Source organism: Kogia breviceps, chromosome X (assembly GCF_026419965.1).
Source record: "Kogia breviceps isolate mKogBre1 chromosome X, mKogBre1 haplotype 1, whole genome shotgun sequence".
NCBI classification, from domain to species: domain Eukaryota; kingdom Metazoa; phylum Chordata; class Mammalia; order Artiodactyla; family Physeteridae; genus Kogia; species Kogia breviceps.
In genome coordinates, this window is record NC_081330.1 from 1,762,544 (window position 1) to 1,817,971 (window position 55,428).

The 55,428-nt window shown below is 64.0% G+C and overlaps 3 protein-coding genes across 9 annotated transcripts in view; 1 reads left to right on the forward strand and 2 right to left on the reverse strand.

The window, feature by feature from the left end:
* Nucleotides 1-10,709: 10,709 nt before the first annotated feature.
* BGN (biglycan) lies at nucleotides 10,710-24,146 on the reverse strand. The gene is made up of 8 exons (XM_059050551.2): nucleotides 23,945-24,146; nucleotides 15,326-15,585; nucleotides 14,985-15,097; nucleotides 14,212-14,425; nucleotides 13,618-13,728; nucleotides 13,252-13,345; nucleotides 13,019-13,157; nucleotides 10,710-11,838 (listed from the first exon to the last, which is right to left on the reverse strand). Exons 2-8 carry the CDS (start codon nucleotides 15,564-15,566, stop codon nucleotides 11,641-11,643), a joined length of 1,110 nt encoding a protein of 369 aa, XP_058906534.1. The 5' UTR covers nucleotides 15,567-15,585; nucleotides 23,945-24,146; the 3' UTR covers nucleotides 10,710-11,640.
* Nucleotides 24,147-30,941: 6,795 nt separating this feature from the next.
* LOC136793348 (uncharacterized) lies at nucleotides 30,942-36,021 on the reverse strand. The gene is made up of 6 exons (XM_067022888.1): nucleotides 35,775-36,021; nucleotides 34,653-34,893; nucleotides 34,134-34,273; nucleotides 33,718-33,870; nucleotides 31,843-33,475; nucleotides 30,942-31,306 (listed from the first exon to the last, which is right to left on the reverse strand). Exons 1-4 carry the CDS (start codon nucleotides 35,894-35,896, stop codon nucleotides 33,732-33,734), a joined length of 642 nt encoding a protein of 213 aa, XP_066878989.1. The 5' UTR covers nucleotides 35,897-36,021; the 3' UTR covers nucleotides 30,942-31,306; nucleotides 31,843-33,475; nucleotides 33,718-33,731.
* A 12,291-nt stretch (nucleotides 36,022-48,312) lies between these two features.
* The window catches only part of HAUS7 (HAUS augmin like complex subunit 7), a 20,219-nt gene continuing 13,103 nt past the window's right edge, over nucleotides 48,313-55,428 (forward strand). For 3 of the 7 annotated variants that reach the window (XM_067022881.1, XM_067022883.1, XM_067022882.1), the window contains exons 1-5: nucleotides 48,332-48,459; nucleotides 49,533-49,648; nucleotides 50,253-50,360; nucleotides 53,114-53,181; nucleotides 55,277-55,338. In XM_067022881.1, coding sequence (XP_066878982.1) covers nucleotides 48,349-48,459; nucleotides 49,533-49,648; nucleotides 50,253-50,360; nucleotides 53,114-53,181; nucleotides 55,277-55,338 — 465 coding nt within the window. In that variant the 5' untranslated portion in view covers nucleotides 48,332-48,348. Of the gene's footprint in view, nucleotides 48,460-48,601; nucleotides 48,734-49,532; nucleotides 49,649-50,252; nucleotides 50,361-53,113; nucleotides 53,182-55,276; nucleotides 55,339-55,428 lie in introns of those variants that run through there. The other 4 variants (XM_067022887.1, XM_059049637.2, XM_067022884.1 and 1 more) reach the window with 4 other exon arrangements.

Sequence of the window (55,428 nt, forward strand, 5' to 3'; positions counted from 1 at the left end):
GGTGACAGGATGGGGGGTGGGGTGTTCCTATATCTTCTACTTCCCAGCGTTTCATGAATTTTCTGTAAAGAGCGCGCATGTTAAGAGCATTATTTTTAAATGAAAGAAGTAAACGTTATTTTTTAGAAAACACCCAAGAGCCTCCCCTGTCTGCAGACCTGCCCAGGCGCCTCCAGCATGCCCCATGAGCGATCCTGAACCCAGTTGCGTGCGGGCACCTGGGCTGGCCCTTGGCGAGTGTGGCAGAGCCCCCCAGACTCTCCAGGGTGCAGACAGGCTGCCTGGAGGCGTCCACAACCTCTTTGCCAGCTCCCTTTCAAGGAGCCACCAGGGGCACAGGCTTGAGAGTGGCCTCAGGGTCCCCGTGAGGACTTGGTCTGCGTTCGCTCTAAAGCGGCACGGGGTGACAGAACGTTCTGGAATGATGGAAGCGTTCTCTATGTGTGGCTACTGAGCACTTGAAACGTGGTGTCTGGATGAGGAACGGAATTTTCAACTTTACTTAATTTTCTTTCAATCGCCATCTGTGGCTAGTGGCTATACCACATGGAACCTCACAGCTGTAGAAAGTGCCTCGAGACCGTGGATGCAGGACAGCACTTCTCATTTGAATAAAAGGCTTCCCCTTTACTGAGGAGCCCCCTACGGAACACTGAGGCAGGCTCAGCACCCCGTTACATAAGGTGGTCCCCAAGGACACTGACCACAGCACCCCCTTCGCACAACTCTGATTCGGACCCAAGTTTCCGGAAACTTCTTGTGCTCCAAGATCCCTGCCAGTCCCCGGATGCGGGACTCAGGAGAAACCTCCGGCCCTTCCCCCCACCTGAGCCTCTCCCCCTCGCCCTGTGGCTCTGGTTTGGGTTCTCCCATCTACTAGGCACGTGAACTTGGCCTCATCCCCTTCCCAACCTTGGGCAGGCTGGGAGGCCCGGCCTCCGCTCCGCCGGTGGAGAGAGACGCTTTCTTCTGTCCTGGGGATGTGTGGGCTCAGATCCTGCTCTCCAGGTGGCGCTCCCAGGCCCACTTCCAGCACCTCCCACCCAACAGAAGGTGCACAGGCAGGGGAGGGCTTTCCAGCCGGGCACCACTTGGCCTGGCTTCTGCCAGCTTAGCCAGGGCAGGGAAGAGAGAAACAGCCAGGAGCCGGGGTCCTAGTTAAAGAAGTGGCCTTCTGGGAAAGGGTGGGGCTGGGGTGGGGAGGAGACATCTGCGAGGTCCAGGTGTCTGTCTGCTGTGCCCGGCAAAGTTCACAGCCAGGGCCTGGCTCCCGGGCCCACCTCAGAGATGGCACCGCTGAGGCGCCCAGGCAGCACGCCCTGCGCTAGATTGAAGCATCTGCCTTTGGCACCACAGCCCAGGTCTCCACGTGTCAGCAGACATTTACTCACCTTCGTGGAGGTGCCCTGGACGGGTCACGGGGAAGACTCACTGAAGGGCAGTTAGTTCCCCACCTTGCTCGGGACTCAGATAAATCTACGGTCTGTCTGTTTCTCTCAGTGGGTAGATGAGGGGCCCAGGTGGCCCGGCTTCTGACCTGCAGGATCTTCCCAGGACTGGAAGTGCCCTCGACAATCGGCTCACTCATACCACGCGCCGTTCTGCTGAGTTCAGCACACACTTCCAGAGGCTCCGGAACCAGTGGCTACACGCACAAATCAGACTCGGGAGCCTGACAGCCTGCCTTCCAATCTTGGTTTTACCACCTACTGGCTGTGTGACCTTGGGCTAGTTGCCTAACCTCTCTGGGCCTCAGTCGCCTCATCCGCAAAACGGGGACAGTAACAGCCATTGCTTCATTTGGTTGTTTCACTGAAGTGAGAGAATGTCCGTGAAGCACTGAAAACAGTGTCTGTCACAAACGATCGTCACTGTCACTGCTGACATTATTTGAGGTGCTGGTAACCTCTGACAGAGACAGCAGCCGTCAATTAAATATACACGTCCTCAGTTGAAGAACAGAGGGGAGCGTAGCGGGCAAAAGCCCACATTCGTGCTGACAGCTCTGTAAGGTGGGAGGAGGAAGCTGGGCCTGGCGTTGGTGGCTTCGGGAGTCCCAGCCGAGGCTCGGCTTTCAAAGTCCCCAGGCGCCCAGGACACGCTCATCTTGCCCAGCAAGAAGGCCAGGGTCCCTCTCTACAAGTCACGCTGGGGGAGGGGGAGAGGGGCTGCAGCCGACCCCAGCACCCTCGGCTGCCACCTTGCGCTGGGAGAAGCCGTTCTGGGCTAAGAGAGCGCTCACTGACTCACGGCCAACCTCCCCGCGCTCGCAAATGGTTCAACGTCTGAAGCTCCAGCTCCGAATCCTGAAATGTCAGCGGGGTCGGCCGAGGCCCACCCCCACGCTCCCCAGGCCCGGAGCGGGGAAGGGACTTGGACAAGGTCACAAAGACCATCAGGCCCAGAGCTGGCAGTAAACCCGGGTGCTTTCCGCCACCTTCTTTGCCCCTCAGGGCCTGCTGCGGTGTCCCCGCCGGCCACCCGCCTGGCGCTGTAGCTCCCCCCAGTGCGCTCTTAGCCTCCGGGGCTTCCTTCCCCGAAGGACTGGCTTTCCTTCTGGCTCTGCACAAGGCCCCCTCCCACGCCGCCCCAGTTCCATCTGCCTGCGTTACCCCCTCCCCCCAACTTCTGTGCCAGAGACGCCTGGCCCTTCGATCAGACCACCTGGCGGCACTGGGCATGGACCAGGTTGGTCTGATCCAGACTGGCTGTGTCCATGGCCCTCCCTCTCCTCGAGGCGAGCAGCAGGGACAATGCACGCCCTCAGACCACAGCTGCCCAGCCCCCTCCACACGGCTTGCTCTCCAGGGGCTGGCTCCACCCTCGGACCCTCTGCCAAGCCTCAGCTGAGGCCCTCAGGGGCCCGGACAGCCCCCCAGGCCTCCCCTCTGCAGGCCGGAGCACGCCTGCATCTCAGCTCCCCTCTCGTGACTCATGTGTCCTTGGTCTCCTTGGCTGTGAAAGGGGGTGATGGAAACAGTGGCGTAGCTTGTGAGACTCAGCCAGAGGGTCTAGAAACCTGCTTAGAACTGTGCCAGGACGTGTGGGAGGTGCCCCCCCCCCCAGAGGCCCGTGAGAGTGTCCCCAGCCAGCCACCCAGCCAGTCAATGCAGGGCCGAGTCCCTTCCCTTTTGGGGGCCTCAATTACCCCGTCTGAAAAATGGGGACAAAAATCCAGGCCTTGCGCCTCCCTCACCGGGTGATTGTGCAAGTTCAGTGAGGTCAAGGTCGTGAATGTGCCCCACAGAAACCTATGCCCACTCTGAGCCAGGCCTTTGCTGGGCACCCAAGCAACCAGGGCACGTTAGTAACCAGACGAGTCCTTGCAGGGAGCCAAGGGAGACTGGGATGGCTGGGGTCAGGCTGGACTTGACCCTGTGGCTGGCAGGGACCCGCTTGAAGTCAGGGGCCCAACGGCTTCCCCCCCGCCCCCCAGCCCCGGGAATGTCAAGTGCCTCGTTGAGGGGAGGCGGCCCTGCCCTGTCCCTTCAGGGAGCCTTTCCACACCCTCTCCCAACCCCTCACCAGACCCTCATCCAAGGCTCCCTCTGGCCCTGCCCCGCCCCATGCCGTGTCCCTGCCCCTCTCCTGGCCAGGTGTTAAGCCCCAGAGGGACCGGTACAAGGAAGGAGACCAGGTCCGAGGAGAGAATCGGACAGTCCAAGGGGGAGACCCAGGGCTCCCTCCTCTGGGAGATGCCACACCAGCGCTCCAAATTCCAGAATCCTAAAGCCCTGAGAAAACTGAGGACCCGACCCGGAGAAGCCATCTGGCCAAGGTCACACAGGGGAGGAGGGGGAGGACAGCTGTGCGCAGAGGGCCGGAGAAGGAGTTACCCAAGTGTGGCCGAGTCTGCTTGCCGTTGGCATATGCCGGCGGCGGGGCCGGGCAGCCGTGTGGGCGTGCAGGGGACAGTGCGGGAACGTGTGAGGGTTTCTCAGACTGTGTGTCCGGGAAGGATGACACAGTGTGAGGGCGCGGGCGGGGGCGCGGAGGGGGTGCCAAGAGGCTCCGAGAAGGTGCGTGCGTGAGGCCGGCTCCAGCCCAGGCCCTGAGCCCCCGGCTGTGCCCGCCCTGGGACCCGCCCGCAGCCCCCGGCGGCCTTTCTCCCCAGACGCAGATGCGCGTGCGCGCAGGATGCGGGGCGCAGGGTGCAGGGTGCGGGGCGCTGCCCGCTGGCCTGGGGACCTGGGGGTGACGCGCGGCCGCGGCTCCGCAAGGACACAGCAGGCCAGGCGCGGGGCGCAGGTGCCGCGGGCGGGGATCCGTGTCCCTCCACCTGCCGGCCGCGCCACCTGCCGGGCCGCCCTCCGCGCCCGCGCCCGCGCCCACCCCGGCGGCGCCCGAGCGCCCAGGGCACCACTTACCCGGTCATGGGCACGGCCGCCGCCGCGGCCTCGGTTCCGGCGGGCGCTGTCGATAGTCGCTGCGGGCGGACGCCCGGCGAACAACGATCCGCTCCAGGGACCGAAAGGCCCGGGCACCAGGCGGCCTGGCCGGCAGCGCGGGCGCGACCCTCCGCGGCGGCCGAAGGCTGCGGCCGAGGGCTCCCCACGCTCCGCACCGGCGGCGGCGGGCGACGCGGCGCGCTCGGCTCCAGCCGCAGCTCTGAGCGCGGAGGGAGGGAGGGAGGGAGGGAGCGGGAGGGGGGAGGAGAAGCAAGGGAGGAGGGAGAGGACGCGGGGGGCGGCGCGCGGCGCGGGGGCCGCGGGGCTCCGGAGCCACGCGACTCCCGAGCTACGCGCCCGGTGCGCGCCCTTCGGTCCCCCAGGACGCGCGGCGGTGCCCGCCCTGCTTGGCCTGGCGGTGACCCCGGAGGGCGCTGGCCAAGGGGGGTGGGGGGGGCGCGGCTGGGTACTGGGGGGCCCTGGCACCGGGGAGCTCAGAGGAAGGGCACCGAGCAGGCAGGCTGCAGCTCCCTCTCCAGAGTGCCCCATGGGTCTGTCTCCTTGACAGTCAAATGGGGCGTGGAGCTGAGTTGCTGATTTGTAATGTGGGGTCCATGCCCCTCTCTGCCCCTCACCCCCGCCCCCTGGCCTCCGAGGGGCTGGTGATCCTCAGGAAACTGCCTGCTAACAGTTGGGAGTAAGACATCTAAACACTTTTCCCGGAGGGTAGCTGGAGCTTGGGAGGTTCTCAGAGTCAATGACCCCGAAAGGCTATCACGCAGACACAAGGCGAGACAGACACACAGACAAAAGTGCAATGTGGAGAGGACCCCCATACGCCCAAACGCACGTAGGCACATCCGTGGACAGGGACCCGAGTGTGTGCCCATGGACACCCAGTGGCCAGGCGGGAGCTGGCCGGCCGTGCCCCTGGTCCTTAAAGCCCCAAGCTGCCCAGCCCCAGGGACAGTGAGTGCCTCCGAGCCTGGACCAGGCCTTGGCCCCCATCCGTGAGGGGCTGAGGGTGAGTGACAGGCCGGCGGTGAGCAGGTAGAAGAGGCCCGGGCACAGCCACTAATTGTTTCTTGCCTTGGACACAGGGTCCCGGGGGGTCCTGTGTGCCAGGCCTGGTCTGGGCACCGAGGACACAGCAGGGACCCCAAAACAGGGAGCTGGCAGGCAGAGCATGAACTCAAGGCATCGCAGTTGGGGTAAAGGCCCAGGGAGGGCATGGCGGGGGGGAGACGGAAGGTGGTGCTGGGAGCTCAGGGAGGGCTTGTTTGAGGAGGTGCCACGTGACAGACACCTAAAGGACACCAAGGCACCGCAGACCCAGGGGGTCTTCCCTGGGTCAGAAGACGGGCACACCTCCCCGCGGTCTGTCCCTCAAGCAGGAAGCAGCTGTTCCACAGACAGCCCTTGAGATCTGGCACCTCTCAGTGCAGGCAGAGGTCACACTTACGTGTGCGTGTGCATACACACACACACACAGACTTACGCATGCTGACGCATCCTCAGGGATGCGGACACTCTCACACACGCTGACACACGCTCACTCAGAACACCCCCTCCCCCCCCACGCTCAGTTATTCTCACACCTTTACACGCTCACTAGTCACACACAGTCACATACTTGCACACACTTGGACGCCGTCCGTTAGCCACACACACACACACCCGCTCTTAGCCACCCAGTCGCACTCACAGGCTCACACAGGCGTTCACACTCGCTCACTCACGCGCATGCTCCCCTTGTACTCGAACCCCGGCCGCCTTTCCTGGGATTTGCTCTCCGAGAGCCAGCTGGCAGTCCCGGTTGTTGGTCGGCTCTGGCCCCCTCGGCCCCTCAGCAGCCCTGGAGCCCGGTGCTGCCCCGGCAGCCCGGCACTGTTCTCCCGGCCACCCCTGTGCTCGGAGGGGAACCAGCCCCCACCTGGAGCCGGTGGTCAAGCTGGGCCTTCACTGGGCTGGGTGATGGGGCGCCAGCCTGGCCCGGGCACCCACACCGGGAAAGGGGAGCCCCCATCGGTGGGTCGCCTCCCGAGAGCCCTTCCCCCAGACTCAGACCCCCCTTCCTGGCCTTCCGCGGGGGAACGGGCTCTCTGGGGTCTGGCACAGGGCCGCGTCCTTCCATCCCAGGCCCGAGGCCGCTGGCCTCCCTGGGCCCTCGCTGGAGCTTCCCTCGGGCAGGGGGGTGAGCCCTGGCCAGTAGCAAACACCAGCCTCTTAGCAGACGCGTGTTGGCGGCTCTGGGAGGACAGAAGTGGTGGAGGAAGAAATGGGTGCTGAGAGGGGAGGCTTGGGAGTGGCTGAAGGGAAGAGACAAGACTCACTTAGGACTGTGTCGCTGTCTTCCCTCAGGGACCGGGCGACACATTATCACTCCTGGCGGTGGTGTTCATTTTACTGATGGCTGCTGTCCACACGGGGGCATTGGCACTGGCACGTAAAGTGCGTCCTGCTCCCAGAGCTCAGAGCCGGCTGCCTCTTCAGCCCTCACTGTTCTCCCCCTTCCCAAATGCTTTCTTTCCCAGGTCCTCGCCACCGCCTGTCCCCAGGCCCCTCCCCTCCGAGGGCCCCGCAGCTGCCGCCCCTCCCTTGCCCGGTTTCGCTCCTGCCACTTTGGGTGTGGGGGTCACCGTCTCCTCCGGGGACAGCAATCCTCAGCCCAGCCCTGAAGTGGGAGCCCCTCTGGCTGGGCCCCAGATCCCCCTCCTCTTCCCCCTCTCTCCCTGGCTGAGATCACAGCCTCCACCCCCAGGCTCCGGGGGCCACCAGCGTGCCCGGACCTCCAGGGCCAGTGGTCCCCTGCAGCCCAGGGAGGAGGGGCTGAAATGCCCCTGGAGAGACGTGCACATCCTAGCCCCGCCCCCACCATCCCCCCGCACCGGGCTGGGACCTGTGTGAAATAGGGCCTTTGCAGATGTCAGTTGCGGATCTGGAGGTGGGGAGACGGTCCTGGGTTATCTGGGCAGACCCCAGATGTAGTGAACAGTGTCCTTATAAGAGGGAGGCAGAAGGACAGTTGACACACAGACACAGCAGGACGTCTTGTGAAGACGGAGGCGGAGACTGGAGTGACGCAACCACGAGCCAAGGGACACCTGGAGCCACCAGAAGCTGGAAACGGCCAGGAAGGACCCTCTTCTAGAGTTTTTCGAGGGAGTGCCGCCCTATTGATACCCTGATTTTGGACTTGTGGCCTCCAGGAACATGAGAGACTCGATCTCTGTTTGAAGCCACCCGTGTGGTCCTTTGTTACAGCAGTGGCCCCGGGAAACTCACACCAGCCCAGATCTGGCAGCGGGGGCTGGGGCCCTTCAGTGCTGGAGCTGCCCTGGGCTCTCCGGGGCCACAGTGGCTCTGTGCCGCCCCTGGCGACCGTGCCGTGCCCCATGTATCCAGAGTGGAGCCGGCTTTGCCTCTTCCTGAAACCTCTGCCCTCCCAAGACTGGAGCCCAGAGTCAGGAGCCCATGGGGGTGGGGCCCGCAATGGAGGAACAGCCCCCCAAGTTCTCAGAGTGGGCCCCTCCACCACCCAGGCCCTTCAAGGAGGGGTTGTCCCTCTAAGTGCCCCGCCCCCAGCCCCGGCCATGGCCTGAGGACACCTGGCGGGCTGCCCCTCCGACAAGCCCCGACTCGTCTAAACCCCAGCAGCGGATTGAGCTTAGGCTCCAGCTGGGCCCGGCTACATCCAGAAGGCACCTGACCTGCAATAAGTACTTGGAAATGTCCCCCACCCCAGCCCCATGTCACTCAGAGTCAGCTCCTTGGTGGCCTCTCGTTGCACGGGACAGCCCTCCCCGAGCGAGACACGGCCATGACTTTCATTGCCCCGGGTGTGTGTGTGCGCGCACGTGTGACGGCCGCGGCTCACCCTCTGCAGCAGACCCCTCCTCTGAGTGGCAGCTCAGGCCCCGGGGGGTGCCGCACCCCACCCTGCCCACTGCCTAACCCTCACCCCACGTCCAATCTGCACCCAAGTGCAGGCTCCTACTCAACTCAAGGTCGACTGGACCGGGCCCCTCCCCCATCTTTCCTGCCCCTTTCCTGCGGGGTTAGTGAGGCTTTGGGACTGCACGCCCCTCCCCGCCCATCCACCTGCCCACAGCTCACAGCACAGCATCCCAGGCCTCTGCAGCTCTGCCACCTGGGGCTTCCTGGGACCGCAGCTGGGCCCTGAGCTCCGCGGGGAGGAGCCTCGCGTGGCGTATAAGGCATACGGGGAAGTGTACACGAGGGACTGTCGGCTGACAGAGAGGTTGCCACAGGCTTTTTGCAAAGGCCAGTCAGTCTCAACTTTTGTTTTGCTATTACTATCATCTAATAGTCTGCAACACACTCGATGCCAGAGTGAGGCTAAGTGGGCCGTTGGTCTTTTGTTTTTTCTGACTGCCCGCGGGCTTTCTCTAGGGGCGGCGAGCAGGGGCTACTCTTCGCTGTGGTGCGCGGGCCTCTCACTGTGGTGGCTCCTCTTGTTGCAGAGCACCGGCTCTAGGCACGTGGACTTCAGTAGCTGCAGCACGCAGGCTCAGTAGCTGTGGCGCACGGGCTTAGTTGCTCCGCGGCACGTGGGATCTTCCCGGACCAGGGCTCGATCCTGTGTCCCCTGCAGTGGCAGGCGGATCTTAACCACTGTGCCACCAGGGAAGTCCCCTAGAGCCGTTTGTCTTTGACCAAGTGCTCTGGGTACGGAGACCTCCTTTCCGCCCATGATCCCCAAGCCCTCGTGGGGTGCGGCCCTGTTCAACTCCCTGGCGCCTGCGGTGGGGCCTGAGTGGTCCCCTGGGTCCTCACAGCTACGCTCTGGTCTGGCAGAGTGTGGGTCATGCCTGCATGGCGCTGTCCCCTCTCGTGTGTGGTGACCCACCGGGCCTACGGGACACCTTCCCTGGGGCCCAACCACGGGGTTCTCCTCTGTGCCTATCAGCGTCATTACAGTGGTCCCACTAGCGTCTCATGGCACCGGTGTCCCAGAGTAAGAGGGAGGCAGGGAGGAAAGGAAAGGCAGCAAAGCCTGGAGAGGAGACAGCGATCCACAGGGGGCTGAGTTGAACCCACACCACAGGGTCCGGTGCCCAGGCCTGCCCGCAGAGAAACAGCCCGAGGGCTCCGTGTTTCTGTCTCCACCAGGCCCTGTGCCGGCTGCCCCTCCCACCAGTGAGAGGACTTGACCGACGCCCCGACTCCTGGATCCCCGCCAGTGCCCTTGCCCTGAGCCTGCCCAGCTCAGCAGAGACTGCCGGGCTGTGGAGCACACGGCCCAGAATAGTGCTATGATGCCAACGGGTGACATTGTATCGCCGGGCCACCACACTGAGAGGTGTCTCCCATCCCCAAAAGGAGAAATCGGGGACGCCAGGTGCCCCGGGGCCAGGCCAGGTGGAAGGGCTCTGTGCATGGAGCCAGCGTGCGGCGCCTCTGGGCTCCTTCTCTCCTGGGCTGGCACTCCCGGCGGCCCCGCCTGCTCTGTTTTCGTTGGTGGCCCACAGCTGCTCAGGGAAGCCCCGGATGCCGTCACCTGGGGCAGAGGCCCCTTGTGTAGGACGAGGGAAGAGCAGCCAGGCCATGGCCGGTCTCCTGCTTAGCCCGCTGGGCTTGCCATCCAAGGGGCATTTCTTGGGGGACTGTCCCTCCCTACTCCCTTTCCGGGGCAGACCTATGTCCCCAGGCTTCACGGGCTGTGCCCTGGATGCTCTCGTGGGAACCGGCACCCACACGCTGCGACCTGGGCTTGGCTCCGCTGGCGCACAGGGCGACCTACTGGGTGGTCACTGCGCTGGGAGCCCAGGCCAAGCCGGTACAGGCAGGCGCGCACAGCCCCGGGCCCTGTCCCCATGAGGCCCGGGCCTCCTGGGAGTGCGCCCCCTGGTGCTGACAGGTGCCGGTGTTGTGCTGAGCCCCCAAACCCCATCCAGACAGGCCGGCAGGGGCCCCTAGGATTTCCGGCTCCCGCTCGGTTGGGGGGAGTTTCTGGCTGTTGTTCTGCAGACACTCCGCTCTGGGAGGGCAGACGCTACCTCAGCCCGCCCTGCGTCAGGAGCCCGGTTTGGGGAAAGTTGGGGCAACAGAAGTGACTAGGAGGGACGGGAAGGGGGCAGCCTGGGGCCTTCTGCCTGGTTGCCTAGGGCCTCCTGGTCCAGCCCCGAACCTGGGGGTGCTGCGGACCCTCACTTGAAGGCAGGGAAAGCAGCGAATAGGCAGCCCAGGGCTCCGACTGGGCACGGAGACGCGGAACCGGGGAGCCAGCCACAGCGGACCCTCGTGGCTCCCGTTTCTTTCGGGTCCCCAGTCCACCCCGAGAGGCTGCACACGCAGCCGTATTGCACAGTGTTTCTTTAATTGAAAGACAACCACCGACCTCAGAGGCGGCCCCTCCTCGGCCTGGGCGTGATCACTGGGAACCCTCAGTACCCCCGGGGCTGGAAGGCTGCAGGAGGGGAGACCTAGCCGTGGTGGGGGAAGGGAGACAGTGAGAAGCGTCATGGGGACCCTGGCGGGATGCCGGGCCCCTCCCAGGGGACAGACTCTCAGGGTCCGGCTGAGTCCAGTGCTCCCCCCGGACTGTGGAGCGCGTGGTTGCAGGATCATCCAGACTTTGGGGGCGAGGCCTGGGTGCGGTGGGGGGCAGCTGTCCCCCACCGCAGCCTGCCTGGGTAGGGGCTGGGCAGAAGCCCAGCGAGACGGAGAGCAGACCCAGCCCAAGGGTGTGAGAGAGGAGTGGGAGGACGAGGGAGGGACAGGTGGAGAGACCGAGAGGACTGGTCCAGGGGCCGGTAGGGCGGAGGCTGGGATGGATAGCCGTGAACTCCAGGATGGCGGGGGGCATGGGAGGAGAAGGGTAGCAGGCCAGGCCGAGGAGGGATGTGTGCCAGGCAGATGGGGTGGGCTCAGCGGGGTCCGCCGTCTCCACCCCTGGCCCCCCAGACCCAGGGACCGTTTTCCTTGGACTGGAGCCTCAGACAATTGGGTTTTGGGGTGAATGGGAAGAGAGCTTCGTGGGGGCACCTCTGCGTGGTCATGATGGGGGAGCGGGGGCGGCTCTGAAGCTAAGGGGCGTGTGATGGGGGCCAGGCCTCACGCCTCACCAGGGCAAGGACGTTGGCGGCGATGAGGGGAGTTGGGGACCAAGGGCGGGGCTGGGTCGGGTGCAGCCGAGCATTGGTTTCGCTCCCTTGCTTTGCTTCCCCGCCTCAGGACATCGCTGTGCTCCCCAGAGACCCCGCCCAGGCCACCTTGGCTGCCGCCGCCTCTACTTTTTGTAGTTGCCAAACTGGATGGCCAGGCGGTCAGTGACGCAGCGGAAGGTGGCCGGCTGCACCTCCCAGTAGGGCACGGGGTTGCTGAAGAGGCTGATGCCATTGTAGTAGGCTCGCTTGACCCCGAAGCCCACCGGGCAGAAGTCGTTGACGCCCACCTTGGTGATGTTGTTGGTGTGCAGATAGACCACCTGGGGGGCAGAGGGGTGTGGCTCAGGGCGGTGGCCCGGTCGCCCCGACCCCCCTGCCTGAGTCTGTCCGGCCTGGTGCCCTCCCTCCCAGCTGAGTCCCGCCCCACCGCCTCATGGGCCACGTTTCATCGTGTTGCATCCACGCGGCCCTTTGAGGGCATGGAGGTGACCCTCCCATTGTCTGGAGGGGCAAACCGAGGCTCGGGGATGGTTGCTGGGCAGGTGTTGGCCAGCGTTAAAGGCACTGGTGTGTGACTGGGTGCTGGGATGGGGAGCTTGGGGGGAGTGGGGGTGAGGTGAGGGGTACGTGGGGCACGAGGGGTGGGGTGGGACTGTCGATGCGGGAAGGATGGCATCTTGGGCCCACATAAAGTCCCTGGCCCTCCCTCTGGGTCCCCTGGGCTCTGGGTCTGCCCCCAGGGAAGCGCCCTCCTAGTCCAGAGCCCCCGCGGCGTGAGAGGAGAGAGGGCCTCCTCGTCCCGGTTCTCAGGGGCACCTGCCCCCGCTCTCCCAGCTCCCCGAAGCCACCCGACGGCAGGGAGGCGCTCAGACCGCAGCAGCGCCCTCTAGAGGCGGCCAGGACACGGCCGCCAGAGGGCGCCCTCGGCCTGGCCAGGAGGGCCACGCCGCTGCAGGTGGGCGGGCGGGCCCCACGCAGGGCTCAGGTGGGCTCCGGTGCCCTCGGCTCTGACTGGCCAGCCCGCGAGAACGGCGCGGCTCCCGGCACGTGTGAATGGGTCGGAAGCAGAGACTGAGGTCCAGAGCAGGGCCGAGTACGGCCAAGTTCATCCACGTTGCTGACAGCCAAACTGGGGGTAAGGCCCCTGCGAGAACCCCAGGCCGGGCCCTGTGCGCCCTCATCAGCCCACTTCCTGCCCCGGGCTGCCCCTGTCTTGCTGCACCTTTCCAGTGTTCCCCCCCCCCCGAGACACCTTGAGCTCCATCATCTACCAGGCCGGTTCCTGTTCCTCCCTCACAGCCCCGCGCCCCCCGGTGCCCGGCCCTCTCTCCTGGCCACAGTGGCAGCCCCACTCGACCCTCTTCTTCTTCCTCAGTGCAGGTGAACGGGACTGAGCAAGGAGGGCCATGGGCTACCGAGCTGCCCTGGGGATGTAGGCTGCGCCCCTCCCCTGGTCTTAGAGGGCCCAGCACCAGGCGCTGCCCACTCCCTGGCTCTCACCTGGAGGAGCTTGAGGTCCGGAAGGCCAGCAGGCACCCTGGACAGCTTGTTATTGTCCAAGTGCAGTTCCCGCAGGGTGGGCAGAAAACTCAGGCTCCCATTCTCAATCATGCGGATCTGGTTGTGGCCCAGGCCCAGCCTGCGAAGGGGCGGATGAGAACAAGGCGGTGTGCTGGGGCCCGCAGGCCACACGGCACCGTGTGGACTCAGGCCCCCCCAGCCCCCCAGCCCACCTGTACAGCTTTGAGTAGCGGAGCAGATCCTCCAGCTCGATTGCCTGGATTTTGTTGTGGTCCAGATGGAGTTCATTCAGGGTCTCGGGGAGGTCTGCCAGGAAAAGAGGGTGCTCTGGGCTGAATGCAGGAGGGGAGGCCATGTGTGTGTGTGTGTGTGTGTGTGTGTGTGTGTGTGTGCGCGCGTGCACGCCCGCGTGCGCACACACACGCTCCCACGCTTGGTGGAGCAGAGACCCTAGCTCTGCCCCAGGTGGGGAGACGGGCAGCCGAGGCCCTCCCTGAGTAGACTGGGTGCCTCCAGATGGCTTCAGGCCCCCCACCTGTGTCCCCAGGTAGTGCGGGAAGCAAGGGCTGCCTTCCTACCTTTGGGGATGCCGGTGAGCTTGGCCTCAGAGATGCGCAGGTAGTTGAGCTTCAGGCCATCGAAAGCGCCAGGTTCAAAGCCACTGTTCTCCAGGGGGTTCCCACCCATCTCTAGGAGAGAGGCCCCCTCAGCCCTGGAGCCAGGGCTGGGCATCTGCCCACACACCCCCGGAGCCCGTCGGCTGCCTGGCTGGGGCTGGCCTACTGGGCCCTGCTAATTACCCGCTCCCCCGTCTCTCCCTGAAAGCAGTGCCACTTATTTACTAACGCAAATGGACTAAATGCAAACTCCTCGCTGTGCAAGGCCACTAACTCCCAAGGGCACTGGGTCTGGCATCGGCCTGGCTGGCTGGCTGGCTGGCTGGCTGCGCTGGCCCTTTCTCTTCCCTTTCCTTGCGGGCCCCGAGTTTCTCTTCACTTTCCCTTGGCAGCTCTGGGGCGTGCTCCTAGACAAGCTTCCAGAAAATTCCGTGAGGCCCAGCCGGCTGGTCCATGGCTGTCCCGGACATCCCAGCACCCAGCTGCTCTGGCTGGCAGAGCCCGCCTCCTTGACCCTCCTCCCCCCTCCACTGCCGCCGGCAGGACCTCACTCACCAATGCAGTTCATGTTGCGCAGCCCACTGAACACGCCCTTGGGCACCTTGCGGATGCGGTTGTCATGGATGCGGAGCTCCACCAGGGAGCTGGGCAGGTTGGGAGGGATCTCCACCAGGTGGTTCTTGGAGATGTAGAGCTTCTGCAGCTTCCGCAGGGGGCTGAAGGCCTTCTCATGGATCTTGGAGATCTTGTTGTTCACCAGGACCAGGGCCTGAGGCAGCACGTGTGCTGAAGTGAAGGCCCCAGCCCCCCACCTGCCCGCCTTCTCCTCTCCCCCATCCCCTGCCACCTGAGCTAGCGATTCGCGATTCGCAGTTAGCAGGACTTTACAGATGTTTGAGCCCCAGCTCGGCCTCCAGGAGATCCGTCTGTGCTCCCCGGCAGAGTGCAGATCGGGGGGCTGGCGCTCAGGCCCAGCAATACCACTGCTCCTTAGCGCAGCCCGCCGCTTCTCTGTGTCCCAGTTTCCCCACTTGCACCCTGGCTACAATGCAATCTTTTCTCGCTGTGTTGCTGGGAGGAGTCAGTAAGATGAAGAGTTTTCAGTCAAGAAGGGAATTGGGCTCAGTGATCCTGTCCTGCACTTATGGCTGCTGACACCTGCACACGTGCCCTGTGACCCCGGACACTCCCGCCACAGCCGCCTCCAGACCTCTCTCAGGACTCCCCAGCTCCCCGGTGCCCTCTCGCACTCCACAGGTATGTGCCCACACCCATCTGGACCCGAGCCCCCGTGCTGCAGCCCCTCGGACGGGCCAGGGTGGGCTTACATAGAGATGCTGGAGGCCTTTGAAGTCATCCTTTCGGATCTCAGAGATGTCGTTGTTCTGCAGGTCCAGCAGAGTGGTGTCGGGCGAGATCTCCTTGGGCACAGTCTTCAGACCTGGGGGCCGGCACCACTGTCACCAGCGTGAGCCACGGCCACGACCCCAGAGTGGCGCGGAGCTCAGGGACTCGCGCGCACGCGGACCCGCGCGCCGGGACTCCGCTGCAAGCGGGCCAGCGCCAGAGCCGATGGACACCCTCCCACACTGAAGTCAGGATTCCTGAGCTGGCTTGGGGTCACCCCCGACCCACCCTCACGCTTCCACGTCCGTCCCACTGGACTGACCCAGGTCGGAGCACTGAACGACCCGCAGGTGGCAGTGACAGCCGAAAGGGCACATGGCACTGTAGGTGGGCGGGAGGGAGTCTAGGTCTGGGATGCCCGAGGTCGTGTCGGCGCCCGAAGCCTCCTCGTCGTTCAGCATGGGCAGCCCGTCGTCCAGGGTGAAGTCCCAGAAGCCTTTTTGCTCAAAGGGCAGAGCCTGGCTCAGGGCCAGCAGGGCCGCAAGAGGCCACAGGGGCCACATGGTGGGCGTGCCTGCGAGACTGGGGCGGGGAGATGCCATCAGGAGTGCCCAGCCGGTGCCCACGCCCGTCCTCTGGCCCCCCCCGGGGGGCTGGGGTTCTGCACGTGTTGGCCTCGTGTCCCTCACCCGTCACCCCTCACCGGTGCAGCCAGACCCTGGGCTGTAGGGGCCGGGAGGGAGGTGTGGGTGAGCAGGAGACCCCGGGCAGGACTTGGCCTCAGTGGGCAACACTGTGTCTTCCCAGTTGGTGAGCCTATAGCCCTCCAACACGCTCGCGCAAGTGCGCGCGCGCACACACTCACGCAAACACACACACACTCACGCGCGCACACGCGCACACACACACACGCACAAGCCACTGAGTCAGCCGCAGCCTGCCTGGGGGGTCAGTGAGGCTAGTGGAGGAGGCGGAGAGGGAAACCCAGCCATTTGCCGCCCACAGGCTTTGAGGAATTCAGATGTAAAGAGACCGCTGTGGCCCGGGCCAGTCCCACATGCTCAGGGCAGCGTGGGCACGCTCAGGGCTGACTTAGGTGACCACAAGTCGCTTCCTTTCCTGCCTGAGCCCCTCTTGCAGCACACCCACATTTCTCTAAGAGAGTCAAGAGGCTAAGGCACCAGGCTGGGCCAGCCCTGGAGGGAAGGCGGAGGAGAGAGGCGTTCTTCCAGGCCATGTGTGGAATCCTGGAGATGGAGGGGGCGTCCTTGAGCCCCCCGCCTCTGCTCCCCTGGGCCTTGGCCTCCTCCCCTGGCCCATGAGCCCTCCCCTGGCTCAGCCCGCAGAGCCCCAGGGCTCCGGCACCTGCCCCCACCCTTCCTTCTGCTGCGGAGGGCCACCGGAGGGGAGCAGGCTGCTGCCAGGGTGGCGGGCAGGTTCAGGCTCGTCCAGAGGCTCCTCTGCTGGAAGACAGTGCCCAGGAGGAGGCTGGAGCCCCTGCCTCTCCTACCACCCCCGACTACCCGCTTTCCTGGGAAAGCCCCAGCCTCATTTTCCCATGTTAAAGAGGAATAAGTGCGCCTGCCCTGCTTGTCTCCCAGGCGCGGGGTGTCTGGGGTTGCCCCGGGTGCAGACGTGAAGCAGCCCCACCCCAGGGAGGCCCTCACTTGGGGCCCATCTTGGCCGGGGAAGGGCTGTTCGGGGCTTCAGTGGGGCTGGGTGAGCCCCCCGAGCCTGACGGCCGGCTGCAAAGGGGGAAGGAGGCCCCCGGCAGGCCCGGTCGACGTGGGGCTGGACGGGCTGCCAGGGCGGGCACTGCTGCCCCCGAGTCCTCCCACCAGCGGGCGGGGGTCGGGGGCTGCGGCCACCTCCAGACGTGGGCGCAGCAGCTCTGCACCTCGGGTTCCTATTGATCGCCGTCTTGCCGCCCCTCTCGCACTCCTCAGGCCCCCCCGGCTGAGCTGGTCACGTGGCCTGTGCTGGCTCCCGCCATCCCGAGGACGGAGCCGCAGCTGCCAGCGTGAGGGGCAGGCAGAGGCCAGGGGCCCAGGACGCTGCTCAGCAGACGCAGCTGCGGAGGCAGCCCCAGAGCGCCACCAGCGGGCCCCAGGGACGGGCTCAGAAAGGCTGCCTGCCTGCGCCTCCCCCCCCCCCACCCCCGGTCACACATCAAAGTGAGGCTCCCTCATGCTGGGGGAGCGCCCAGCCTCCCTGGCTCCTTCAAGCCTTGCGAGCCCGTGATCACACCCCAGGTCCCGCCAGCCCCAGGCTGGCCAGGTAGGACCTGGGGAGCCCCCAGAGGGCCTTGGCGAAGAGTTGGGAGAAGGCCCTGGGCTTTGCCTACCTGGACCACGAGTCCCTCCTTCTTCCAACGAGTTTGCAAGCCCCAGGGCAAGGCAGGCTGGGCCTAGGCCTCCCAGGCTTGCGGCTGCTGTGCAGGGCCTCTGCCCAGGTGCTGCCGGACACCCAGGGCTGGGCGGAGGAGAGCAGTGGAGAGGACAGGAAGGGGAGGATGAAGGCAGGAGGGCGAGATGCAGCAGGACAGGGAGGGCACTGCTCCCCTGTTGCCTGGCGCGGCTGCCAAAGCCACTACCTCCCGGGGGCGGGGGGGGGGGGCGGGAGGGGGAGAGTCAGGGCTGGAGCGCCCGGCGGGATCCTTGGGAGGCGCTGGGACCCACCGTCCGCCTGGACAAGTGGGGGCGGGGCGCTGGTCTGGCCAGGCCCGGGCGGGGGCTTCAGGAGGCGGTGGGTGCAGACAGGCCTCTTGCAGCCTGGTGAGACTGGGAAGGTCTGGGGGCCTCCACGGGGAGCCTCCACCCGCATCTGGTCCCTCCACCACGGGAGAGGATGGACAGGCGCTGGGAAGGCCAACCAGGGCAGGACTGGCCACTGGGGCCCCAAGTGGGCTCGCGGGACCCTCCCTGGGGGGACGGAGGCTCTGGAGGAGGTGATATGCTGCTGCTGCTGCATCTGGGGCCCCACAAAGACGCTGAGAGAGGGGAAGGGCCGGCTCCAGTGCAGGCTCTCTCTGAGGGGCAGGGAGGCTGAGGACTTGGAGGCCCTACCCCAGGGCCCCGTGACAGAGCACAGGACAAGGTCTGGCTGGTTTTACCCGGCTCCTGGCTGGGCCCAGGCAGCGGGCAGGCTGGCGCGCTTTCCGGCCCAGCCCTCCTTTCCCCGCGGAGAGCTGGCAGGAGACTCAGCGGCCAGAACTGTGCAGAGCGGAGGGGGCCGGTTGGACACCAAGCCCCCGGGAGGCCGCAAGGGACCCCCCCACCCCACCCCACCGCTCCCCCGCCAGCGCCACGAGGAGCTGCGGAGAGGCCTGGAGGGGGCGCCCGGGAGGAAGGCACCATTTTACGGAGGAGAAAACAGAGGCTTAGAGAGAGGAACCAACGTTCCCCAAGTCACTCAGCCCGAGACTTGGAGGCCAGCTCAGGCGGCTCCAGGCCCCGGGCTTTCAGGCCTCAGCCGGGGAGCTCCACACACGGCCCGCCCGGGGGTGATGGAGTTGTCGGGCGGGCGGCTGAGCGTGGCAGTGCATAGAGGCTGGCGGGGGGTAAGCCGAGCTGCAGGGCTGCCTCCCCCCACCTCGCACCGGGTCCCTCCACCGCACACACGTGCGGGAGGCGGGTGGGCCCTCAGCCCCGGAAGCAGGAGCCCCCCGAGGACAGCTACTGCGAGGACCACGGCAAGTCCCGCCAGCACCCCCCCCCCCCGCCCCCCGCCACTACCCAGGCCTCTGGGCCTCCTGGGCGTGTCCCCAAGGACTCCGGGCAGCCTCGAGCCCCATCAAAGTGTTCTCTGAGCCCGATGGGCCCCTCCTCCTCCTCAGAGCGAAGGAAAGAGGCGGTGATGGCGGTGAGGCCCCAGGCCGCGCGCCCGCAGGTTGGAGCGAGGGCCGCCCACCCAATAGGGCTCTCCTTGTCCGGCCCTCCAGCTGGGACCGCCCCAGGTCACGGCCAAACAAGACACACTGGCAGCCCCGGAGAACACGGAGGGGCCGAGCCAGGCATTCAGGCCAGGCCAAGGGTGGCAGGAGCGGGCCTGAGGTCTGGCAGGCCCTGGGAGCTCGCCTGCAGACGTGCGGGCCGCCCTTCCCCCCTCCCCTCTGTCCGCAAGCGACACCCGGCTGCTCGCCGCCTCCCTCCCGGGCCCCGGGCCCCGAGAGAGGGGACGTGCACCATCCGTGGGTCTCCTGAGGCGTACTGTGTGTGGGGTCGCGGCTGCAGGGGGTGGGGTGGACCCTGAGCCCCGCCCCATCGGTGTCCGCACGCCAGCCACCCCGAACCCACCGCCATGGCCTCAGCGCGCCTTCCGGCTGTGAGGGGAGCAGACATCCAGGCGTGGCTGGCCAGGGCGCTCCTCCCTGCGGGGGTCTTGGCGCTGCTGAGGTGACCGGACGGAGCCGGGTCCTGTGCCCCTGCAGCCTCAGGGACAGACTTGACCTGCATGTGGGTGTCGGAGGCCAACAGGGAGCCAGCCCGTCTGCTGCAGAGCGCTGGCCCCGGGGAAGTGGCGAGAGTCAGGCGGCAGAGGAGCCAGGTCAGCTGGGGGTCCTGGGTTGCTGGGTGCCCTGCACCCCACCCCCCGCCCCCGCAGGCTCGCTGCAGAAGCCCTGAGGGAGGGGAAGGGTGTTCTATCCCTTCCCAGGGTGGGATAGGGCACTCAAGTGATTTCTTAGCACAGCCCTCCTGAGGACCACGAGGAAGTACCACGTCTACCACTAGATGAATGGGTGAACTGAGGCTCATAGTCTGCCCGAAACTCTTGCCCAAGGCCACACTGTGAGGAGATGGTAGAGGGGGCACATGCGCCTTGCCCCCCCCTCTACCCCTGCAGACTTTGCTGCAGACCTCAGAGTCACAGAGTCCCGAGCTCCCTGGGTGGCAGAGGGGGCCAAACCAGCCCCCGCTCCCTGAAGAAGACTCCTTGTATCTCTGCCACTCTGGCTGGGAGGTGACACTGATGGAAAGCAGGGCCCTGCCCTGAGGGTCCTGTGCCCCCTGGCTTGCATTACGAAGCCTCTAGAAACATGGCGTCTCTCTCTGACTGCCACCATCCAGAGCTCCCCTCAGCCCGCGGGGCCAGATGGCCCTCCTCGGCCCCAGCGCACCCATCAGGCCGGCCCCAGCCCCTCTGCCTCCGCCTCCAGCTGCAGGGAACTGGCCTGGAAAAGCCATCATCCCAGCCTGGCCCGGGAGGTTCCCCCAAGCATTTTAGGTCCCAGCGGGTGCCAGACCCCACAGGGAGATGCTCTCAGCCCTCACTGAGCCAGGGACTCCGGCTGGGATGGACGTAGCCCTGTGCAGCTAGCCTAGGAGGTCGCCGGACCTGTCACCTTCAGCCCCTCCCAGGCCTCCTGGGGTCACAGCCCTGTGCAGTGAGGCCCATAGGAGCACAATCGAGGCCAAGCTAGAGCTCGGAGTGTGAGAGGATGGAAGTGGCGCTCACCTCCCAAACTTCCCCCATCTCCAGGGACAGGGCTGCCAGAGCCAGGCTCTGTCTGCCCTCCGCCCCTCTCCTTCAGGTCCTGGTTTTGTTCCCCAAATCCCCGATCCCATGGCCACTCGGGCCTCTGACTGCTGTGTCCCTCTTGGCCATCCGACCCCGGCAGAGGCAGCTGGTGGAGAGAAGCAGGGGCCGGTTCAGAGGCGCAGGGAGCCTGGGACCCCACCCAGCCCGCTGCCCCTTGTCCTGCAGCTGAGCTCCAGGGTGGGGTTTCTGCTGAGCTTGGCCTTCAGATGCTGTGGATCAGGAGAGCTGGCTGGGAGGAGGCCGGGTAGAGCCCCAGTCCAGTAAAGCTGAAGGATGTGTCACCACGGGGAGGGGCAGGCGTGAGTCGTCTGAGTCCCTGGCACCTTCACTGGGCTTGGGAACGTCAGCGATGCCAGCCTGCCAATGAGCGCGAGCTGGGCTGCTCCGCGGACTGCTACGGGGGCCGAGCAGCCTCTGGAGGAGCTGAGGCTGGTGGGGTGTGGGCAGCTGGGCAGCTCCCATAGGCACCCAGGAGCTGCCCCACCCCAGAGTAGAGAGGCTGGGGGACAAGCCAAACAGCGTCCCAGAGGGTGTGAAGGAAGCCCCGGGGGACCCTGGGGCTGGGGACTCCAGGTGAGGGGACGGCTTTCACCCCAGAACCTTCCATCTGGAAGGTGGGGAGATGAACCACAGCCCCAGGGAGCACTGGGAAGCTGGTTTTGGAAGCCTGGAGAAGGGCCTGACTCTAGGGCTACCAGTTAGCCTCCGGCCTGGGGCAGGACTGAGCAGACTCCCTCTCCATCCTCCCAGGGCCGTCCCCTCTGCCTCTGCCCGCACTGGCTTCCTCGAAGATAGGATTCACAGAAAAGGTTTTGTGGGTGGTCAGGTGTGGCCCCCAGTATGTGAGCAGGGAGGGGACAGGGGGGGCCCATGGTCGCCCCCCACGCCACGCTCACAGCAGGGCGCCCCAGGAGAGTCAGCGTCTAGCAGGAGTCCGGGGACCGGCCATGGCCTCAGGCTGCATCCCCAGGCGGCCAAGGACAAGCGAGCGATCGCTGGGACACGCCTGTCTCCTTGGGGCTTCTCCAGGGAGTGGAGGAGGGCTGGTGGTGGGTGGGTCTGGGAAGAGGCCCATGACAGATCCCTCCTCTGGGACTCCACGCCCCGCCGACGCGGGGCGCTGAAAGGGACGCTCTGTGGTCCTGAGTGACTAAGGAATGTTGCTAAAGAAAGGAAACGCTTTCGTGTCTTACGAACACCCCCTCTCTTCTGGTCCTTCCCCATTCACGCTCCTCTGTTGGGCCAGGGCCACTGATGGGATTGGGGAGAAATTGGGGCCAATGCTTGCATGCCACCCTGCATGATGGTCAGAGGGCCAGCACCCCACATTTCTGGGCCCCTAAAATGCGCTGGGACAGAACTGCCACCAGGCCCATTGGTGAAGGGGCTGGGCCGCGGACTCCCCATCGGCACAGTGGGGTCCCTGGTCCCTGCTCCAGGGCGGGGCATAAAAGCGGTAGGATGGTTAGTGCCCTCTGTGGCCCGGGTCCTGGGACGTGAAGGCGGGCCGGTCGGCGGGCCAGCGCGGTGGCCGGGGCACCACTCAGCTGCTCACTGCCCGGTCTCGGCGGCTTAGAGACAGCGCCATGGCTTCCTTGCGATGCGCGCACAGAGAATTGCCCTCAGAGGCTCGCCCGCGCCGGCCCACGGCAGCGGCCAGCGGAAGCTCCACAGAAAGGCGCCTCTGCCCACCCACCAGCCTTCCCAGGATGTGGGTGGCGGTGATGGCCGAGCGCTCTCCCTCCTCACCAGCCGCAGCCCTGGATGCGTGTTCCCGGGCACCCTCCTTGCTGGCCCCGAGGGGGGCGCCTGAGCATGTCCAGCTTGTCTCAGTCTCAGTCAGTCCCCGCCTTGTGGAGAGCTGGCCCGCTGGGGAGGGGTGAGGGCACGGAAGCAGGAGCCCCCAGAGGGCAGGACTGGCCACCGAATCGGCAACGAGGTCTGCCCCGCCCGCCCCACCCAGCACCCTGCCCTGAGCGACCCTGGGCTTTTCTGCTGCACTCATGGGACCAGCTGGGCGGCGGGGGCGGGGGGTGGGGGGTGGGGGTGGGGTGGCGCTCTCAGCCACCGGTGCCCCGCCCCGCCCCACCCGTGGAGCAGCCCAGAGGGCTCCGTTCTCCCTTGTTCCTATCCCGGGTCCCTCGCCACTTCCCTCAGCACGCCAGCCACGCACACGCACTTGACCGTAAGCTATCATCGTCAACATGCAAGTGACTTTGCGGGCTCCCTGGATGCTACGGGGTCAATAGCCGGGGTTTGTCAGTCAGGAGCTCTGAGTCCCGGCCCCAGCTCTGCCCCTGACCGGCTGTGCCACGGTGGGCAGGTTCCTGCCCCTCTCTGGGCCTCAGTTGCCCCCTCTGTACAATGGATGGGGTGGGACTGGCTCTGGAGGGCAACCTTGTAGCTGCACTTTGTTTCAGAACTGGAGTTCTCTCTCCACTCCTGAGATGCCCCCAGGCGCCAGTGCGGGACTGCCTTTGGGGGCCAGAGCATCTGGCCTGGGAGCTCTTGAACCTCACCCCTTCCCAAAGGTGCCCATCCTGGGATGATGGTGTCCTCACATCTACCCATGGTCCCCAGAAGCCCTCCGGGGCCCCAGGCCAAGGCTGCCTGGCTGACACAGCACAGTTGCCTGAGTTTCCTTCTGCAACCCCCTTTGGAACCCCAATCCAAGGGGACTCTGGGGACAGAGAGGACTGAGCTGCCCAGGCAGCCCCGCCCAGGGACCCCGCAGCCAGGGCTCTGGAGCCACACCTCGCCCAGGAGGAGGTGGAGGCACGGCATCAGCCTGCGGGTGAGCAAGGAATATCTGGGCAGGGTGCCTGGGGCGTGCCCGGGAAACCAAGTCTCTGAGCCCACGCCGTGGACTAGCCCCAGGCAGTGAGGATCGCTCCCCAGTGACGAGCTTGGGCGGGCGCCCAGAGGTCCTCCTAACCAGGGCCAAGTGCAAAGTGCACCCGGGACTTGCAGTGAGCTAAGGGGGCCGTTGGCAGAGCCAGGGTGCCCGCTGCCCAGCCATGCCTGGATGATGCTCTGGGCAAGAACCCCGAGGGGGCAGGCGGAGAGGGCAGATGTGGAGCAGAGCTGAGCAAGGTCAGAGGGGTGAAGGAAGGGGATGTAGGAGGTGCCTGGAGGGCAGAGCGGAGGAGAGGCAGGAATGAGCCGAGGACCCAGGGGGCCGCAGGGTGGTGACGAAGGGGCGCGGACCGGGAGCCTGCAGCCGTCCGTCCGCAAGCAGCCTGGGGGCGGGAGAGGGCGGCCAGGGGGCAGCGGGGGAGCTGGAGGGGGCATCTCGAGGACGGCGAGGGGGCAGCGGAGCCAGGGCTGGGGCAGTGAGAGCAGCTCAAGGCCAGCGTAGGAACAGCGGGGACACCACGGGGCTTGTGGAGGTGGGGGACCCTACCTGAGGAGGGGAAGCGGCGGGCACAGGCCGGCTGCTTGGCAGTCTTGAGGGTCGGGCAGTCCGTGCGTCTGTCGGTCCGTCGGGTCGTCGGAGAGCAGCTGCTCACTCCTGGGCAGTTCGTGGAGAGAGGGAGACAGAGGCGGGCGGCAGCAGGAGGGAGGCTAAAGGCTGGGCGGGCGTGCCGACGACGACGGGAGGGGACGGCAGGGAGGGGGCGGGGAGGGAGGAAAGGAGGGAGGGGGCTGGTGGCGTGGAGAGGGAGGGAGAGAGGGAGGGAGGGAGGGAGGGAGGGAGGGAGGGGGCAGGCTTCCCGGCCCCCCTGGCAGCTTCAGAGGGAGTAATTTTCTTGTAGACGGCTGGGCTAGCTGCACCCCTCCCCCTTGCGCCCCCCAGGACTCCCCCCCTCTGCCTGCCCCCACTCCGCACCCTGGGGCACACAGGGAAGGGACACACAGGCTAACTCACACAAGGGCCCTTGGCGTCTCTGGGCAGGCGCAGCCTCAGAGATTCAAACTTTCCACTATCCCAATGGGGACACTGAGGCCCAGAGAGGGGCGGGAGCTGGCTTGCGGGCGGGCGTTAGGGAGGCAGAGGAGAGCGAGAGGGCAGAACTGGAAGGGAGACCAGGGGGAGGTGGCCTCTGATTGCTAGTCCGGTGAGGGGGGCCCCGAATTTGGTCCTGAGCCTTCCCAGAACTTGTGGCAGCCTCAGCCTAGAAAGGGATCGGGGTGGCGGCTGTTGTGGATTTCTGGAAGGGCTTGATCCAGGCTCCCGGGCGCTCCCGGCGCCCCACCTCCCAGCCCACTCCAGCCCATTTTCCCTAAAAAAGAGGAAGCGGTCCTGTGTGTGTGATCTCAGGATGGGACTCGGCTGGGGGCTGGCGGGAGGCAGCACAGATACTGGGGCTCAGAGCAGCTGATTCAGAGGGGAGGAGCCAGCGAGTCACCCTTCTTGCTCCATCTGAGCAAGAAGGGGGACATCTAATAGATGTCCTAGGGGACATCTATTGTCCCCTAGGGCGCGACAACTGCTCTGCCGGTGGCCACTTCCTCGGGGCCGAGCCCCGTGCTGGTCACGTACAGGGGTAACGGGGTCAGCCCACCGAGCCTCCCAGAAAGAGGCCGTCATCAGCCATGACATCCACGCCATCACTGGAAGCTCAGCCACTTCCTGAGGGCCCAGATGAGCCCGGGGCCGTAGCACGACACCTCCTTCCTGTTGGGTGGGGTCCCATTCCTCCCCCGGCCTGTGGACCCAGCCTCGGTCATGGGGAGACTCCTGCAAGAGCAGTTTGGGGGAGACAAAGGTGAGGGTTTAAGCAGGGAGGGACACTGAGATCTGCAAAGGAGAACAGGGAAGAAACGAAGGCAGGCAACACAAGACGGGACAGAACTCCACTGAGAAGACGAGAAAAATGCATAGAAAGAGAAAAAGCTCAACAGGGCCGAGGCCGAGGGCAGGCCAGGGAGAGGCGGGGCCCATGAAAGGAGAACAGAGGTGAGGCCTGAGGGTCCCGTCCACCTGGCCAGCTGCTGTTTTTAGTCTTTTGGTGCTCAGCTTCAGGCCGTCAGGCAGGTAAGGGTCTAGAAAGTTCTGCCAGGGGGAGTGGCTGGGCCCAGACCCCTTTCCTGTTCACCAGCACCAGTTCAGGGACCCCTGGTCAGACCTGAGACACAATGGCCTGACCAAGCTGCCTGACTGCAAGAAGCTTCCAGGCTGGGCCAGGGAACAGGGAGAAGTCAGAAAAGCAGGGCCAGGTCGGGAGCTCCGACTCCTTCTTGTTTTCCTGGGTGAGGTAGTTAGAAATGGTTGCGAGCAGGAGATTGCAGAGAACATGTGCCCTTCCAGACACGGGGAGTCGGTTTTGCTCGTTTGTTTGTTTGTTTGTTACTGTTTATTGGCGCCATAGTGAAACATCTCTGGGTCGTCGCCCGTCGCAGCTGGGGAGGAGGCGAAAGACGATCCAAACCACGTATCAAACACTGTGCTGCACGAAAGAAGTTAGTTGCAAAAGACCACATATTGCGTGATTCTGCATGAAATGTCTAGAACAGGCAAATCTACAAGCCCCAAGAGTAGATTCGTGGTTTCTTAGGGCCAGGGGGGATGGTGGTGGATAGAGCGGTGACAGCTCAAGGTGTGAGTTTGCTTTTGAAAATGTGCTAAAATTGACTCTGATGATGCAGTGAACTGCACACATTCAATAGGTGAATTGTATAGTGTGTCCATTTTATCTCCATAAAGCTGTTTGACAACTTTTCAAATGAAAAGAAATGGGCACAAGGCATGCCCATTTGCCCAGGGAGCGAGGTCGCTTACTGCGTAAGGTCCTCTCTGTGAGGAGGGGGCCGGGGCACTCCAGGGCCACGCACAGCACCAGAGGCTCCGGAAGGCTTCCTGGAGGAGATGACTTAGAGCAGACAAGTAGGGGAGGGGGACGTTGGTGGGGGAGGGCAGAGCCCAGGGCCGGGTGTGGGGGGCGTGGGCAGCAGGCACGCGACGAGGTGGGAAGGCCGAGTGCTGGGCCGGGCACGTTCCTGGAGGGAGGAACTTGCGGGCGGCATTGAAGCGACACCCTGCACCTTGGAGCTCTTTCTCACAGTTGGGGGGTGCGTCTGGGGCAATATGTCCGTAAATCCGGTTCTTGCGCCTGGAAGGCTCTTGCGTCTGTGGTTTGCAGTCTGCAATAAGCCATAACTGCACACCCGGCCCAAGGCCCACTGAGTCACTGGGCCTGGCCCTCTAATTTGGGGGCCACTCCCAGACCAGCCGGCCGGCACCTCAGTCCTGGGCCTCCCCCCCTCCCTCTCCCCAGGCCTCAGCGCTCTCTGTGGCTGCGGTGTGGGAACAACCTGGACCCCAGCTTGAGCGGCGCTGAGAACAGCACGTCCCTGCTGGCCAGCGGAGCCGCAGCCTCCTGCCCTCTGGCCTTGCAGGGCTGCGAGGAGGCAGCAGGAGGCAGGGGAGGGCAGGCATGGGGGGTAAGGCAGGAAGGAAGAGCAGGCATTTCCTGAGGCCCCCGGGCCCCTGGAGGAGGCCAATGCACAGCTGTCTTAGCTCCCCAAGAACCAGTGGCAGACAGGGCTGGCCGAGCCATTAGAGGTGGGGCCGGGGGAGGCGGGGGTGACCAGCGCCCTCTCCCAGCATGCCCTGCACCTCTGGGACACCGCTGGACAGGCCCCCAAAGCCCCAGCCTGGACTCTTCCCCCCAGGGACTTCGGAGGGCTGGGTGACCCTGCCGGCACCAGCCCGCCCCTCAGCCCAGAAAGCCCAGCAGGCCCCCTGGCAGAAGACCCCTCTGCCAGAAGGAGCAAAGAACGCGGCTCTCTTGACCTGAGAAGCAGCCTGGTGGCCGGCTCAGGCTTCCCAGGAAGGCGTCCTGCCCCGGGGCCCCACCCGTGCCGCTGCCCGGGTCCTCAGGCCACACTGCTGTGTCCTGGCGCAGAACAGTCAGCCCTCACCTAGGCCTTGTTGGGTCATTGCTACCCTGCCACCCACCCGGTGCCCAGCCCGGAGCCCCAGAGCCCAGGGCAGGTGCTCAAAGGTAGTGGGGTGGGGGGGCGGGGCAGGCAGAAGCCAGCGGTGGTGGGGAGAGAGATGTGCAGGGCGGAAGGGGGCTCAGAGGAGGGGCGGCAGGGCAGGTGAGCAGCTGTGGGTCCACCCCAGGCAGGGCCATCTAAGCCTGAGGCCATCCTGTAGGCCTGTGTGTGGAGAGGGACCCGGAGTCAGCTGCAGCCCATTCCCCGGCCTTGCAGCTGTCGGTGCCCCAGCTTCAAAGTGAGAAGGGGAGGCCCAGGACAGAAGCAGGGCACCCAGAGGGCAGGCCTCAAGCCTCTGATCCCCTGTGGGTATGAAACCCTGCCTTTGATGCGGGTCCCTGAAGGGCAGAGCCTGGGAGCCTGCGAGGTGGCCCAGCGGGCTTCCAGAGGCTCAGAGGTGGCAGCAGCTGACAGAGATCCCCCCCACCTCAGGCTCCAGTGCACTCAGCTGCTCGCCCGTGAGTTTCTCAGGTCTCCCCTCTGCATCGTCTCCCCAGAGCAACAAGGGCCGAGCCCCTAGCGGGCAGGTGGCCGGTGGCGGCAGCGACCCGCCTGACCCTCCACCCTGGGTCTGGTGTCTGTGCCTTGCTCTCACCACCCCCTCGCTGTCGGGCCCCTCTTTCTCTCCTCTCACCTGAGGCCTGACTCTCCTTTCTGGGCTCTCTTCTCCTCTGCCCTGCCCTGCTACCCCCACTCCACAGGCACGTGCCCCTGAATTCCATCTGCGACACACGCGTGGCCCAGGACTGCAGCACGGAGTCAATCAGCCTCGACTTCCGCTGGTACCCTTCACCCTCCTGGAGCATACCAGATGGGGCGCGGGGGGCGATTCGGGGAGGAGGCGGCCCTGCAGTGGCGTCCTGGGGCTGCCTTCCGACCCCTCCCTGGAGTGCTCCCATAGGGCTCTTGCAGGGCCAGCGCAGAGCAAGGCATTGCCCACGGGAGCCCCCTGCCTCCTCCAGGATCAATTTCCAGGCAGGGCCACATCACACACACACACATCTAGGTCACTTCTTGAGCATGCCACCTTGCTTAGAACTTAGCGGAGATCCTGGAGAGGGCCCTTGAGGCTCCTAGGCGCTGCAGCCCCTGAACTCAAGCTGGCGCCCCCGAATTCACGGCCTGCTGGTTTCACCCACCCCCGATCTCGGCACCGTCACTAGGCGGCCGCCCCTCCCACCTCACTGCTTCCTTGAGGCCAGAGTCAAGGGGGCAGCAGGTGTGACGTGTGCTCAGGGGACCCTCTGGGCGCAGGGGGCCATTCTGGTTGAGGATCATGCTAACGGGATTCAGAGGGAACCGAACGGCTGCAGAGCGGGCGAGCCTCCGCTCTCCGCAAGTTTACCGGCGCTGATGGCTGCGGCGTGGCTGGGGAAAGCTGGCACTCTCCATGCCAGAGCTTTTTTTGACCTTCCCCTGAGGATATAATCACACAGCGGCTCTCTGTCCCGGGCCTCCAGGGCTGTAATTTCAGGGCTCGAAGGGGGCTCCGTGGAGGCCCGGCCTGTGTCTAGCTATCTTTAGAGAGGCACGCTCTGGGTGTGGCCAGACGAGGGAAGCTGGACCGGGGGCCGTGCCACAGGGAGGCATCTGTGGGCCTCCTGCGAAGCCCGCAGGGCGCAGGGACGCCATGAAGCTGCGGGGCCCCGTGGTCTTCCCCCGGGGGAGGCTATAGCCCCCGGCAGCAGCGCCAGGATCATCTGCCTGCCGCCCGAGGCCCCGGCGGGGGCCACGCGGGGCAGCAGGTGCAGGGCCGGGGGGGAGGCCCGGGCCCGGAGTGCACCGTGCCGGACGCATCCTTTGCCTTCCTCGCTCTCTTTCACTCCTCCCCGGGCTTGTTTCTCCTGCGGGCCACGACGTGGGGTGTGAGGCAGCAGGAAGGCTTGGAACCGGCCGTGCAGGGAGCCTCTCCAGGGAGTGGGCGGCGGGCCTTGGGTAGGAGCGCTGGGGACGAGGAGTGGGCGGGTTGGAGAGGAATTCGGTGGAGGCCAATGGACGGGACTCTGGGCCTGTGCCTGGGAGGGGGCCCGAGGTCCCCGGGAGGAGCGTCCCGCGGCTCCCTGTCCCCATTCTGGCTCCTGCTGTCCCCGGCGTTCTTACCCTCACTCCTACCCCACGGTCCGAGGACCTCCGTCTCGGTCCAGGCCTCCTGAACCTAGTCACTCTTACCCTGTTGTCACCACCACCACAACGATCACCACAAGGAAGTGTGGGCCCTCCAACGGGGCCGGCGCCAGCCCCGAGAAGGGTCTGTCCGGGGCTGTCACTGGCTGCACTGCAGACCAGCCCCCCACCCGGGCGCGCCATGCCGCCACCGCCACCTCCCCGCCGGGACTGGAGGCCCTGGCCTCCAGCTGCTGGCACCCCCCGGCCCTCTTGAGGACTTGTCTGCCCACCTGCCAGCAGCTCCAAGGGCCGAGAGCTCCCCATCTGCAGTGGAATTAACCCAGAGGGCCTGCTCAGTAGGGAAGGGCGAGCAGCTGGGGGGGGTGGGGGTCGCCCAGCCTGAACTTCCTGTGCCTCGCGGCCGGGGCCTGACCTCTGAGTGCAGGGAGGGGGCTGGGGGCTGACTGCGCTGGAGCAGGGGGGCCGGGGCCAGGCAGCCAGACTCGGGAGGAGGGGTCGTGAGAGCGGGAAAGCAGCGGGCCCTCTCCGGCAGGGCCAGCGCCTCAAGGGCTGCTGACCTCTGACCCAGTCCAAACAGGAAGTGCCATATCTGTGGGCCCAGGCCCCGGAGGAGCAGGAATGCAGGGACGAGTCCAAAGCAAACACTCCACCAGCTTCCCAGGCCTCTCCCTGCCCCCTTCCAGAGTCTGGCCTTTTCTCTGCTGAGAACCCAGGGAGGGGGGTGGGGGGAACTGGCTGCAGAATTGGATCGAAGCGAGACTCACGGTTCCCAGGCCCAGGCCCCAGCCCGAGGCGCCGGCGGGGCAAGGTCTCGGCAGTGGGTGCATCCAGCGGCACTGAAGGCCGGGGCCCACCCGCTCGGCCGCGTCCTCCATGCCTGTCACTCGGCTGTCCTTCTCACCCCCATACCACCGTCCTTCTCCCTCCCCAGCACCGGCGCGGTGACAGGCGGGGCAACTGTTCCAGGGCCCTCAGGGGGCTCCGCAGCTCCTGCGTCCCCACCCAGCACAGTTGATGGGTCCTGTCTTCAGGGCTCAGCGGACAGTCAGCAACTCCAGCCAGGGGGTGGTGACACCCTGTGTGCGTCCACTCCTGGGACAGGGATGCTTCCTGGACGAGAGGGTAGTGATGCTGGGACTTCAGGACCCTGGCCAGGGCGGGTGGGGTTGGGGAGGCTCTCGGAGAAACTTCTAGAACCAGGCCCTCTTAAGCCCCTGCTGACAAAGCAGTGTCCAGGACGTGGGCTCTGGGGGCTCCGTGCACAACCGAGTGCCAGCGTGCACAGGCGGCTTAGATCCAGCGGGGAGGGAGGCTGGTGGAGGCAAGCGGGCTTGAATGAGATGCATTTATTACGTTCAAGTCCAAACCAGCGCCATGCCCGGCTGGGTCATTTACTAAGTGAAGGGGCCTCAGCAGTCAACGGGGCATGGGCGCATCTGAAGCAGCAGGGTCTTCTAGATCTTTCTCCCAGTGGTGCAAAGATGCCCCGCCACCCACCCAGTCCCAAAAGAGCAGGGGCGGGGCAGGCTGGTGGGGCCAGGCGGACTCCCCCTCCCCCTGCTGGTAGGCCCGGATGCAGGAGAACGTGCTGGGTGGATTACGGCGCCGGTCTATAAGGTTGTTCTCCAGGTGCGTGGAGATGAGGCTGCAGTCCTGGGCCATGCGTGTGTCGCAGATGGAATTCAGGGGCACGTGCCTGTGGAGTGGGGGTAGCAGGGCAGGGCAGAGGAGAAGAGAGCCCAGAAAGGAGAGTCAGGCCTCAGGTGAGAGGAGAGAAAGAGGGGCCCGACAGCAAGGGGGTGGTGAGAGCAAGGCACAGACACCAGACCCAGGGTGGAGGGTCAGGCGGGTCGCTGCCGCCACCTGCCACCTGCCCGCTCGGGGCTCGGCCCTTGTTGCTCTGGGCCAGAGCCCTCCCAACCTCCACCCGCCCACCCCCTGCCCAGATTCTGCTGTCTGCAGCCGTCCACCTTGGCTGCCCGGGCCTGCCAGCCACTGGGTACAGCATCCAGTCACGGCGGCCAAGATGGGGAGGTGGGGGCGGTGAAGGGTGCATCCCACAGTCCCGCCCTCAGCCTCGGAGGCCCTTGGGTGACGAGCCCACAGGCCAGAGCACCTGGCCAGCCTACCAGGCTGGGCCTCCAGGCATCAGCCGAGCTTCCCCCTGGGCTGGCGGTGGGGGCGCGCGTGGGGCAGGGGGACAGCAGGACGGGCACAGGCCATCGGCCCTACCTGATCTTGCTGTACCCTGAGGCCCAGGAGGCCCTGTGGGACGGCCTGCAGTTGGTTGTGGTCCAGGAGCAGCTCGGCCAGGGAGGGAGGCTCGCAGGCCCAGGAAGGACACGCCGTGGATGCCGTCCTCACGCAGGCTATTGTGGGACAGATGCAGGACCTCCAGGCCCGGCTTCATGTGCGCGAACACGTAGCCGGGGATGCGCTCGGTGCGGTTGTGGTTGTACGACAAGTCCAAGGCCTCCAGCTTCCCGCGGAGCCAGGGGTCGGGGGCGGGGGGAGCTAGTGGCGCCCGGCAGAGACCACAGCAACGGCTGGAGCCCACAGTCGGGGTCCCTGGTCCACGCCCAAGAGGAGAGTGGGGATTTGCCCCCAGGTGGCAGCTGCCACCAAGGCTCCCAACAGCTGGCAAGGGCCAGGCGCCGTCTGGCTCCTGTGCTCTCGTCTGTCCGCTGGGGCTGGGAAAAGGGGGTCCGAGGGGTCCTCCCGAGCTCACTGCAGGGCGAGCGAGGCTGGCTCTCGGTATGGAGATGGCAGATCCCGCGCCCACGTCTTCCCCTCCCTCCTAAACTTACACCTGACAGAGGAAGCCCAATGGAGGGGCCAGTGGTCCGGGGCAAGAGCTGTCACCCCAGCTGGCCCCACTCTGTGCTTCCCTGGCCTCGCGGCCCTCTCCTCTTGTCCCTACGCTCTCTCATCCTCTTCCTGCCTCACTCAGGCCAAAGGCAAGTAGAAGACAGATGGGGAAGGACAGAAAACTAAGGCGCCAAGGGATCAGGGCCAGGGCACCCTGAGGGGTCAGGGAGGCAGGCAGTGAGCCCAGGCCACTCCATGGTGGGAAACCAGGAGCAGAGGGTGCCGATGCTTCTAGAACGGGTCCGAGCAAGGAGCGTGACTTCTCTCGGTGATATCCCCCAGCCCCTGTGGGTGGGGTCAGCCCTTTGGCCTTGGGACGGGAGCCGTCCTCAGTCCATGGGGGCGGGGGCTCCAGTGCCTCCCGAGCCTGCCGAGCCACCAGCCTGCTCCCCGTCTACCAGCTGGAGAAAAGCTGGGTGGCGCCAGCCCGGGCTTGACTGGCCGCCAGCCCCCTGCCCAGGCCCCGCGGCGGGAGTGCGACACGGCTGGGCGGCCCCTCCCTAGGCTGCTGTCTGCTTTCCTTTGCCCCCTTGGCAAGAGGGGGACAGGAAAGAGGAATAATTAAACCCAAACGTCCTGGTAACTTTTTCCTGGAACACGAGGACGCAGGGCGGGAGGCTCCAGTCCCTGGAATGGCAGGTTAGACTGTCAACCCCTGCCTCCCCGCAGCCCCCCACCCCTGCCCTGTACTTCCCCAGCCCTTCAGCTGCTCCCGGGGTCACATCGTGACTCCTCACGCAGTGCCTGTAAGGGCCCTGGCTCCTCCTGGGCCCCTCCTGCCGGCGACCCGACTCAGCCGTCCAAATGAGATCATGGGCGCTCATCCTGGACCCTTCTTCCTGTAGTGGGGTGGGTAGCGGCCCCCCAAAGATATGTCTACCCAGAACCTGTGAATGTGGCCTTATTTGGCAAAAAGGTCTCTGTAGATGTAAGTGAAGGATCTTGAGATGAAATCGTCCTGGTTTAGCATGGGCAGTAGACGCAACGGTAGGTGTCCCTGTAAAAGATGGAAGAGGAGAGACGCAGAGGCAGAGGAGAAGCCACGTGAAGACACAGGCAGAGACTGGAAGGGTGCGGCCACAAGCCAAGCGGCACCTGGAGCCCCCAGAAGCTGGAAGAGGTAGGAAGGACCCTCCCCTGGAGCCCCTGGAGGGAGCACGGCCCCGCCACACCTTGATTTTGGACCTCTGACCTCCAGAACTGTGAGAACATAAATGTCTGTTGTTTGAAGCCACCCACCTTGTGGTACGTTGTTATGGCTGCTCTAGGAAACTCACATGCCTTCCTCCCACGGCTGCCCCCTCTTCCAGGCCCACCCCGGCTGCCCCTCCACCTGGGCCCACGGCCCCTCCAGGCACGGGCAGGGGACGGGGTTCTGTGGCCTTGGGGATTCTGTCGGGTGGGAGGGACAGAAGGAAATCTTGGAGGAGCAGGTGTGGCTGAGGGCCCAGGCCACCCTGGGCCCTGGGCAGAGAGGCAGGTGACCCAGGTGACCCACCAGAGACCAGGCCTGAGCGACAGCGCCCTCCCTCAGCCCTCTCCGCCTTCCCTCCTGACGCTCTGCTTCCCTGGGGAGCATCCTCTCTCTCTGGACTCCCCAGCTTGACCCGTGGGGCCGGAGCCCGGGCGGTGCCAGGGCGGACAGCAGCACTCACGGGACATCGATGCAGGCGCGGGGCGCCAGCCGGTCCTCCTGGAGCCGGTTGCTGCTGAGAACAAGCCCGCTGAGGCTGCGGCTGCGGTTCGGTGTGCCCTCTGTCACCTCCTCGATGACATTGGTGCCCAGGTACAGCTCCTAGGGCCAGGGCTCGGGCTGAGCGGCCCACCCACCACTCGCTGGCAGCCTGGCCGGGTCCCCTGCCCCCTTGCACTGGGTCCCCCCGTCTCCGCCCCTCTCAGGGCCAGCTGTGCAGAGGATCCCGGCGACACCCGCAAGCCCTGTCATGACTCTTCAGAGCCCCATAGGACACAGGCTCAGAGAGTACCGCCAAGCATGGCGGGTCATGCGGCCTAGAGAGGCCACGAGCCGTGGGCAGGGACAGCCAGCGGGCCCAGGACAGTCCTCGAGGCTCAGTTTTGGGCTCCAGGAAGGTTAGGTCAGGCGGAGGAAAGGCACTTTGGTGCTCAGGCCTCGTGGGTTTATGGTCAAAATTCCCCCCCATGGGCAGCTCTACCTGCCGGCCTGGCGGCCGTGGGCAGACGCTCCAGTCTTTCGGCCACACCTTTGCCCCTTGTGGCCTCGGGGCTCCCAGCCCACCTGCAGGGAGGCTGGCAGGCCGGGCGGGATGGTCCGCAGCCGGTTCCGGTCCAGCGTCAGGTAGAGCAGGCTGCGTAGGGGTTGGAAGGCCAGCGGGGAGATGTTCCCATCGTGCAGCCGGTTCCCTTCCACCTCCAGCGTCAGCAGCCGGCTGAGCCCTGCGGACGGCGGGTAGAGGGGCGGCTGAGCTGACCGCCGAGCTTGGAAGGCCTGCCGGGAGCTGCCCACCGTGGCTCCGGAGACCCCCCTGGGCTGGTGCTGCCACCCCTGCCCTCGGCCCCCCTGGCTGCAGGGAGGTGGGCAGGGCCAGCACCGTGGGCAGTGAGCTCCCATACAGGTTCAGACGCTTCAGCTGCGTCCGACTCTAGGGGCTTGGAGGAGAAGAGGGCGCTGGAGACTGGGGTGCTGCTGGCTGGTGCTAGGCCTTGCAGGCATGGCTTTGGGCTCATCCTGCCCAGGGAGCCCCTATTTGGTGGCACTGTGGCTTCCTGGCTCCCTCTTGGACCGGGCCTGTCTGGGGATCTCTGGGACTCCCCTAAGTTTCTCCCAGGAGTGCGGCTTCCTCGTGGGGCCCAAGGACGGTGTCCCCCCAAATCATCAAAGCCCGCGGTGCTGGGTTTCTGCACAGCCCCTACTCCAGGTAGGGCAGGGAAGGGAGAGCAGGATGAGGGGCTGCTGGGCACCTTGAAGGCATGGGGGTGCAGGCCAAGGGCATCCAGCTTGTTCTTGCTCAAGTCCAGCCACTCCAGGCTGGGCAGTCCCAGGAACGTGTGGGCCGGGATCTTGGCAATTTCATTCTCTGCGCACACACCGGGCAGCCATTTTCCGGGCCCCTCCTTTCCCCTCCCCTTTGCCACTCTGTACCTCTCCCGCACGGGCCGGAGGCAGCAGAGCTGGCTCTTCTGACTGTCCCAGGTCAGAGGGGAGGGGGGCCGTCCCCAGGCGCGGTGGCGTGGCAGCCTCAGTGGCCAGGGGACCAAGGTGTATGGCCTTCTCACCCCTGCCGCGGGAGCGGGTGCGGGAAAGAGGGGACACCCACCTGCCAGGTAGAGCGTGCGTGGTCAGGCCGGGGTCGGACAGGGCAGAGACGTGTTTCATCTTGACGTCGCCACAGGCGATCGCCGCCTGGGCCGGGAGGCAGGAGGCCGGCAGGGAGGGCATGGCCTGCTCCAGAGCGCCGGGGTCTGCAAGCCCATGGCCGTGCCCTTGCCTGCTTCCAGGCCTTTTCCGCCCACGACCTGTGGTCTCCGAGGTGCTGCTGCCACCTTGGCCTCGGTTGCGATCTTTCTTTTGGCCTCGGTTGCGATCTTTCTTTTGACGTCAGCCTCCAGGGCTGGGCTGCTGGAAGGCCCCTGGAGGATGAGAGTTGAGGCCCCAGCCTGGCCACATAGAAACAGGAGGCTGCCAAGGGGCAGGGGCTTGCCTGGGGCTCCCTGGACCTGCCGGTGACTTGGCCAGCTGAGCTGGAACAACAGGCACTGGGCCTCCTTCCCTTGGCACCAAGGGCAAAAGGCCCGGATCGGGGCCCTGAGGCTGGGGAAGGGGACCTGCCCTGGGAGGGCTCCCCACTTGCCCGCACACGGGGTCGCTCAGCTTGGACACATTGAGAGCGGGGTGGGGTCTCAGTGGCTGGGGACATTAGTATGATCTGGGGGCTGCCTGTCCCAGCTGGTCCTTACCTTTGGGGGGCCCTCCTAGGCTTTGGGCCCCTTTTCCTGGCTTCCTGGCCCCCTGCCTGCCTGCCCTGGCCCTCCTTGGCAGCCCCTGCCCCCTCTTGGGCTCGGGGGGCCCTGGTTGCCTGCAAGGGCCTGAGCTCGGCAGCCCAGGGCCTCGCCGCCCCAGGCCCCGCTGCGGCCGGAGATGGGGCCGCACGGCGCTGGCCCCGTTGTGACCCTGCTCCTGCCCCCAGACTGCTGGCGGCGTCGCCTTCCTCTGGGCCAGCCCGGGTCTGGCGGGGGCCTTCCGGCGCGGGGCTGGGGGCTGGCTGGGGGCTCTGTGGGTGCCCTCCTTGGAGGTGGGCCGCAGCCATGGCCTGTCCGGGCCGCCGTTCCCGGGGGTGGGTCGCACCCGACCCGCAGGAGAAGCCGGTGTGGGCTGGGGTGCCTGGGCCGCTGCGTGGCGGAGAGGCAACACCTCCTTCCTGAGCAGGGGATCAGCCGTCGGCCCGCCCGCCTCCCTCCTTCTGTCCGCCCAGGCCTCACTTCTGCCTTTTTCTTCTCTCCTCAGGAGCTCTCAGCCTTCTGTCACCAACCCCCAAGGCCATCAAGTGTCAGATTCCCTGATCTCCTCCCCGATTTTTCATGGCCCCAGAGTGGGTGAGTCGCCCTGCCTGCCTCTCAGAACTCCCGGGGACCCTTCAGTAGCCCTAGGTGGAGGGGCTGGGCCTGTTCCTGTGCCCCCCAGTTCCCTGTGGGTTCTTCCTGGGCAGGGGGGGGTGGGCAGCGTCTGGGGGGATGAAGGGGTCGCTGCCCCAGGGGCTGCGGCGACAGCAGGTGGTTAGGGCCCAGGTGAGCCCCGGGCCGCTCTGAGGGGCTTTCAGCTGCTGCAAAGGACGGGCGGGCGGGGCTCCCCGCCCCGGGCCTCCCCTCCATGGCATGGAGCCCCTCCTTAAGCAGCACTGACCAGGGGCCTGCCGTCTGCAGGGGCTGGGGGATTGGGGCCCCCCACCAGCCCACCCCCCGGGCCTGGGCGGGGCCCTCACTTCCGGTGCCAGCTGCAGCGGCCCCTCCTAGCGGGCTGTCTCCCTGCCCCGCCCCCAGCCTGGGCAACCAGCGCCAGGGCCTCCCAGAGTCTGCAGTCCCCGTCGCCCCCCGGGGAGGGTTCTCTGAGGCTCATGGGTCCCTGCTGGCCCTGAACCGAACACCCACGGGGGGCAGCGCGTGGGCAGCCTCAGGGTGACCCGCCCGCTCGCCCTCCGCCCCCGCCCTACTCACCGTCGGGGGCCCCAGACGGGCTGCCGCACCGTGGAGGTTGGCTGCACCGCGGGCTCTCTCAGGCCCGGCCCCTGCCCAGCCAGGGCCCCCCCAGGGCAGCAGTCCCCCCAGAGAGCCGGGACGGGGCGCAGTGCCCTCTCCTGGGCCGGCGGAGGGGATGATCGGCTGGGAGGGGTGGCTGCGGCGGCCGCGACAGGATGGGACACCAGGGGGGCGGCAAGCGACAGTCCGGATCCCCGAGCCACTGTGCTGGGAGCCTCCCCGACCCAGCCCGGCCCTTCCCCAGGAGGGCTCCCCCCAACAAACGCCTCCCCAGGCCTGGCCCCCGACTCCCCCCAAGGTCCCCTGCTCCCACCTGAGGAGAAAGAGAGATTGATTTTTTTCTTGGCCCCGAGCTCTCTCGCTCCTTTTCTGAGAGGCCCGTGTTCCTTCTCCACTGGCGCCGGCCCAGTGGCCCCCGTGAATGGGGCTTCTGTCTCCGCACCCAGGGGACCGGTGAGGCCCACCACAGAGCAGGCTGCCCACCCCAGGCTGCCAGGTCCTACCTCGGCGGCCGGGAAAGGAGAGGGGCCGGGCCCCGAGAGCAAGCCGCAGGCCCCAGGACCTCCAGGGTCCCCGGGAGAGGGGGCAGGTGCCAGGGCCACCTGGACAACGGCGACTCTGGCCCCTCTGGAGCCGGCCAAGCCCGTGAGCTTCCACCACAGGCGCCGATGCCGAGGCCTTCCAATTCCAGGCGAAGGAGAACACGGGGGCAGAGCTAGGGGAGCAAGCGTAGACCCCAGCCCCTGGGGCCCCAGTGCCACCCGGGCACGGACCTCGCACCTCACATGGGGCTAGAGGACGCAGAGGAGCCCCCTCTCCTTCCCCTGGCTCCCTGCCCACCTGTGGGCAGCTTCCCTTCCTCCAGGCCTCCACTTCCTCCTCTGTAAAATGGTGAGCAGGTATATCTCCTGAATGCCACCCCCCCCCATCGCAGTGTATGTGGAGCAGGGGCGGCCGGGTTCCTCGGGCACACTTGGCTTGGGGTGACCTGGCAGTGGCCTGGCTGAGGGCCATCTCACCGGTTCCCCCAGACTTCTTGGCTGAGAGCTCCAGGCCTCAGCGTGACCGCTGCCCAAGACGCCCCGATGCCTCATGGGTGCCCTCTCAGGCAGAGGGGTACCTGTGAGTCGGGCTGGGGCCTGAGAACAGGGGCTGCGGGCTGGAGCAAGTGGCAAAGAGGGGGTGTCTGACCACAGGACCCCTGGCCCGCCCTCAGAGGGCCCCAGCCCCAGGCCCGGCTGTGGGAGCCGAGGGCGGCCGGGGGCTGGCAAAGAGGCCGGGTCTCACCACATGAGGAAGCTTTTCCTACAGCTCTGTCCAGCATTGACTTATGTTTGGAAGCGATCGTAAGAAATGAGTTAATTGTGGGCAAGGCTTGGGTGGAGAGGAGAGGGGGAGGAAAGCTCGTGGGGAAAGAGTGCCCCAGAGCCATCGGGGGTTCAAGGTATCTGTCCGGGGCCACAGAGGAATGTGTGAGACCCAGGACGGGGCTGGGGGCAGGGCACGGAGTGCCCCGCAAGTGGGTCTTCATTGGGGTCCTCAGCGTTTGCCCAGGTGTATCGTGGCCGGGGTGTGGCCGGGACACACAGGGTCTGCCGGCACCCCCCTCCCCTGTCCTGTCCAGGTCTCTGGTTTCAGGCCTGAATTTGGGACCGCGCCGTACACGGACCAGAGACAGAGACCGGCTGGGGATTGTGGGCAAAGCACCCTGGGAGCCAAGGATGAAGCCACCGTCTGCCCGTGTGCCCGTGGGTGACACAGGATGTCCTGGACTAATGTTTTGCTAAAGCTGGGGGAGGGGGAGCACTTAGGCGTGCGAGGCTGGGGTTTGCCCAGGGGTCCTGGACGACCGAGCACGATCCCCTTCCCCCCTCGCGCATGAGGAACCGCGTGGGTAGGGCTCGCCCGGCTCCCATATGCCAGAGGCCAGGCCTCCTGCCTCCTGCCTCCTGGTCGGGCATCACTTGGGGAGGTGGTAGGACCCAGCCTGACGGGGGACCCTGTACATGGCCTGTGGTGGGAGCCCTGGCTCTGACCCTCCCCCTGCCTAGGGATGGATTCTGGAATCCTGGCCCCCAACCCATTTCCCCTGTTCGCGCCACTCCCCAGGCGCTGACTAAACATCCTGCCATCTGGTTCCCATTAGCGGGGCTGGAGGTGGGGGAGGCCTGCTCCCAGGTTTCTCTGGCACAGTGGCCTGGAGGAGGGGGGGACCCCTGCTCCTACCCACCTAGGCAGGAAGGGGCGAGGCCTGGAGTGCTCTCAGTTCCCCAGGTCCTGTGGAGTCCTGTCCTCCCTGCCCTTCCCCCACCGGGGGCCCCGCGGCCACCTGGCCACCTACTCTGTCCAGTGTCAGGGCACCTGACCATCGTGGGGACCTTGAAAGAACCCGCACAGAGCAAAGCCAGCTTGCAGGGGCTCAGCAGGACAAGAGGTGCCCTCCTGCCCCGCCCCTCCTGCACACGGAGCTTGGTCGTGGACTTGGGCTGAGACAGGCAGGGCCCCTGGCCAACACTAACCCTGAGCCTGGTGTCTGGAGCGCAGGGCGGGAGGGTTGTCAGGATTTTCCAGGAACCGGAGATGTAGCCTGGGGGTTGCTGGAAGGGTTTTGGGCTCCCAGCTCTGCCCTGGACCGCCTGGCCATGTGACGTCAGAAGGAAGCCTCCCTGCTCAGGGCCTCAGTTTCCCTGTCTCAGTGTGGTGGCTATGGGCTCCTTAGAAAGTTCTAGAATCTGAGAACTGGAAGAGGCCTAGAGAAGCTGCATAAGATGATAAGATGATCACGGTTGCTTCTGGCTGCACAATCGCAGGGGGTTCTGAGGGCTAGGAAGGGACTCCTGCCCCTTCTCCTCCTGTCCTTCCCTTACATGTGGCCCACTGTCAGCACACTCTTGCCCCCCGAGAACGCACACACCCTCACAAGTCAGGACACACACCCTCACAGCTGGCAGCCCAGAGGATGCCAAAGCAATGCCCTTCATCCCTTAAGCCTCCTTAGAACTGCACAGGGGAAAGCTCCCCTCCTGTCAAGGGAGGCTTGGAGAATAGATTCTTTGCTCACAGAACATTCCTGAGCCCCTGTGGTGGGCCAGGCGCTGTTCCCCGGCACAGCGTGCCATACAATGGTGAACTACACGGCCAGCTCCCCTGTGCTCACAGAGCTGGCCATCTAGTGGGGTGCACGAGGACCCCATCAGAAGGAAACGGGCTGGTCAGGGTGACTGCAGGAAGAAACACTTTCGACAGGGGATCCGATGAGGACGGTGAGAAAGTGACATTTGGGTGGAGACGTGAGTGAAAAGGAGGTAGCCCGCAAAAAGGGCTCCAGCAAAGAGCCCTCTGAAAAGGAGGGACAGCAGTGCAAAGGCCCTGAGGCAGGAAAGGCTTTGGCCCAATTTGAGAATCAGCAACGAGACCAGTGTGGCGGAGCGGGCTAAGTGAGGGGTGAGGGTGGGGAAGGGCACGAGGGCCAGCTTGATAGGGCATCAAAGGGTGGCGGGTGGACTTGGCCTTTGACCTTGAAGGAAGCAGGGAACCACTGTGGACTTCTGAGCAGAGGAGTCACACATGATCTGACTCTTTAAAAAAATTCGTATTGAAGTCTAGTTGCTTTACGATGCTGTGTAAATTTCTGCTGTTCCGCAAAGTGACTCAGATATATACATACATATATATATATATATATTCTTTCTTTCTTCATATTCTTTTCCATTACAGTTTATCAGAGGATATTGAATATAGTTCCCTGTGCTCTACAGTAGGACCATGTCGTTTATCCATCCTATATATAATAGTTTGCAGCTACTAATCCCAAACTCCCAATCCTTCCCTCCCTTCCCTCCCCCACCAGTGGCAACCACAAGTCTGATCTCTATGTCTGTGAGGCTGTTTCTGTTTCGTAGATAGGTTCATTTGTGTCATATTTTAGATTCCACATATAAGTGATATCATGTGGTATTTGTCTTTCTCTTTCTGACTTACTTTGCTTAGTATGATAATCTTTAGGTCCATCCACGTTGCTGCAAAGAATTTCATTCTTTTTAATGGCTGAGTAATATTCCACTGTCTATATGTACCACATCTTCTTTATCCACTCCTCTGTCGATGGACGCTTAGGTTGCTTCCATGTCCTGCCTGCTGTGAATAGTGCTCCTATGAACATGGGGGGGGGGTGCATGTATACTTTCTAATTAGAGTTTTTGTCTCTTCCAGTATATGGCCAGGAGTGGGATTGCTGGATCGTATGGTAGTTCTGTTTTTTAAGGAACCTCCATACTGTTCTCCATAGTGGCTGCACCAATTTACATTCCCACCAACAGTGTAGGAGGGTTCCCTTTTCTCCACACCCTCTCCAGCATTTACTGTTTGTAGACTTTTTGATGATGGCCATTCTGACTGGTGTGAGATGATGTCTCATTGTAGTTTTGATTTACTTTTCTCTAATGATTAGTGATGATGAGAATCTTTTCATGTGCCTATTGCACATCTGTATGTCTTCTTTGGAGAATTGTCTATTTAGGTCTTCTGCCCATTTTTCGATTGGGTTGTTGGTTTTTTTTGGTTATTGAATTACATGAACTGCTTGTATAGTTTGGATATTAAGCCCTTGTCGGGCGCATCATTTGCAAATATTTTCTCCCAGTCCATAGGTTGTGATCTGATGTATATGGTAAAAGGGTCCCTGGGGCTACAGGGTGGAGCACCGACTTGTTGGGGGCACAAGTGCAGAAGGAGGGAGCCAGTGTGGAGGCAGCTGCACCCTCCACGGAGACGTCATCGTGTCTGGCCCTGGGTGGGGCGGCTGCTGGGAGAAGTGGGTGGAGCTAGAACGCTGTGGGTGGAGTGGGCCTGGGGCAGAAGCTGGGGAGGCCGGCTTCTGACCTCTCAGGTGCGAGGTTGGTGCGGAGACAGCCAAGCGGTCACATCTATAAGGCAGTTCCGTGTATGAATCTGGAGCTCAGGGCCAAGGTGTGGGCTGCCAGTCCCGCCTTCCTGCTGTCTGTCATTTGACAAGTTCACCGAGCCCCTCCTATGTACCAGGCCTTCTGCCAGGGCCCAGGGCAGAACAGTGGCTCTGCAGCCAAAGACACACCCTTGGGGTGACCCCCAGAGCAAGGGAACAGGCCTGCTCTTGTGCCTTCCACAATGTGTCCCAGTCACATCAAAGCCTGTGTATGTGTGCGTGTGTGTGTACAGATGTGCACACGGATGCCAGGTCTTCCCATGGCGGGGGGTATGTGGGAGGGTCCCTCCAGCACGTGTTTGGGCATCTATTGTATATAAATAAAGGTACAGTGGCCTTTCCCCTCTTCAAACTTGGAGAAGAAGAAAGCCAAACTTTCCATGCCCTCTTCCTGTTGCCAGCAGTTGCTTCCTTAGAGAAAACCCATCTTGTTTTAATGCCATTAAAACCTCAGAGGATCTGGTCCCAATTAAACAACTTTTCTTGCAGATGCTTTTGTGAAAACTAAATACATCAGGCGATCCGGACTCATGTGTCATGCTTCCTTGCTTGAGACCTGGCGCTCCTGAGCAAGCAAGCCACGGGGGGTGGGGGAGGGGGCGGGGAGGGCGGGGGGGGCGGGGGGAGAGACACTAAGGCAGAGACAGAGAAAGAAGGAGGAAAAGGGAACACAGAACTCTAATGATGGCTGGGGATGCAGTGGCCGGTAGTTAGAAGCCCTGGCGGTCAGGGGAGAGAAGCCGGGGCCTTCAGCTGCTGGGCTGTGGGCATCCCTGGGCAGGATGCCAGTGGAAGGTGGGCCGGAGGAGGTGGAAAGCAGCAAGAGTGGTTTGGGGGCAAAAAGGTCCCAGGTGGCCGATGTGGCTGGGTCGAGGGAGCAGGGCCATGGCCGGGATAGGGGCACGTGAAGGCCACTTTCCCATCCTCCTTCCCGTCTGAAATTCCAGATGGCTCTTGCCAATAACGTGGGCCCTGCTTGACTCCCTGTAGAAGTTGCCTCTGCCCCTCCAGGTGGGCATGGAGGGGCCTCAGACATGGGACAGAGTCTGGGCAGACACTGGGGCTCGAGTGAGGGCTGGGGGCGAGGGAGAGGGAAGCGAGGTCCACCGCCCGCCGCCGGCCCTCCCGAGTGGGCACGTTCACGTTCCAGTCCTGGCGCCTCCGTCTCCAGCTCCAGACGCGTGTGACTCAGCCCCGCCGGCCTTGCCAAGCCGTCTAGACCCGAGCGTCTCCCCGTGGAGGGGGCCGTCCCGCCCGCCATTTCCTCCGCCGCCGCCCGGGGGCCGCCGAGCCCCCAGCGCATGTGCAGCCGCGCGTCTCCGCCTCGCCCGCGCCGCGTGCACGCGCCCCGGCTTGTTCACCCGTCGCTGCGCCGGGCGCGTGCGCCTGGATCGCCGGAGACCCTGAGCGCGAGGGCGCGAGCGGGGAGCCCCCGAACCCCCAGAGGCCCGCCCCCCCCATCCTCGGAACCAACCCCCTCCCCGGTGGCTCACCCCAGGCTCCACCCGGGCCGGGAGCGCCCTGGTGGGGACAGCCCCGCCCACGCAGCCTGGCGACGTCCGCACCCACACAAGCGCCTCGGGCCTCCAAGCGGACCCGCAGACCCTCGCGGGCCCTCGGAGTGGGCTGGGCTCCGATCCGGGTCCTGGGCATACGAAACATGCTCTTGCAGGAGCTTGTGGCCTGCGAACGGGTGGGGTCCTCTGGGCTCCCGAGGGCCCCTAAGCAGCAGGACATCGGGGTGGGGCCCTGAAGCAGGAGGTCCAGGGTTTGACCTGCTGTGAGGGCGGCCTTGCCTAGGTGTCCCATGGGCAGGGAGCCACCTGCCCCTCTCAAGGGCTAGCTCTTCAGCTGCCCCTACCTTGGGCTGCTGTGGTCCCTGCCCCAGCATAGGGGTCAGAAGCGACAGGAAGAGGAGGCCAGGGTCCCCGGGCAGCTTCTCCATCCTCCTGTGCTGGTAGCCTCTCAGTGTGGACACAGGCCTAGAATGAGAGCATTCCAGACTGGCGGTCACCAGGCAGCTCCTAGGTTGACATGCTTATCCACCCAGTGCTATAGGACCAGAGACCACTAGACTCCCCCCAAGCCTACCCTCGTGGCAGGCCCACGTCTGTCAGGCCCATAGTGGCAGCTCTGGGGCCCTCCAGACTTATGCCACCCCAGTAGCTTGTGCTTGGCCGGGCCAGTCCCCAGGGCCTCTGGGAGGCTGAATGACAGCCACCCGAAGGAAAGTTGGTGTCATTCTTGTTCCCAGAACCCTTTGGGTCTCATTGCTCAGGTCAAAGTGTGGGGACCCTGCAGCCTTGAGACGCTTCCCAGTCTCATTTGCAAGCGCCCCCCACTTTCCTGTTCTCTACCCCTCCTCCCATCTGCATGAAGATGGTTTTGTTTTTGAGCAGGCTTCCGGCTGGCACAGATGGTGTGGGCTGGCTGCAAGCCCCGGGCACCTGGGTGGATGGGTGACCGACAGCCCAGCCTGGCGGCTCGGTCTCGAGCAGATGAGAGAGGTCCGGGAAGGGGGAGCGGGGGAGAGGGAGGGGGGGGGACAGCGCTCTCACTTTGCCTCTCCTGGAGAACCTTGAGCTCAGACCATCCTCAGGCTGGCCTCATTACCCTGTAGCATTTCTCCCCCAGATCCAATGCCAGGCCCTGCCGCTTACTTCTCCCATAGAGCTTCTCATCCCATAACTAACAGAATTCTTCCCCTGAAATCTCTCTCTCTGTCCCTCTCTCTCTCTCACACACGCTCTCCAGCTGCCTTTTCTTCAGGAGCCTGCATTTGGTGCTCACCAGAGGATGTGGTGAGGAGTCCTTTAATCTCCTTTTCTTACTGGGGAATCTCAGGGGTGGGGAAAGTGGGGGCTGGAGGGACCCCCCCCATCCCTCAAAAGCTCCCCTCTTTTGGAACAAGGCCTTCAACCCCTGTCAGATGCAGCAGAAGCCAATCTGCCTTCTCTTCCTTGCTGGAGAGGTAAAACTTGAACTTCAGCTTTCTTTGACTGGCTGTTGGGGGGTCGGATTCCCCCAGCACCCTGGGGTCTGCTGCTAAAGGCAGCTGGAACGTCGGGACTGAGATGCCCTAGGGGCCCTTCCTCTTGCCCCATGACCTGCGCACCTCTGGCCAACAGCCCGCTGCTCCAGGGCAGGGAGGCCATGGGGTGAAGCCACCTGGGTGGCCATACATTTCTGTGCCCGAGGCACAAGTCGAGGTGCCTCACGAGGCTGACTGCCTCAGCCACCACTGCTTGCTGCCAGCCCATCCCTGACACAGTGAGGCCAGTACCTGTCAACTGGTCTCATTTTCCAACCTGTTTTCCAAGCACTGACACATGGCCAAGTTTCCCCCATGATCAGGAGGTTGGCTCAGTGCTCTGGTCTGCTCAGGGCCCCACAGCCTCTGCTGACATCTGCCCCCCAGCTGCATCCCCTCCCAGGCGGACCTGTCCTTCAGCCCCATTTTCAGCCCCTGACCGGCCCAGGCCTCCCTCACAGAAGCCAGGGGCTCTGGGCAGGGATGTGCCCTACAGAGCTGTCCACCCCCTGCTCGCCGTAGCAAGCCACCCCACATCCCTCCCTGCCTCCTTGAGCTTGCATACATCCCGAGACAGCTCCTCCTCCCTTTCCAGGCAGCCAGCTAGTGTTTAGACAGTGCCCTCTGAGAGAAGCACTTCTTTGTATTGAGTTTGAGTCCACATTTCCAGAAGCTTCTACCACTCGGCAGCCCTTTCTTCCCCCTCCTAGAGAGGCCCAGTAGTCTCTGTTCCCACCCCGGCCTCCAGTCTTTCCGGTGGAGGACGCCTGGGAGGCACCACGATTCGGGGGTGGGGAGGCTGTGGCCTGCTGCTGCGTCTTCAGCTGCCACTTCCATGAGCTTAAGCCTGGCCAGTGGGTCCTCCATGCACGGGACGAAGCCCATGACCCTTTAAGATGGTCTTCTCCCGTCAAGGCCTTGACAATCCCTCCACGTCCCACCCTGTGCCATAGACAGAGCTGCTGAGTCGGCGAAGGGCTGTTTAGACTACTGGCTCCGTGGAGCTGGGTGGAGAAGGGGAATTTTCTTCCAGAATACACAGGGGCTGGTTTTTTCCCGATCCTCAGGAGCAGAGGATATGGGGAGGGTGGGGAAGGCCACCACACTGCCATGGTTTCTCCCGCCAAATTCCCTAGTCCTAGGAAAGATCCACAGGAAAACCCACAAGAATTTGAACGTCTGAGCTGGGGCTGTGATGGAAATGAAATTTTTAAAAAAGAAAGAAAAACAAAAACAGAAAAAGGGGAAAAAAAGATTTAAAAAAACAACCCAAAGACCCCTACAGCCTTCAGCTGCCAGAAGGGCCCAATTCAGCAGCCACGTCGGAGCAGGAAGGGATCTTTAGGTGCTCTGCAAGTCTCTGGGTCCCTGGGTCCCTGGGCTGGGGCATCCCTGCAGCTCAAGTTCAGAGGCTTTGTGTCCTCAGAATAGCTTGCAATTCCAAACCATTCAGTAGGGAATCAGGCCCTGCCCCGCAAGGCCAGGCTGGGGTCCCTTCCTGTTAGCCCAGATGCCTGCCCATCCCCTTCTCCCAGAACAGGGCTAAGTCCTCTCCTGTCACTCAGAGGACTGCAGTTGCCTCCTGCCAGGTCCCTAGGTCTCCTCGCCCCTAGTCCTGCCCCTGATCCCACCCTCCAGGAGATGGCAGGGTGGGGCACAGAGCAGGGACAGACTCTGGAGAGGATCAAGGAGGGCTGGCAGCAGCTGCCTGCTGCTGGTTCCCCACTCCTTGGGCACCAGCTACCCTCCAGCTTCTTCCTACCTCATCTGATCGGCAGGTCCGGGGGATGGGGGCATTCACTGAGCTGGGGGTTTTGGAGGTGTGGGGGGAGGACAGGCTGACAAATGTCATCTCAGACTCATTGAGTTTGAGGGGCACGAGAGGTGCAAAGACATTTGTAAGTGGACAGGGCAGGAAGGAGGCACAGAACCTTCCAGAAGGTTGAAGACAGACTGGAGGAAGGGTAGGTGGAAGGAGCAGGACCCAGCATAATAATAGTGAACATGTACATAGTGTTTTTTACATGCCAGGTATTGTTCTAGGTATTTTATAGGAATTATTACCTCATTCCATCCTCATGGCAACCCAAGGAGGTAAGTGGTTTTATTATCCACATTAGGTGAGGGTCAGGAGGCACAGAGAGGTTAGGTAACCTGCCCAAAGTCACACAGCTGGGACCGGATTCGAACCCATGAAACGTCCCTCTAACTACAGTTGTGAGTGGGGGAAACCGGAGACAGAGCCCCGCGCTGGGAGATGGGGCGCTCAAGTCCCAGTTCTGTCCGGTCACCCAGGCCCCCCTTCGTCCTCCCGCGGAGAAACCGACTAGGTAGGAGCGCCCTCTCCTGGAAGGCGCTCTCCCGGCCGCGTCCTCCGCCCCGACAGCGGGCGGGAGGGTCGCGGAAGAGCGGGCTACTGAGCTCCAGCCCCGGCTCCGCCCCCTTCCTTGAGGTCAGCCTCTTGGGCGGAGCCGCGGCCCAGGGGAAAGGCGTAGTGGGGGAGGGGTGGGCCGCGCCTCCGGGCCACTCCCGGGCCCCGGTGAAGGCGGGTGGGCGGGAGGAGCACCGGCTGGCGCTTGATTGGCAGCTGGGCAGGCCAGTCAGTCCGGGGCGTGGGGGCGGGGCGCGGCTCCGAGCGCGAAAAATGGCCTGGCTGAGTGCTGGTGGTGGCGGCGGCGGCGGCGGCGGAGGCCACGAGGAGGAGGGCGACGACAGCGTGTTCAAGGCGGCTGTGGAGGTCTTCGCGAAGCTGAAGGTGCTGCGGGGCCGAGGAGCCGCCCCGGGGCTGCTGGGGCCGGGCGGCGGGGCGGGCAGGGCCTGCTGCGGAAGTCGGCGGCGCCGGGCGCGCCGCCCCAGTCGCCGCTGCAGGCTGCGCCCTGTGTCCTGCTGCGGGGGAAGGCTTGTGGGGCGTCCGTCTCGGCTCCTTGGGCGGACCCAGACCTTCATTCTCGCTGTCTCCACGGCCCCTGCCTGGTACTTCAGGCAGGCGCCGTGCGCGTAGCGCACCTGAACCCGGCCGGGCGCGCGGAGTGAGTGCACGGGCGGGCGGCGGGGGTCGGGGGCCACAGACCCGGGACTCGAGGAGCTCGTGGGGTCCGGGGGACACAGATGGGCGGGGCCCATGCCTCCTCCTCCGAGTCAGCGGCCAATGCCCGTGACAGCGGTGGTGAGGAGGCCCGCCCCGCGAGGTCAGGCAGCGGTTCCGGGGCCTTTACCCGCGCGCCCCTCCCCTCTCCCACCCCGTCCCGGCTCTCCCCTCTCCCACCCCGTCCCGGCTCTCCCCTCATCCCCTCTCCTCTCCCCTCCGCCCCGCGACACCTCCCTCCCGTCCGCGATCGGCCCCGTCGGCCCTTCCCCTCCCCTCTCCCACCCCGTCCCGGCTCTCCCCTCATCCCCTCTCCTCTTCCCCCCGCCCCGCGACACCTCCCTCCCGTCCGCGATCGGCCCCGTCGGCCCTTTCCCTCCCCTTTCCCTTTGCTCCCACAGCCTGGAACAGGGATCGGAATCTCTCCGAAGCCCCTACCTAGTTGCTACCATGTCAAACTACCGCTTGCGCTCCGACGGGGCGTCCGTAAAGGAGGCGGAGTGGCGGGCGGCCGGAGCCGCGGATGAGGGGGACCTAACTCTGGGCGCGATCGACAGCGCTGCCCGTGTGCCGGGCGCGCCCGACGGGGGTGGTGGGGTGTGTGTGACCCGCCTGGTGGGTGCTGGGCGGCCGGGAACGTGCGTGAACGGAGGTGCGCTGAGAGCGTGATTGCAGATGTGCGTTTCGGCCCTTCGCTGATGTTCGCTTTCTAAAGCTTCCTGGCTTTCCCTTTCCTTGCTTAGGACCTCAGCTGCCCCTTCCTCCAAGGTCTTTATATCACAGAACCAAAGACTATTCAGGAACTGCTGTGTAGCCCCTCGAAGTACCGCTTGGAAATCCTGGAGTGGATGTGTGCACGGTAACAGCCTGGTTTCTTCCTCCCCTACCCCTGGGGTACACGGGCACCACTCAACCCACTGGGGGGAAGATGGGGTTTGTTCTTTATCTGAGGAGCTGTCCTCCATCCCCTGCCACTGTGAGAGCAGCTGCTTAGATAAGAAGTGAAGCCGTGCTCAGATCTGGGGAGAAAGTGCCCTGGGCAGTGCTTCAGCTCCTCTGTTTGCCGCCTCACAGAAGCTGAGCTTGGCTTCTGAGCGTTTTTTCTTGCTGTAACTACTAGTTCCAGAGCTGGCAGGGACCTGGGAAATGATGTACTTCAGTCCTTTCATTTTCAGACTGGGAAGCTGAGGGTCAGGTTGGAGTCGAGAACTGTCTCGGGTCTTGCCACCGAGGAGTGAGTGGCAGGCAGGGCCAAGACCCCATTTCCCAGTCCTTTGGGTCAAGGTGCAGCTGGGTGTGTGTGCCTGGCACCGTGCAAGGGAAGCAAAGCCTGCCCAGGTGTCTGCATGTCACACAAACTCCTATACAGCCTTCAAAGACCCAGCTCACACGTCCTGTCTCCTTTTAAGAAGTCTCCAGTTCCCAGGGCAAAACGTATTCCTCCTTTCTCGGGACACCCACAGCCTTTTGAGTGCACCCCTGCCAGAGCCCTCAGCCTGTTGGTTGCGTCTTGGCCTGCTGTCCTGTCTGCCTCTCCAGAGCACTGGGAGCTGCTGGAGGGCAGGCACCAGGTGGGACCCCCAGCCCTGCCATCAGCCCCAGGTCGCAGTGCAGCGTTGCACATACTTAGGACATGCTCCAGGCTGTGGGGTGACAAGTAGGCGCACAGACACGAAGGCCTTTGAACTTTACGCTCTGGGCAGGACGGGCATGCGACCAGGGGAGTGACCTACTGAAATTGGCATTTTGGCAGGGTGACTTGGGAGTCCTGTGGTGGATGGATTTGGAGGGGAGAGGCTGGAGGCAGGGAGACCAATACGGAGGCTGCTGCAACAGCCCTGGGAAAAGATGGCCGGAGCCTGGCTTGGAACGGCAATGGCTCTCATGACAGGCACTGTTGGCCCTGGAGGTACCAGCGCGTGGTCCAGGAACCTGGGAGGAGAGATAGTAGTGGGGATGGCCTGGGCTAGTTTGGGGATCTTGAACACGCTCCCAGGAGGAGGGAGGCCAGAGTCAGGTCTTAGAGAGGCTCTCGTGGGAGGGAGCCCAGAGTTTCCTGGCCCAGGTGGAAGCTGGGGACTGGGCCCCTCTGCTGGCCAGAGGGGGCATGGGTGAGAGCCTCTGGCTGCAGTCCTCAAATGCTTTTAGTGCCTTTTCAAATACAAGAAACAGAATCCTTTTAAGAAGCAACCAGGGAATGTCCAGTTGCTTTTTATGATCCCAAGCTGGCAAAAGTGCCGTAGGCCTTTCGATGGCCTGAGGATGGCACAGAGTCCAGTCTCTCCCAATTTCCTTCTGGCTTCTTTGCACGTGGCTTCACCACTTCAGCCTCCTTTAGGGCCACCTATTCACCCCTGTCTGGGAGGAACCTGGAAAGTGCATGCAGCACTGGCTGGGGCGCTGGGCGTGGTGGCTCTTGGGGTCCTCTATGCCAAGCTGGCCCTCAGCACGGGCGGGGCAGAGCCGTGGGGCTACTAGATTGCTGAGGTTAAGGCGCATGCGTTTCCTTGGCTCCCGAAGAGCTGTCCTTGCGTTCAAGGCTTTGAGCACCGTTAGTTTCTGCCCTGCTCCCTGCTGCTTCAGGAAAATCAACTTTAATGAAAGCCCTTTCTGAGTGAGGTCACTTAGGCTTTCGGGGATTTATTCTTTAGCGTTTTGAAGTGGTTTGCTGAGGTCCAGCCTGATGGATCACTGAGTGCTCTCTGCTCTCTGGTGCTTTGTGAGTGGGAATGTTGCCTTGGCAACCAGGCCCAGGGCCAGCCTCCTAGCTTTCCACACAGCTGAGGGGGGGGGGGGGCGGCTCCTCCTCCCGCGCTTTCTCGCCCAGCCCTCTTTGGCAGAAAGGGTGGCCGCCCCGCCCCCTCTTCCCTGCAGTCCTGCAAGGGAGGGGGTGGGGGGGTGGGGGTCGTGGCTGGTGCCTCAGGTCGGGTCAGGGTGGCTCCACTAGCTCCCAGGGCCCCAGCATAGTTAGTTGGGGCAGGTGTGACCTGGGATGCAGGCGTTTGGAGGCATGGCCCCAGGGAGGGAACAGTGAGCCTTTTGCACCGAGCACTGACCCTGCCCTCTCCCACCATGATGAGTGAGTCGGCAGGTCCTGGGGCTCCCTGGCAAAGCAGCTGGAGCGAGGTTCCCATGGCCTCGGTGCTGTGCCAGGCCTGGAGCTGGGGGCTGGGGACGCGGCGCTCAGACTGCGGCCCTCTCATGGAAGAGACCCAGTGCGAGGCCTGTGCTGTGTGTCGCGTGTGACGCCCGCCTTTGGATGGGGTCTGTGTCTGGGAGTGGCTCCGCCCATCAGCTTGGCATCTTAAGGCAAGGTGCTTACAGGTGGCCACTGTCCCGTTGATCTGTGTGGTATCATCAAGGCTGGGGCTCCACCAAGCCAAGGGGGACAGCTGGGATTGCTGTTGCCCCACCTGGGAGGCTGGGACTGCGACCCCAGAGCCCGTGCTAGGAGCCCTCGAATGGCTCAAAGCTGTGACCTGTTAACTTACGTTAGTTTAAAAACATTCCCTCTGTTGAAAGCGCTAAGCACGGGCATTTACTAATGGCAGATTATTCTGTGACAAGGGGCTGTGGTCATCCATTCGTTAATGCCCACTGGCCACCATTTCAGTGCTGGCTGCCATGTCAGGGCCTAGAAATACAGAACAGAAAGTCAGCTCCTGGCCTCGGTGAGCCTGAAGTCTGGGAGGTGAGAGCGCGGTGGAAAGACAGCTCCCAGGCCCCGCAGTGACGGAGGGACGCCGAGCTGGCGGCAGGCACGTCCAGCCCAGCCCTGGCTTCCCTGGGGTGGTGATGTCCGCCGTGGGCTTCGTGGGGTGAGTTGGAGTCAACTCGGTGTGGGTGGGAAGAAAGCGCTGCAGGCAGAGAAGGGCAGACGCACACGGAGAGGTGCGCGAGGGGCCCAAGGCGGGCCTGCAAGGACGCCGGAGCACGGAGGGCCTTTTCGGACCTCCTCCCGACAGACCTGCACCACGATTTCAAGAAAAGCCAGCCCCTGGGTTCCTCCTGATAAAGAGCTTAGTGCTCTGAGGAATGCAGCGTTTTCTCTTGGGTAGTCATTGCATCTCTTTTATTGTGAGAATTTTAATTTCAGTATTGAAATTCACATCTCTGAGGTAAACTTTCAGAAATATTTTGGTGTTTTGTTTCTCCGATAATCTATGGAGTTGAAATCACATAAGATTATCCATTTTACAGTGAGTGCTCCAGTGGCATTTAGCACCTCGGCACAAAGATTCCCTTTTGAGAACATGTGTAAGGAGGGCTGTGAGGGGCCCCTGCAGCCCACTCAGGCCTCAGTGCTCTTGCTCTTTCCCTGCAGGGTCTGTCCCTCCTGGCAAGACAGGTTCAGCTCACCTAAGGGGGCCTCAGCCGAGGTGAAGATCCAAGGTGGGTCTCCGCTGTGGGAGTCTGGTGCTGAATGGTGGGTTCGGCCTCCTTAGCAGGTTGTGAATTTCCCGTTGGACTGGTGTTTTCTTCTGGATGGTGTGCACGCGTGGATATTCCTAGAGCCTGCTAGGATCCGCCCTCCCTTGCACACGTGAAGGAGGCCCTGCCAGCCCATCCACTGAGGTGCTGGCGGCAGAGACAGCCATTCTTGCCGGCACCACCAGTGGTCCGTCCACGTTGCGCTGGGGTGTGTGCGTGCGCGTGACGCGAGGCATTCCTGGGAGCCTGCCGGGCGGCTCTCCGTGGGTCTGCGGGGCCTTATCTTGGAGCCGCTTCTTTCTGACCCTTTCTTGGCAGAGACTGTCCTTGACCCAGCAATGAACATTAGGTAAAGCGGAGTCCTCAAGATGGTGGCTGGCTCTTTGCCCGCACAACAGTGTTTCCAAAGGTCCAGCCTTCCAGGGGCCTGTGTTCCCCCCCGCCCCCACCCGCCCAGCTCCAGGGTGGGTTAGCGGGACCCCAGATTCCTGACCCGTGCCGCTGCTGGCACTGCCAAGTTAGTTATCTGGGAACAGCTGTCCCCGAGGCTGCAGTGGGCCAGAAGAACAGGGGTTGTGTCTTGGAGCCGGCGGGGCGGGCCTGGGGGCCGGCCTGGGCTGCACGGAGGCGCTGCCCTTCTCCCCAGCACTGTCATGTCTGGCACTTTCCTCCTGATGGGACCGTGTCAAGGCCACACCTGAATCCCCTAACACACACTCACGCACAGCCTCAGTTTCCTCCTCTGTAAAGTGTGGGCGCGCAGCCTCGCCCACCCCGTGGGAGTGAGCTCAGGGGCAGAGCAGGTGGTAGACATGAGTGCGTGTGAAAGAGTATAACTGGGAGAAGCCGTGCAGGAAGCGGGGAAGTGAGCCAGGCAGGTATCAGGAAGATTAGTGTTCAGGGCACGAGAACAGCAAGTGCAAGGGGCCTGAGGTAGGTTTGTGTGTGGCTGGCAGCTTGGAGGAACAGCCAGGAGGCCGGGTGGCTGACGTGGAGTGTGGAGGTCAGAGGGGCCACGGGGCCAGATCAGGCCAAGCCTTGTGGCCGCAGAAGGATGTTGGCCTTTATTCTGAGGAGGGCTGCAGCCTGCCTTTGGGTTTAACAGGGCACGAGTCTGGCCACGTTGAGACTCGGATGTGGGCTGAGTGAGACGGGGACCAGGGAGTACGCAAGGATTTGGGGTGAAGGGATGTGGGCTGAGCACATGTGCTGGGGGTATAACTGCCATTTGTACCGTGTCTCCAGGATGACTGATGCCTTCGCATAGACGCTCTGCTTGCTTCTAGCACCAAACCTTCCAAAGCAGATGTGTGTTCTGCCACTGAGGCATAAGAGGGTGGGAGCTGTCAGGGTAAGAGCATTGCTGCAGGGCTGGGGGGAGGGGGTATATGGAGCTAGCATTGGCCCCAGGCTTTCTGGCTCCAAGTCCTGGCCTTTCGTTGTATACCACGTGGTTACTCGGAAAATGCCCAGGGCTCCCCAGAAGACGTGGCCGAGCATTCCTTGCACCATGCAGGGACTCAGTTTCCCAATCTGTGAAATGAAAGGGTTGCCACCCCCTAGGGTTGCCAGCAAAGTAAGGGACATGATGGCATGAAAGGTGTGTAGGATATTGACAAATGTGAGGCGGTTCCTTTTGCTTTGGCCTGGCGAGGTCTCTGCAACAGTGGCACAGCATGTTTGGAAGGTTCCCCGGCCTCTGTGGGCTCCTCAGGCAGCTGGCTGGCTTCTGCTAGCAGCAAGAGTTCCCTATATGGAAGAGCATTAAATGCGACCTTTTATTTCAGGTGAGGAAACTGGCCCCCAGAGAAGGGCAGTGACTGGGTGTACGTCACACAGCAAGAGGCTGTCCTGGCGCCTGGGGTGTCCTCCACCTGCGTCCTTGTTGACCTGGGCCTTCCAGGCCCAGCCCGGCCTCACGGGTGCTGGGCCTGCTGACGCTAGAGCAGGAGCACCCTTACCAGGGAAGCCCTCGGCACCCTGCATGGGTGTGTGGTGTCCTTGCCTGTTTGTTTGGGTGGGTGTCTGCGGTAACTGGGTCCTTGTGTTCCAACAGAGATGGTGAAACTGGGCCATGAGCTGATGTTGTGTGGGCTGGATGACCACGAGCTCCTGAAGGTAACAGAAGGCCTTCTGTCCCCATGGGCCGGGGGCCTCGGTGACGCTGGGGTGGGCGTGGGGGGCGCTTTCTTCCCTCGGGCCCAGGAG

Coding starts and splice junctions, on each gene's coding strand:
- BGN (XM_059050551.2), bottom strand. CDS start 15,566: ATGTGGCCCCTGTGGCCTCTTGCGGCCCTGCTGGCCCTGAGCCAGGCT. Junction 13,729..14,211: donor GCGCAACATGAACTGCATTG/GTGAGTGAGGTC, acceptor CCTCTCTCCTAG/AGATGGGTGGGAACCCCCTG. Junction 11,839..13,018: donor CGGACCTCAAGCTCCTCCAG/GTGAGAGCCAGG, acceptor TCTGCCCCCCAG/GTGGTCTATCTGCACACCAA.
- LOC136793348 (XM_067022888.1), bottom strand. CDS start 35,896: ATGCCCTCCCTGCCGGCCTCCTGCCTCCCGGCCCAGGCGGCGATCGCC. Junction 34,894..35,774: donor ACGCACGCTCTACCTGGCAG/GTGGGTGTCCCC, acceptor CGCCGTCCGCAG/GGCTCAGCCGGCTGCTGACG. Junction 33,871..34,133: donor CGCGCCTGCATCGATGTCCC/GTGAGTGCTGCT, acceptor CCCACCCGACAG/AATCCCCAAGGCCACAGAAC.